This window comes from Panicum virgatum, chromosome 4N (genome assembly GCF_016808335.1).
Source record: "Panicum virgatum strain AP13 chromosome 4N, P.virgatum_v5, whole genome shotgun sequence".
Lineage (NCBI taxonomy): Eukaryota > Viridiplantae > Streptophyta > Magnoliopsida > Poales > Poaceae > Panicum > Panicum virgatum.
The window spans coordinates 32439963-32511386 of record NC_053148.1 but is presented as its reverse complement, the minus strand read 5'-3'; the positions used below and the strand labels follow the sequence as shown (position 1 = coordinate 32511386).

Sequence of the window (71424 nt, the reverse complement as noted above, 5' to 3'; positions counted from 1 at the left end):
GGTGTCCTCCGACCAGTCGAGGTAGGATGGCATGGCTTTGGTGACGGAGAAAACTTCTCGGTGCTCGCGCTTGCGCTGCCGAGAGGTCATGTTCGTCGTGGGTCCTCCGAAGATGAAGAAGACATTCTCTACCGAGGGGAACTTGCCGTTGCCACCCTTGTCGTCCGCATCCTTGTTCTTGTCCTCGTCGCGGTGTACGGAGCGGTTGTAGTACTTGCGGAGCATCTCGCATTGCTCGAGGGTGTGGTTGACCGAGCCCTTGTGGTAAGAGCACGGCTTCTTGAGCATGTCGTCGAACAAGCCGCCACTGCCCCAAGGGGGGCCTCGGGGACCCTTGCGGTCTGGGGAAGCGACGAAGGCCTCATCGGAGCCCTCCCCTTGCCCCTGATTGCGCTAGTTCTGCGGACCTGCTTCTTTCCTTTCTTCCCCCGCTTCTGCTTCTTGGCGGGGGCCTTGGTCTTGCTGCTGCTGCCCTCCGCGGGCGCATCCTCTTTGTGCTTGGCTGTCTTGCCGTCGAAGATGGCACCAACAGCTTCCTCGCCGGAGGCAAAGTTGGTGGCGACATCAAATAGCACATTCGCGCTGGAAGGATGGCTTCGTGCGAGCTCGTGCACCAGATTCCAGCACGTCGTGCCTTGGAGGAAGGCATTGATGATCTCGATGTCGGTGATGCTAGGGAGCTCGGTGCACTACTTGGAGAAGCATCGAATGTAGTCGTGAAGGGATTCGTTGGGCTTCTGCTAGCACCCTCGGAGATCCCAGGAGTTCCCAGGGCGCACGTAAGTGCTCTAGAAGTTTCCCACGAAGACCTTGACCAGGTCATCCCAGTCACAGATCTGGTTCGCGGGGAGGTGCTCGAGCCATGTCCGCGTAGAGTCTGTGAGGTGCAGAGGAAGGTTGCGGATGATCACGGCGTTGTCCATCGCACCACCTAGATGGCATGTCAGGCGGTAATCGTTGAGCCAGAGCGTGGGGTCTGTCTCTCCCGTGTACTTGACGAGGGTGTTTGGCTGACGAAAGCGCGGGGGAAAGGGAGCAGTGCGGATCTCCCGGCTAAACACACGGGTGCCCGGAGGCTCCGGTGATATGCCCCTGTCATGCTCGGGGTCGAACCGCCCACCCCATCGAGGGTTGTACTTCTTGTCGTTGATGACGTTGCGGGTGTCGCCATCGTCGGTGCGCCCGTGCATATCTTGGAGACGCTCCTTCGCAGGAGGCTTCTTGATGCGATCGTGCACTAAGGGTGCTTTCTCATCGTCCGCCGCAGCTGCCTTGCCCCGTACCCCCAGTGGAGTGAGAACCGAGGCCTCGTGGTCCTGCTGGGCAATCCCATCAGCCTTTGCCAAGGCCGCTGAGCGCATACGACACGCGGAGCTCTCAGCCTGCTGCACTGCAGCCTGCTCGATGAGCATTCGTGCCTCGTCGCGCAGATTGCGACCCGCGGGCGTAGAGAGTTCATGCATTGCTTGAAGCAAGTAAGCCGCGGTGACGAGTTTCTGGCTGGCCCTTTTCAGGTCCAGCGGGTTGTCGACATTGTCATCGGCCAGGATCCGCTCCTAGGTGACACATCCCGCCGCTCGAGCACGCACACCGCGCGCGATGTGCTCCTGCTCGAGTGCAGTAGGCAGCTGTTGTGTCTGACGATGTTCCTCATCGAGCTTGGCCTCAAGCTCTTTGAGTTGCGCCAGCTGAGCCTGCCGCGCCGCCGAGCTTGTCGAAGCGGCTGGGTTTGCAGCAGGCACCACCACTGGGTTTGCTGGTGGGTTTTCCTCGCCGTTTTCATTGTCGCTCGACGCATCGTCGATAGCCCCATCTGCCAGCTCGACCATGAAGCACTCCCGAGTGGGATCGTAATCCCCCTCACTGGAGTCATCAGAGCAGGTGAGGCAGTAGTCCGCCGCCGCTGTAACACCCTAATTTAAATTTCAGCATTTATTAATAAATTTAATTGGTTTTTTTTATTTTCTAAGGTTTATTGTGTTAGACTTGCATTTAATCTAAAATTTTGTTCCTTAAGTAATTAAAATTTTATCATAGGTTTAAAAATGTGTGTTGCATTCATGCTGGTGCATATTTTTATTTGAGTGTGGTTTGAATTCAAATTCGGATTTGAATTCAAACTTTGTTTGAATTAGAAATAGAAGGGAAGAAGAAATAGAAAAGGACCCCAAACCCAAAACAACCCAGTCTGGCCCATCACCCCCTTCCCTTTTTCCCGAGCCCAGCCCAAGGCAACCCAAACCTCTCCTTCCGCTCGGCCCAGCCCAGTCGCGCGGCCCACTCCCTCTTCCCCCCCTTAATCCGCCCAGCTTGGCCCAGCAGCAACGCAGGCCCGCTTCGCCCTCTCCTCCGCTGGCCCAGGCCGCCCGGGCCCGCGCGTCAGCTCCGCCCCTTTCCTCCCGCAGCGCCCACCCGCGTTGAGTTCGCCGGGAATCTCGCGGCGGTTTCCCTGGGCACGCACGCCTAGGTTCCACGCCGCCCTATAAGTAGCGCCGCCACCCCTAACCCTAGCCGCGCCGCCACCACCTCGCTCCGCAACGCAGAGGAACTGCGCCGCCGCGGTCCCGCCACTCCGCCGTGCCCAAGCCCCACCAGAGCTGCTCCTGAGCTTCGCCCCGACGCCAGGAGACTTCTCGAGGTCCCTGCTCGCGATCTCAGCCGGTGCAGCGGCCGGATTAGGACCCGAAGCCATCTCCGGTGAGACGCGCCGCCCGCACGATTCCCCGCCGCCGTCGACCTCAGAGCTTCTTTGACCCCTGGACCACCTTCGTAGGGCCCACTCGTGTCTTCCCGCCGAGTCAGCAGTCTCGGAGCACCCCCGCAGTGACCCGTCCACGGCCACCGCACCGATCCCGCCGCCGAACCTCGCCGACGACCCAACTGCGCGACATCTCCGGCCACCAGAAGCCCCGGTGAGAACCCACAACCCTCCCCGCTCCTTTTGGTGTTAGATTTCATGGTCCATAGCCCCTGGCGCCCTTAGAACACCGCTCGCCGGCGAAGCGCCCTGGCGCAGAGTCACCCCCGCCGCCGCGCATGGCGTCCCGCGCTCTAACTTCCTCCCCTGGGTGGCCAGTCGGATCACGCATGACGCGTGAGTCCTCTCTGACCCAAAGCCTGCTCGAATCCCAGCCCGAAGTGCCGAGTTCGGCCAGCTCCGGTGCTGCTCCGCCGCGGAGCAGAGCTCCGGCGGGCCGCGCCGCCGCCCCACGCACCCGAACCGCCTTGGCCGCCCGATATCGGATGGACGGCCACGATTAGATCCCTAGGGCGTCAGATCTGGACCGCTAGATCTCGATCCAACGGCCTGGATCCACGCGTACCGGTTCGCCTGTCCTTCTTGCATAAGAGCCCCTGTCTTTTGTTAATATCAACCCGCAGTCCAGCCTTAGTCAAAAGAATTTACAGTTTGGTCCTGTTTTTAGCACATAACCCCCTGGCCTTTCTGGAAATAGAACCCGCCGTCCTTTGCTGCTAATTTTGCGAGTTAGACCCTGGAGTTAACGTTTAATTGCATTTTAGTCCCTCTGTTTTAGCAGAAAAGCCCTAGAACCTCAGTATTTCTTACAAATAAGCCCCTAAACCTTGTTTTTAGCCTAGATTGCGCGTTTTAGCTCCGTTTTAAGCGTTCTTTATGTCCACGCGATCGTTGTAACGCGTAGAATAGTTTTAGACTGGTTTAGTGTGCTGTTTTTATGTATTGATGTACTATTTCTTAGTTTTTATTAGTGTTTGCTTGTATGCTTATTATTGTGCTTTGTTTTGGCCATGTGTTCGTGAGTAGACGCTGAGTTACTGGAGGAGCCCCAGTGCCAGTACCTGGAGCAGCCGTCTTTCGAGCCCTTTAAGCAGCAGCAGGAGCAGTACGAGGAAGGCAAGTATAACATGAACAACCTATCACTTTTAAATACAATTTCATACTGCATTTTAATACTGTATGCCTATAAGGATTTCCTAGCCACTTTATATCCTTTATATATATCCTTGGGTTGCATTTTGGTTAGATGTGCTAGGTTGCTGCGCTATAACACAGTATGGTCCTTTTTAATTAATATGATTAATGGTATATGCAACTTAATTCTGAGAGTGGCCCTCTGTGTGGATGAGTGGCTCACGACTTGTTAAAAGATGTTTTTGTAGAAACATGGTTTAGGGGGCCAGCACGGTGCTTAGTGCTTGGTTGGCCACTCTCCATAAGGACCGGTTCATAGAGCGACAACCTGGGACAACAGCGCTACCACATGGCTAGAATGGGATAGACTTGGCTTACTAATTAGGTCTTTTTGGTTTGGAGTAACTTACCTGCGGGGCAAGAGTAGTAAGCTTCAATGGTCCCTGCTCCTCCGGCTTGGTCTGTGCTTGGATTGCGCTCCTGTGCTTGTACCCCCGGAGGTGGGCCCCATCGTCGCTGACCTAACTCTCGCGGTTACGCCTTACCAACGAGATTCTTTGTAACGGCCTCGTAGTGAGTCGCTAGTCATCTCACCTAAGGAAGTGTGATGAACCTCTGGCGTAGCTCACGACTTGTGGGTAAAGATGTGCAACCTCTGCAGAGTGTAAAACTGGTATACTAGCCGTGCTCACGGTTATGAGCGGCCCAGATCCTCCTTTTGATTAGTGGGGATTGTCTCCTTCCGACGAGGGAGGTGCCTCTTGGGTTACCTTGGTATGGTTTTGGTATGGTTCTCAGTAGTTACATAATTAATTCTGATTAATTACTATGTAACTGGGTTAATGGTAATTCATGAACTCGTAGTAAATAGCTTTAATAAAATTTTGCCAAGACTTAAAAGCTAATGCAGTCGAGTCAGCCAACCTTAGAGCCTCATAGTTTGTGTTATACTTGTTGAGTACAAGTTGTGTACTCACTCTTGCCTCTTCTCTACTTTTTCCTCTTGGCTACGCTACTGCTGCTCAGTTCCTGCCGACACGAAGGAGTTCGCTCAGCGCTACCAGGACTACGAGGACTTCTAGGTGTTCGTCTCCCAGTCGACGTCCCTGTGGCGCCCTGCTCAGCTTCGGAGAGTTTTATTCGTATTTGTACTTCGCTTCCGCTGTATCAGACATTTTTGTCATTTATGTAATAAATAACATTCGTATTTCGATTTATTATGTCTTATTCGTGATATGTGCTGTGATATACTGTTCATTCTGTTGTATATACGTGTGACTTGATCCTGGCACGTATATGATTGCTCGGTTTATGTTCTTTTATAAACCGGGTGTTACAGCCGCCTGGAACAACAGGAAAGCATCGAGGTTGCGGACACCAGTATAGTCCCACTCTGGGGCTGTGATGTTCTCTACGAAGAAGTACACGTCGTCCGTAGACTCGGGGTAGGAATCGTCAGGAGTTGACGCGATGAGGTTACGGATCGGGATGAGGTGATGACCCGGCAGATCCTCATACGCGCTCATGTTGGTGCTGACCGACGAAGCATAGGTCATGGCAGTGGAGCGTATCCCGAAGGGAAATGGCGACGGCGTGGTCTCACCCTCCTTGGGAGGCACCGGGGCTGCATTCAGGGGTGGTGAAGTGAAGATGTCCTCCGCCGCGAAGCCAGGCTGCGACACGCCAGCCTCGACCCACGTGGGGGAGTTGAGGCGAGCCGCTCTATGCTGCTCCATGCGCGCTTGCCGCGCGCGCTAGCCCGAGCACCTCCTGCGCCGGGGCAGTGGAGTCGGAGTGTCGAGGTTGCCTCCGATCGGGAGAAGCTCCATGTCGTAACTGTTGCCGGTCGCGACGAACTTGAGGCTCCCGAACCGGAGCACCATGCCTGCCGAGAGCAGGCGTGGCCCATCTGCCATCTAGGGAACAAGAGGAACGAAGACAAAAGTCACGCAGCAAACCCCTACCTGGCGCGCCAACTGTCGGTGTCCAGACCCGGCGACCCGGCACCAACGAGTGATGATGCTGCGCGTCCCTAACCCTAGATGGTTGATGTAAGAGGTAACACAGTAACGCAAGGTTTATCCTGATTCCGGCCACGGGGCAGTACGTCCAGTAGGGGTGTGCGAGTGCACTATATTATCTTGCACCGGAGTGCCTGTAGTAGAGGGTACAAGCGAGGCGAGAGAGGGAGAGAAGCTCCCAAGTCTCTGCTAGGTGATTGAGGAAAGTACCAATATCGTGCTCTGGAGAGCGGGGATGTGTTCTGCGAGTAGACGGATGTGAGGCGTGATCGCTTGGGAAGGAGCCCGCCTCCTCCTTTTATAGACACAAGGAGGGGCGGAGTACATGTATGGGGAGATCTCAGAAGTCGTCGTCTTCTCCCAGAATTGAGGGTGTGCAGTGGATTAAAACTGTTGAAAATACACTGTGGGGTATGGCGCCGGGTGTGGCAGTTGTCCTGGGAAGTTCTTAAGCCCTGCGGGGATCGCGCCGGCATCCTGGTGACTCCTGTGGGCGTCGTGGTGTCTTCTGTTGAGGGTACCATCCTTAGGCCTGAGCTGGCGGAGTGCTGAGGGTCCTCCAGGCGGGGGTCTTGCCCTGGTCAAGGTCCGTACCTTGTTCGAGGGTCGCGCCCATGCCGGTCGAGGGTCCTGTAGAGGAGAAAGTACGAGGAGTAGGCAGAATAGTGGCGGGAACGGTGTCAGGCACGTCCGCACAGGGTTGCAACAGCAAAGGGAATGGCGGCACAGTGACCGGAGTTGGTGGACGGGACTCCGGTCACGCTCCCTGTGCGGCATGGCGGCCTGACGCTGTCTGACCCATGCTCTGCGGTGGAGTGGTTGGCATTTAATGTCTCTGTCAGTCGGGCGGGTGAGCAGATGGGTTGCTAGTTCCATCTGCCGAGGGGTGGCCTCGAGCGAGGCGGAGATGGCCTGCCTTCCGAGGGTAGGTCCGTTACCCTCGAGCGAGGCGGAGAGGTGGTGCACTGTCGAGGGCCTCGGCGGGGAGGTCTCGAGCGAAGCAGAGATTGCTCCGCGGGTTCGAGGGGAGCCTCGGATGGGCCGTACCGCGGAGCTGGGCCGTAGGTTGAGTGAGGATTGGGCTTCTTTGGGACCTGGAGAGGATCCGGGTGTTATGGAGGAGTTGGATGAACTCCATGGTATCCGGGTGCAGAGTGACAACGGAGTTGTCATCATTGGTGGCTTCTTCCTCTCCAGGATCGCCGTCGAGTAGTCCTTCTTCCCCTTCGGATCGGAGGAAGACTGTTTGTCTTGCTTCAGTGTGACTGTAGAGTCTGACAAGGTGGTAGGCACTGTGGGCCCGATCGCCTAATTGTGTTTTGCATTTTTAAGGGCGGTTTAGTCCCTAGATTATGGTGCCCCTAATTATGGTACCCGACAGATCTATTATCTTTCCTAATAAATCACCCTTATAATAACCCACTTATGCCATTACAAAAAAACAAAACAAAACAAATAATCCCTTAAATTTGCATATAAATTATTCAATTATACCATTATTAAAAGTTAAAGTAACCAATACGAATAAACTTAAAAAATTATAATAAATATTAAAGTGCACCAATATAAACTTTAAATTATTATTTCTATGATGAGTAATATACTATTTATATAAAAATAGTAATATGTGTCACCATATATTTATGCATGATAGAAAAGATAAGAATATCAATTCACAAACAAATGCTTCAATTAAATATATCTCAGACACGCATAGATAGAGATGTGATGCAAAATGAAATCTTTTGCAATTAGATAATAAATATATATATATTTTAGAGTATGCGTTAGAATATTTAATAGATGAAGGAGAGCCTAAGATAGATAATTATAATTATTAGCTATAAATTTTATTTTTATGTTAATTTTAATTAGCCCGTGCGGAAGCACAAGTTGATAGGCTAGTATATAAGATGAGTTTATTATTTTTCCCTGCAGTTTTTTATTTTTAAGTGCCAGTAGTTTCTAGTATAATTGGTTAACTAAATATAAACTGTGGGTAACGAGTTTGTCGGGGATTATAATGTTGGTAACTTCTGCTCCTATGAAAGCTAAAGAAGTATACTCCCAGGACGGAAATACCTTGAAAACGGTTGGCGGCTCCACCAAAAAGACTAATTCACACTTAATACCTTAGGCCATTTGCAAGGGGAAAAAACATGTTGGAAAAGATGGAAACTTTTGAAGGCTTTATAAAATTAACCTAGAGTGCTTGATCCACAAATAATTAATCAATTATTACAGTGGATTATGAGCCTATTTGGATCGCGACGTATTTGAAGAAATTTCAGTTATAGTATATATATTACATGACAGATTAATCTATACATAGTTTTAGATATTCATATCCAATAGTAAAAAGTGATTTTGAGATAAATCCAGATGAACTTTATGATCATGATTGGAGCGAGTATGACAAACAATTGCGTTTTACGGCATATTCTCGAAGACAGGGACAATCACCAACACAATTGTATGGTTTTTTACCATGTTTTAATAGCTTAAAAAATATTTAAGATTTACTAAACTACCTTTAAAGAAAAATCCAACCATATCATTTCCAAAGTTCAAATTCATTGTCTAAGCATATAATTTACTTGTGACTAGAGGATACATGCGGAATCCTTGTATTCGCAAACACAAACAATGCATAACGTATTAACCTGCCAAACATATGGTGCAACTAGTCAAGAAGGTATATTGATATCGCAGGGTCATGGCAGTTCAAACATTGTGACAAAATAATCATTTGGTTTTGGTTGTGTTTGAAGTGGGTACAATCAGAGAAGCCCTCGAAAATTTCCATCAAAAAATTAAACACACTTATAATTTTTTTCGTCCTTTATTTGATCCTGATCACTAGTATCAGCTGCTTTGCCGTAAAAAAGAAAAGGTAGTAGCAGCTTCTCATCATTAGTCACGATGGCAGATTCTCACACACTACTAAAAAAACATTAACTGTGACCTTTAAAAATGGCTCAGAGGTGGGTACAATTTTTAACTACCACGGTTAATGTCCGGCATTAATCAAGGCGGTTATTTTTTATTAACCATAGCAGTTACAATAAACCGACTCGCAAAATTGATTAATCGAGACGGTACTATTAAAATAACCGCCACAGTTGATGTCTATTAACTGTGGCGGTCATCCTAACGTAACTTCCTCGATTAATAGATAACCGAGACGGGCTATGTAATTGAACTGCATCGGTAAAATCTGGCCCAGCCCGCTAGCCCGAAAAATCCCACTTACGAATGCATGTATGACTCCTTCCTTTCACCCTAACTCTATCTTCTCATCCCCCTCCCCCCCACTGCTCCATGCAGCAAGCAGGCAGCGGCAGCCCCGAGCAGTGGTGGCGGAGCCCGAGCGGCGGCGGCGGACATGCGCCCGGCGTGGCAGCGAGCAGCACAACAGTTCAGATGGGCTTGGCGGGCCTGTGATGGGCTTAGCTGGCTCGTCACGGGTTTTTCTTTTTAAAAAAAATTATTTGATTAACTGAGGCGGGCACGCACCCGTTATAGAAAATAGATTATTTACTATGACTTTTGATCTGAGGCGGTTGCAAAAATCGTCTCTGTTAATCATATTTACCCGCCTCGGTTAAAATTTTTTTGTAGTAGTTCATCAGTCACGATGGTTCATAGAACACCAGCAGATATTTTCACTCTTAGATGTGCGTGAACCGGTTGCCATGTCGTGAAAAGCAAGCAGGGCGTTAGCAATGCACCGAAATACCAAATCGATTCGCTTCGTCCTGAGCCGTCGGTTGAGCTATGAATGTGTTGATGCTTAGCGTCGAACCTAATCTTCTCGCACTTTTCCTGCTATTTTTCAGTAATGTGAGCTTCTGATTTATTTTTAGGTATGATAGATGCTCCTGCCTACGGCTACTGATAGGGATGAAAACCATCGGTTTCATTGGTAAAAGGTTTCGCCACTTTCACTTTCACATTTTTCATCCAAAACGAAAATGATACGATACTACCGGAAACAAAAATGGCATCAGTATCACGGTAATTTTGGAAACGAAAATATACGATCGAGACAACATCGATAACAATCGAAACCTACCGAAACGATATTTTAAAAAATGATAAATATGTCAAATCATAGAGCACAACTCTAACCATATGACTTACACATTTCGTGCACAAATACTGATGGTTAAAATGTTAATCCAAATATACATCCATTCATGACATGTATCTCATTTCATAGTACAAAAAATTTAGACAATAATCCCATCATCCAAGAAACTATTCATAATACTATAAATTCATATTACTAGGTTGTGATTCAAGGGTTAGGACAAATGAGTCATAACTCTCTACAAAAATAGATATGATATTCGAAAAATATAGATAGCAGGGAGCTGGCATTGTACGTGAATACGGTATTTCTATCGGTAAAATACGGTAGAATACTTCGAAAATATGATAATTCTCGAAAACAATCGGAGGATGCTCAAATCATTTTCATTTTCACTTTCATATTATTTTACCATTTTCGTTTTGATTTTTCGATAATTGTTTTCATTTTCATTTAACCTCAAAATTTGATAAAATCTCGAAAACGATTCTCAAAAATCAGAAATTACCATTATCGTTTTCATCCCTAGCTACTGATGCATCTCTTGCCTCCTTTCCAAAAGCTTATTTTTTAAAAAAACTCCTTCTTAGCTCCATTATGTACCGTGGTACTAGCCCATTTGCGAGACACGCATCAATAGGTACTGCTATGATTGTTCATAGTTTTTAGCTGCTGTCAACGAGTATTTCGAACAAATGGAACTTCTTGGCAATGTAACGCCGGAGCACGGGAGGCAGCTAGCCATGCGAGTTCGCATATGGTGTACGGTCGGGTAGCTACGGATACAAATATTATTTTCCTTCTCGGATCCGGATTGGATATGGATTATATCAAATTTATCAGATAAGATATAAATGGATATTGACATCTTAAAAAACGGAGTTAAGTATATGAATTCGAATACGGTATTCAATACTGAATATCCAAACTTTGATAAAGTCTGATATTAACCCCTCTGTCGTGGTGCTGCAACCACGGCCGGGTGGCGGAAGGCACCCGCCCTAGCCCAGAGGGTGTGTACTCGGGGGTTAGCTAGTCCCAGATGGATCTCACTCAAGAACACGATGAACACAGCAAGATTTAGAGTGGTTCGGGCCGCCGGAGCGTAATACCCTACGTCCACTGTGTGTTGTATTGCCTTCCCACGAGAGCGAGCGAGCTCACCAGGGCTGGTGTGTGTGGAGAGCTTGAAGTCTGTAGTGCGCAGCGAGCGCCTCCCTTTTATATCTCAAGGGAGGCGCGTACATGGCTGTTGGGTCCCCGACAAGGGGGCCCAACGGTGTAGTATAAATTAACGTACTGTTCATACATCATGGCGTCACAGGCAGCGGGGATCTCTCTTCTGGAATCCCTTGCCTGCTCCTGGTGTCCCTCGTTCATCATGTCCAGGCACCGTCTTGTCGGGACGGTGCCAGACGTAGCTAGTGGCGTCGCCTGCCACGTAGCTGAACGACTGTGTAGGGAGCGGCGTAGGCGGCATGATGGAAAAGTGTCGTGCCGTCGTATCCATTTAATGTTGCAGACGGGCTCTGCGCGGGCGCGGCACAGGCGGCCGCACTGTGCACCTTGGTAATACGCGGTGCACAGTGAGGCCTGACAAAGGCTGTTCCGCGTGCCGCGGCGACAGAGCACGCCTCAACCACCGCATTAAATGTGGTGGGTGGGCGAGTCTCCTTGCGGAGGACTCGCGCATGAGCCCGCACCCGCGCCTCCGGGGCACGTGGCGGCTCTGGACCCCCACACGGTAAAGGGGGGTCCGGATGGCGCAGGAGGTCCCGGACCCCTATGGGGGGGTCCGAGGCCTCGGCTGTCAGCTCGGAGCTTCCCTTCCTTAGAGACACGTGGCGTCACCGGACCCATCCCCAGGCGGGGAACGGGTCTGGGACCGTTGGCCTGGTGAGGAAAAAGCCTGACCGGTGGGGCCTGGCTACTCCGTCCTTACGCGTAGTTACGGATAACCACGCGGGTCCTGCCTTGCTGCAGTAAGAGTGGGTATCCCTGCTTCAGGGTACCGATAGTGGCCCCCGGGCCCACCTTGGGGGAGGTACGAACCCGCAGGTGGGGCCACTACTGCGATTTGGCTCTGCATAGCTTGAAGCTTCTTGCTGCAGAGGTCTTGACCGGCTTTGACCATCCATCGGATTGTCCGTTGCCTCATCACATCGCAACGGCTTATTGACTCGTGGCCCCCACGCACAGTGGTACACCTAGTCACGCGCTCGACGCTCGGCATTCTTGCGGCCGGAGTAAACGGATCATTTACTACTGGCGCAATTCCCGAAAAGCTCGGCCACGCCAGCGCTTAATACGCGCACGTCAGCTCGGCTTCTGCCTCGCTCCGCGCGCGCGCGGGCGTTGGTTCAGATCCCGTCTTTTCGCACCCTTGTTGGTTACCCGCTCACCCCGACAGGTGGACCTGGGCCCCCATGTCATGGACTGAGCGGTTAACACCAGGCGCGGGCGTCGCTTGGGTTCTGGCGACGGTTCCGGGGTGCGCCGGTTGAGTCAGGCTTTATAATGGGGTGAACCGCATTCCGCGGTTACTTTTCCGCATTCGCCTTCTTCCTTCCAACCTTTGCGCCCCTTTGCCTTCGAGCTTCCCTTGCCCCTTTCTCCCCCGCGCAGGCTGCTACTCACTCCACCGAGAGATGGCGTCCCTTGTTCATCCCCGCCGCTACCAGACCGAGGGAGAGTTGAACACAGTGCGCCGTCTACTGGGATGGAGTGCTCAGGAGACCGGCTGGGGAGTGCGAGCAGGCTCGGTTCCCCTTGGCAACCTCCGCGCCGGGGAGTTTGTGCTATTCATCTCGCACATCTCCACCGGCGTGGGACTGCCGATTTCCTCGTTCCTGCTGCTGCTGCTGGAAGACTTCGGCCTCCAACTTCAGCATCTGACACCGCACTCCCTCCTCCTGACGTCCATCTTCGTGCACTTATGCGAGATGTTCGTGGGAGTTCGGCCCTGCGTCATCCTCTTCCGCTACTTCTTCATTCTGGTGAGGTCCGGAAGGAGCAAGGACGAGGTGGGGGGTACTACTTCCAGGTGAGGAGTGACCTGGTGACTCCTTACATTCCCGGCCTTGCTGGCGGAAAGTGGGAGGAGTGGCGCAGGGATTGGGTGATCGCCACCACCGAAGCCAACGAGCGCCTCACCCTGCCGACCGAGGGGCCCGCATCCGACAAGGCATCCTGGAGGGCCAAGCCGTCGCTGCAGCCGGAGTTCGACTCCGTGCTGGACAAGATCAGGTCGCTGGCGGAGAGCGGCCTCACCTCGTGGCACGTGCTCGGAGACTTCGTGAAGCGCCGGATCGCTCCCCTGAAGCAGCGGCCGCGTCCTGCGTGGAACTTCACCGGCCTCAACGACTGCAGCAAGACCCAACGCGGAGAGGGGAGCGACCTGACCCAAGAGGCCTTGGAGGTTCTGGTGCAGAACGTGACGGGGGACACCTTCATCCCGGAAAACCTGATCCTCCCGCAGAGCATAGTCCCCCTCTGCGAGGACCCCGCGAGGGTGGCGGTGCTGGCAACCCTGCCGACTCTGGACGACGGGGGACTGGCCCCACGCCAGACCGTAGGCGACGCGAACCGTGGGCTCCGGATCCCTGGCGCGTCCGGGGATCAGGCTACGCTGAGCGCTGCGGGGTCCGGCGCCACCACGAAGGGGAAGCAGGCCGTGGCTAGCATCGCGGCCGCAGCTAGTTCCAGCCGGGCACAGGGCAACTCTGGTGCATCGTCGGGAGACGCAGGCCGGCGCAGGCTACTCAGGGGCGACGGGACCCTGGTCTCAGAGCCCGCCGCGAAGCGCCAGAGGTCTTCTGAGGGCGCGGGCCAGGGTAGCTCCCTGGCTGCCGGCCCCCACGCATCCTCTGGGGCAGCCGAGCCACCACCATCGCCGCCGAGGAATTCCTCCCGCTGGCAGCAACAGCAGCAGCAGCCGCAAGAGCAGCGGCAACAGGCACGAGGGCGGCAACAGCAGCAACAGGTGCAACCCCGGGTCGCGCCCGTGCTGCAGCCTCAGGGACAGCAGTAGCAGGAACAGGCCCGGGTTGCGCCTGCATCGCAGCTGCAGGGGCAGCAGCAGCAACAGCAGCAGCCGCAGGAGAAGAGGCCAGGGCTCTGAGGACGCTGGGTGCCCGGTACTTCTGGGTTAGTGTTATCCTGCTTTCTTCCTTTACGCCGGTGCTCTGCTTTTTTCCTGAAGGCTTCTCCGCTTTGTTACCAGGGCTCCTCGCCCCAGCGGTTCCTCTACCATCGCCGGCTCGTCGGCTGGTGCCCAGGCGGCCGCGGCCTCGGTGTTGACAGCAAAGGCGACAGCGGGTGCGGGACCCTCAGGTACAGCGACCTATGCCAGCCCAGTGGTGTGTGACGTGGAGCTGACAGGCGTGTCATTTCCAGGCTCAGCAGCGCACAACGCCGCGGCGGTGGAGGCACCTGTGGCAGAGGCAGCAGACACAGCAGCGGTGGAAATGCCGGTGCTGGGTGCAGCCGCATCTGACGCGGCGACGGCGGAAACGCCGGTGTTGGGTGCTGCCGTACCCGACGCAGCGATGGCTGAGGCGCAGGCGCTGGGGGCATCCGCACCCGACGCCGCAGCGGCTGAGATGCCGGCTCTGGGCGCAGCCGCACCCAACGCGGCGGCGGCGGAGGCGCCGGCGCTGGGCGCAGCCGCACCCGACGCGGCAGTGGCGGAGGCGGCGCCGGTGCTGGGCGCAGCCGCATCCGACGCGGCGGCGGCGGAGGCGCCGGCGCTGGGCGCAGCCGCACCCAACGCGGCGGTGGCAGAGGCGGCGCCGGTGCTGGGCGCAGCCGCATCCGACGCGGCGGCGGCGGAGGCGGAGACAAGTGCTGCAGCAGAAGCCCCCACCTCCAGCTCCGATCCTGTTGCAGAGGAGGAGTTGGAGGTGGTCTTTGGCAGGCGGCTCCTGCAGCTCCAACTCCCGGAGGAGGATGTGACTCCCCTCCCCCAGGTGATGTTTCAGGTCCGGCGGTCGATCGAAGAGGCAACCTCCTCCACCGAGACGGCCTTCCGGCGGGAGTGGTCTGCCCTGGAGAGGCGCCAGCGCCACTCCGACTGGCACACCCGCCTGGAAGCGCATACGAAGGCTGAAGCCTCCCGCGTTGCAGAAACTCGGTCAAAACTCAAGGCGGACCAAGAGGCCTACCGAGCCAACCTTAAGAAGGTGTTTGACCGGGAGTTCGCAGTGTCGAACCGAGAGAAATCCCTAGCGCAGCGGGAGCAGGATTTCACTCTGGAGGTTGTTGGCTTCGCGGCTCAGCGGTCCGACCTCGAGGCCCACCTCGCGGCTCGACAGTCCGAGCTGGAGACTCGCAGCGAGGACCTCGAGATCCGGAGGCAGGAGCTCGACGTCTTCTCTGCGACTCTGCATGGATGGCGTGAACAACTGCAGGAGAGAGCCCGCCAGCTGACTGCCGACGAGACGGCTTTGGAGGAGGGCCGGAAATCCCTCGCCAAGCGGGAGGCCCACGCCACCGGCATAGATAAGGAACTCGGACGCCAGCGAGAGTCGCTCAAGAAGTTGAAGGACCGGGCGGAGGAGAGGGAGGCCGAGCTCGAGGAGCGGTCCCGCGGGCTCGAGGAAAGGTCCCGCGAGGTGGAGGTGGCCAAAGCGGCTCTGGACACCCGAATGCGAGATGCGGTCCAGGAGGCGGTCCGGAAGCACCAGGAGGACCAGCGCGCGGGAGCCCAGCGGATCGCTGACTGGGCGGCCGAAGCGAGCCTCGCACTGGTGCCATTTGGGATGAGCCCAATCCAGGTGTCGGAGCCGCCAGCTTCGATAGCTGACGCCCTCCCAGTGCTGAGCTCTGCTTCGGATAGGCTCCAGCGCCTGGGGCCGGTCCTTGCTTGACAGCTCGAAACCGAGGGCCGCGAGCTGATCCGGATGGTGGCGGAGCACATCCTGACCTGCTTCCGGAGCCACGACCCGACCATCTCGTTGGCGCCCGTGGTCGATGGCCCTGTAGCGGAGACGGAGGCTGCCGCTCGGGACAGCGTGCGGGAGGTCGTTGACTTCGTCGCCGCCTACTTCAAGCGAGAGCCTGCGGACCCCTAGGCTGGGGATTGTATCTTTTTTCTTCTTGCACTATGTAACAAACATTGTATTAGCTGAAATTTTTGAAATAGAAGAAACTTCAACTTAGCTGTTTGTCAATTGTTGATTTGCGGTATGCAGCACCCCGGCGCCCTGGCCCCCTGGCGGATAGGTGCAGTTGCTTGGACCTGTCTGCCACCTGAGCCGTAGAAGATACTCCGGACCTCGTTGGGCATAGGGCTGCATAGTTTGTAAGACGAGCAAGCGCCTTGTTCCCTGTGTAGCATACAGAACTACAGAGAAAAGAATCAAGCTCACTTATACAGTAGCAATGATACTGCAACTTAGCTCCTTGACGCATGCAGAATCCGTTCGTGATGTGTGGGACAAAGCGGATGCTCCGGGCCCCCTGGGAGATAGACTCAGTTGTTTTGAGTCTGTCTACCATTGAGACTGGACCTTGATCTGCATGAAGGCTTTGAAGCAGATGCTAGGACCCCCTGGTAGGTAGGCTCAATGGTTTGAGGCTGGCTACCACCAGTCAGGACTTAACCTGTGTACCACTTCAAATTTACAGCTTAGTAGCAGGCCCGCGGGACTCATCCCTGACCAGTGCCAGGCTGGTACAAGGTCCGGGGCTCTAGATGCGCAGGTCCAGGTTGCTCAGCGCTTGTTACAGAGTGGTGGAGTGTGTAGGCTTAGGGTACGGGACCAGGCTAAGGCGCTACACAGGGCTCCGGACCATTCCAGGAAACAGCACGATCTTCCCGGACCTGGCTTCATCATCCCAGGCCTCTCGCAGCAGTGGCAGGGTCACTTTGTTGTACTCGATCTTTTGAGATATAGGACTGGACATGCCGTGTTGGACTTAGGAAACCAGCTCTTGAGCTGGAACGGGGTCCGGGCCCTTAATTACCCGACTCCAGGTACTAGAGTACTCGTTACAGGGTGGTGGAGTGTGTAGGCTTTTGGGTACGGAACCAGCTAAGCGGCTACACAGGACTCCGGACCACCCCAGGAAACAAGCACCCGCTCTCCAGAGTAGGTCCCTAAGGGTCTGGACTCCTCTCCAGCAGCAAGAGGGTCCGGATCTGTACGGCAGTCCAGCAACTCAGCTCAGATCTTAGTTGTAGCAACAAGGGCAGAGGTCCCCGCGGGGGTTAGAGAGGTAAAAACATGAGAATCGGCATGCGAATTTAAATTTTGACACAAAGACAGAACTGGGAGAAATTATTTCCTTTGCAATCTTGACGTACATGGCTTGCGCGATGGATGCCAGAGACCGGGTTTACGAGGTCGGACCTCTACCGTTCTGGGCCGTGCGTTAGCCGACGGTGCGATGGATGCCAGAGGTCGGGTTTACGAGGGTGCCCCCCAACCGCTCTGGGCCGCACGGTAACTCTATCTTATTACAAAGGAAAGGATTATTTTCCGGCTCTGCCTAGGTGTAGAACTTACGCAGATGCTCTATGTTCCATGGGTTGGGCAGCGGCACTCCATCTTCTGTGGCGAGGCGAACGCATCCGGGCCGGCATACCTCTGTAACCCTGAAGGGCCCCTCCCAACTGGGGGAAAGTTTGTGGAGCCCTGCTCGGCTCAGGATCCGTCTGAGGACGAGGTCGCCAGCCCGGAGCTCCCTGCCGTGCACGAACCGTTGATGATAGCGCCGGAGCGCCTGGTTGTAGCGTGCATTTCGGATTGCTGCTCGCCACCTTCGCTCATCAACGAAGTCCACGTCGTCGCGCCGCAGCTGTTCCTGCATGGATTCGTCAAAGGCCTGGACCCGTGGTGAGCCCAGGTGAATTTCTGGGGGAAGGCATGCTTCAGCCCCGTAGACCAGGAAGAACGGAGTCTCCCCGGTGGCTCGGCTGGGTGTGGTCTGATTGCCCCATAGCACGCATGGAAGCTCGTCAACCCATTTGGCACCATGCTTCTTCAAGCAGTTGTAGGTGCGGGTCTTGAGTCCCCTGAGGATCTCTGCATTCGCTCTCTCAACTTGTCCATTGCTGCGAGGATGTGCTACGGACGCAAAGCATAGTTGGATGCCAATGTCCTCACAGTACTCTTGGAAGAGTCTGCTTTTGAATTGGGTCCCGTTATCCGCGATGATGCGGCTTGGGACGCCAAATCTGCATACAATGGACCTGAGGAAGGCGACTGCTGATTTCTTAGTGATATTCACCACAGGGGTAACTTCCGGCCACTTGGTGAACTTGTCGATGGCTACATAGAGGAACCGGTACCCGCCAACAGCCCGGGGGAATGGCCCCAGGATATCCACACCCCACACAGCGAATGGCCATGAGGGCGGAATCATCTGCAGAGCTTGAGCCGGGGTGTGTATTTGCTTTGCATGGAATTGGCATGCTTTGCAGGACCTTACCAGCTCAGCCGCATCCTGGAGTGCTGTTGGCCAGTAGAAGCCATGCCGAAAGGCCTTGCCAACAAGCATGCGAGAGGAGGAATGACTTTCGCACTCGCCTCCATGGATCTCCGCGAGCAACTCGCGGCCCTCTCCCTGGGAAATGCACCGCATGAGGACACCGTTGGCGCCACGGCGGTAGAGATCCCCTTCTACCACCGCGTAGCGTTTAGCCAATCGGACTATGCGCTCAGCGGACACATCGTCATCAGGGAGGATGTTATCTTTCAGGTAGTCCCGGATCTCAGAGATCCATGCATCGGTAGCTCCCTGAGTAGGTGGGTGCGGCTCTGCGAGGTCGCCAGGATCCTCAACAGGGCACACGGCCCAGGTTGGGCACCACAGGTGGAGTGCTGCCGGGACCGCTGGCTTTGAGGTGCTAGCTTGATCCCCTTCACCCAGCTCGGCAGGTTGGGCGGTAGGTCTCATCAGCCGTCTTTCGAAGACACCCTCGGGCACGGGTGCCCAGGTAGATGCTCTCGCAGAGAGATCATCTGCTGCTGAGTTGTGCTCGCGGGGAACGTGTTGTAGTTCCAAGGCGTCGAAGTCCTTCTCGAGCTTCCTCACGTGTATGAGGTATGCCGCGAGCTGGGGATTGTTGCAGTTGCAATCCCCTCGGACCTGCTTGATGATTAGCTGGGAGTCCCCCTTCACCAGGAGCTGCCGGACACCCAATGAGAGGGCTTGCGTCAGGCCAAAGATCAGAGCTTCGTACTCCGCCATGTTGTTGGTGGCCTTGAACTCAAGGTGCACCATGTACTTCAGCTGATCTCCGTTTGGGTCGATGAGGACCACACCAGCTCCGGCCCACTTTTCGCGGGCGGACCCGTCGAAGAAGAGTGTCTAGTGGGGCTCGGTGAAGACTGGTGCCCTGATTTCCGGCTCCGGGGGTCCAGCGTTGACGACCGGACCCCCAGGATTGCTTGGGGAAGGAGTCCACTCCGCTATGAAATCGGCCAGGATCTGGCTCTTGACTGCATTGCGTGGCTGGAAGTCCAGTTGGAACTCGGCCAGCTCTGCCGCCCACTTGGCGATATTGCCTGTGGCGTTGGAGTTGTGCAGGATCGCTCTTAACGGGTAAGAGGTCACTACGACAACTCGGTGTGCCTGAAAGTAGTGGCGCAGTTTCCTGGACGCAATAAGTATTGCATAGATAAGCTTATGCGTCTCAAGATACCTGGCCTTCGCCTCGTGGAGGACTTCACTGACGTAGTAAACTGGCTTTTGGACGGTCCGGACCCTGGTTACCGGGTCCGGCTCGCCCTTATCCACCACATCAGGTCCTTGGGCCCCCAGCGGCTCTGGGTTCCCACTGGCACAAGGCTCGTCCGGACCCCTTGTGCGGGGTCCGGGGCTTCAGGCAGAGGTGAGGCTGACGGGCCCCCGTGTCCGGGGTCCGGCTCACCATCTTTGACCGGGGAGACCCTGGTATCCCCCTGGCGAGCTTGCTCCGTCCTTTCGGCAACCAGCACCATGCTGACTGCCTCCGCAGACGCAGCAAGATACAGAAACAACGGCTCACCGGGCTCTGGAGCCACCAATACTGGCAGCGAGGTGAGGTGCTGCTTCAGCTCTTGGAAGGCCTGTTCATCCTCTTCGGTCCAAGAAAATGGACCGGACCTCCTCAATAGTTTGAAGAAGGGGAGGGCCCTCTCAGCTAGTCTCGATATGAAGCGGCTAAGAGCAGCGAGAGATCCAGTGAGCTTCTGGACATCCTTGATGCGGCCAGGAGGCCTCATCTCTTCGATCGCCTTGATCTTGGCTGGGTTTGCTGTAACACCCGGTTTATAAAAGAACATAAACCGAGCAATCATATACGTGCCAGGATCAAGTCACACGTATATACAACAGAATGAACAGTATATCATAGCACATATCACGTAAAAAGACATAATAAAGCGAATACGAATGTTATTTATTACAATAACGACAAAAATGTCTGGTACAGCGGAAGCGAAGTACAAAATACGAATAAAGCTCTCCGAAGCTGAAGCAGGGCGCCACAGGGACGTCGACTGGGAGACGAACACCTAGAAGTCCTCGTAGTCCTAGTAGCGCTGGACGAACTCCCTCGTGTCGGCAGGAACTGAGCAGCAGTAGCGTATCCAAGAGGAAAAAGTAGAGAAGAGGCAAGAGTGAGTACACAACTTGTACTCAACAAGTATAACACAAACTATGAGGCTCTAGGCTGGCTGACTCAACTGCATTAGCTTTTAAGTGTTGGCAAAATTTTATTAAAGCTATTTACTACGAGTTGATGAATTACCATTAACCCTGTTACATAGTAATTAATCAGAATTAATTATGCAACTACTGAGAATCAAACCAAAACCAAACCACCAAGGTAACCCCGAGAAGCACCTCCCTCGTCGGAAGGAGATAACTTCACTAATCAAAAGGAGGATCTGGGCCGCTCATAACCGTGAGCACGGCTAGTATACCAGTTTTACACTCTGCAGAGGTTGCACATCTTTACCCACAAGTCGTGAGCTACGCCAGAGGTTCATCACACTTCCTTAGGTGAGATGACTAGCGACTCACTACGAGGCCGTTACAAAGAATCTCGTTGGTAAGGCGTAACCGCGAGAGTTAGGTCAGCGACGATGGGGCCCACCTCCGGGGGTACAAGCACAGGAGCGCAATCCAAGCACAGACCAAGCCGGAGGAGCAGGGACCATTGAAGCTTACTACTCTTGCCCCGCAGGTAAGTTACTCCAAACCAAAAAGACCTAATTAGTAAGCCAAGTCTATCCCATTCTAGCCTTGTGGTAGCGCTGTTGTCCCAGGTTGTCGCTCTATGAACCGGTCCTTATGGAGAGTGGCCAACCAAGCACTAAGCACCGTGCTGGCCCCCTAAACCATGTTTCTACAAAAACCATCTTTTAACGAGACGTGAGCCACTCATCCACACAGAGGGCCACTCTCAGAATTAAGTTCAAGTAAACCATTAGTCAAATTAATTAAAAAGGACCAGAGTGTGTTATAGCGCAGCAACCTAGCACAACTAACCAAAATGCACCCCAAAGGTATATATAAAGGATATAAAGTGGCTAGGAAAGTCCTTATAGGCATACAGTATTAAAATGCAGTATGAAATTGTAATTAAAGGCGATAGGTTGTTCATGTTACACTTGCCTTCCTCGTACTGCTCTGGCTGCTGCTCAAAGTGCTCGGAAGACGGCTGCTCCTGGTACTGGTACTGGGGCTCCTCCGGTAGCTCGACGTCTACTCACGAACACATGGCCAAAACGAGGCACAACAATAAGCATACAAGCAAACACTAACAAAAACTAAGAAACAGTACAACAATACATAAAAAACAGCAAGAAAAACTAAGCTAAAACTATTCTACGCGTTACAACGATCGCGTGGACATAAAGAAGCTAAAAACGGAGCTAAAACGCGTATTCTAGGCCAAAAACAAGTTGTAGGGGCTTTTCTGCTAAAACCGAGGGCCTAAACGCAAATAAACATTAATTCCAGGGTCTAACTCGCAAAAGAGCCAGGGCTGGACGGCGGGTTCAAAACTGGTAAAACTCAGGGGGCTACGCGTTAAAATCAGGACCTCTGAGTAATTATTTTTGAATAAGCCTGGACTGCGGGTTGATTCTGATAAAACTCAGGGGGTCTTTAACAAAAGAGCCAGGCCGAAGGGGTACGTTTTAATCTGGGCGGTTGGTTTTGGATCTAGTGGTTCAGATCTGATGGAAACTCGATCTAATCTCACGCGTCCATTCTTGATCGGACGGCTCCGGCTAGGGTTGTGAGGGGGCGGCGGAGCTGAGTCGCGCCGACGAGTTTCTACGGCGGGGGCTCGCCGGACTTGGCCAAAATTGGCCGTCCGGGGGTCAAAACGACCGACGATTGGGTCAGGAAGGATCTACGTGATATGCGTAATGCACCTGGCCACTCAGTTGGGCTCGGGAAGACCGGAGGAAGTGGAATAGCGTGCGGTGGCGGATCGGCGCAGCGGAGCACGTCAGCGTGCACACGTTCGTGCGGGTCTGGGCACAAGAAGGGGTGTAAGCGGGGTGGTGCGTGTGCTCGGTGTCAGGGCCAGCCCAAAAGGACGCCGCGCGTGGCTGTGGCACTCTGCAGGAAGCCCGCCATGGCGGAGCTCCGGTGGTGGAACACCGGGGATGGTGTTCCCGCTCCTGCAGTGGACTACGGGCCCTAGGATCTAGCGCAAAAGCAAGAGGGGGGGGGGGTCGGGGCGCAGCTCACCAAGGACGCAGGTTGAGCGGAGATGCCGTGTAGCGGCGTCGGGTCATTGACCGGCGGCGGCGTTCGACGGAGCCCGCGGAGGAGGTGATGCAGAGGGGGTCCGGGCGCCTGGACTCCTCGAAACGACGCGCGGTGCTCCTGCGAAGTCGATGTGGGGGTCAGAGGGGTCCAGTGATCACCGAAGATGAGGAATTGTGGCGGCGCAAGGACTCACCGGCGTGGAGATCGTGGGGGCACGGCGAGGGAGATGGAACTGGACTCTGGGCGCGCAGGCAGGGGAATGTGAGGTGCAATGAGGGATCACGTGGCCAATTAAAGGATGCCGGCCGTGATTCTAGGCGTGCGTGCTCGGTGCGGAGATCTCGGCCGTGACTCCCGGCGGCGGAAGAAACGGATCGCGCCCAACGGATTCGTGTGATCCGGGGCCCGGGCGGGGAAACTTCTAGAGGGGGAGAGGCCCTGGGAGGCCGGCCAGTGGGCCTCGGGCGCGCGCACGGGGCGGAGCGGGGCCACGGGCAGCGAGGGAGCACGACGAGATCGGAACAGAGGAGGCCAGCATGGGGAAGGGGATGAACCTGACCTGTGGGGTCGTGCTGTCAGCGGCGTGAGGCGGGGCGCTGACGTGCGGGCCCAGAGTGGCAGCGGGTGCTGGCAGGTGGGCCGGTGTGCGGGAGCGGGGCGCCGAGACGGGTCGCTGCGAGCTGGACCGGAGAGGGAGCGCTGACGTAAGGGGTGGCGAGCGGGCCGCTGCGCGAGGTGGAGTGGGCGCACGCTGGCGTGGGCCTGGTGACGCGGCGCCGTGGGGGAGGTGGGAGTGGGCCGGGGTGAGGCATGGGTCGGGCTGAGGGTTTGGGCTGGTGTTTTGGGTTCCTTTTCTAATTCTTTTTCTTCTCCTTTCTAAATCTAATTCAAACAAAGTTTGAATTCAAATTTGCATTTGAATTCAAACCACACTCAAATAAAAGTATGCACCAGCAGGAATGCAACACAAATTTTTAAACCTATGATAAAATTTTAATCATTAAGGAACAAAATTGAATTAAATGCCCTACTAAACACAATAAACCTTAGAAATTTAAATGAAGCCAATTGAATTTATTAATAAATGCCGAAATTTAAATTAGGGTGTTACATACCCTACCCCCTTAAAGAAATCTCGTCCTTGAGATTTTGCTGGGCTGGTTAGCAAAGGGATCTGGATATGTCTTCTTCAGCTCATCTTCTCGCTCCCAAGTAGCCTCAGCTTCACTGTGATGGCTCCACTGAACTCTGCACATCTTGATGTGCTTGTTCCGATTAATCCTCTCTGATGTCTCCAGAATCTTCACCGGATGCTCAGTATAAGTCAGATCTTCCTGCACATCGACTCCATCCAGGGGTGCCTGCTCCTCGGGTACTCGCAAACACCTCTTCAGCTGAGATATATGGAAGACATCGTGCACTCCCGAGAGGCTGAGAGGTAACTCCAGGCGATAAGCAACTTCGCCTTTCCGCTCCTGCACCTTGAATGGACCAACATACTGAGGTGCTAACTTCCCTTTGACATTGAATCTGTGGATTCCTCTCATCGGAGACACCTTCAGATACACATAATCACCAACACTGAAAGTCAGGTCTCTCCGTTTGCCATCTGCATAGCTCTTCTGTCTGCTCTGTGCAATCCTCAGATTTTCTCGCACAGCCTGAACCATCTGCTCTGCATCATCTATGATCTCAGGACCGAAGAGCTGCTTCTCACCAATCTGATCCCAATAGAGAGGAGTCCTGCACTTCCTGCCATACAATGCCTCAAAGGGGGACTTCTTCAGACTGGCCTGATAGCTGTTGTTATATGAGAACTCAGCATATGAAAGGCACTTATCCCAACTAGTGTCGTACTGAATGGCACAAGCTCTCAGCATATCCTCCAACACTTGGTTGGTTCTCTCTGTCTGCCCATCTGTCTGAGGATGATAAGCCGTACTGAAACGCAGCTTCGTATCCAACGAATCATGGAGCTGCTCCCAGAACCGAGAAGTGAACTGAGACCCTCTGTCAGATATAATCTTCTTGGGCACACCATGCAAGCAGACAATCCGAGAGATGTACAACTCTGCCAGTCTAGCACCGGAGTAAGTAGTGTTCACTGGAATGAAGTGAGCAACCTTCGTCAGACGATCCACTACTACCCATATGGAGTTGTACCCTTTCTGAGTACGAGGCAATCCAACAATGAAGTCCATAGTGATTTCCTCCCATTTCCACTCTGGAATCTTCAAAGGCTGCAATAGACCTGCTGGCCTCTGGTGCTCAGCCTTGACACGCTGACAGGTGTCACAAATAGCCACGTACTCTGCCACTGAACGCTTCATCCCATACCACCAGAAACGTTCCTTCAGATCATAATACATCTTCGTGCTGCCCGGATGAATAGAATAAGCTGTATCATGGGCCTCACTCAGAATCAACTTTCGAAGATCCTTCACATCTGGCACACATATCCGGTTCTTGTACCACAAAGTACCCTGATCATCCTCTCTGAAATGAGGAGCCTTGCCCTTCCTGAGCAACTCACGAATCTCCTGCAGCTTCTCATCATCTTTCTGATGCTGCCTGATCTCTGACTCTAGAGTCGGTACTGCCTCAAAAGCTGCACTAGAGGTATGATGCAAGAAGCCCAGACTCAACTGCTCGAACTCCTCGCATAACTCTGGAGGCATCTGGAAAGCCACGGCCATGTTGACATAGCTTCTCCTGCTCAGAGCATCTGCTACAACATTGGCCTTGCCCGGATGATAGTGAATCTCCAGGTCATAATCCTTGACTAACTCTAGCCATCTTCTCTGCCGCATGTTCAGCTCATTCTGCGTGAAAATGTACTTGAGGCTCTTGTGATCAGTGTAGATATCACACCGCTGCCCATACAAGTAATGCCTCCAAATCTTCAGAGCATGCACAACTGCGGCTAACTCAAGATCATGAGTGGGATAATTCAGCTCATGCCGACGTAACTGCCGTGAAGCATAAGCAATCACTCTACCCTCCTGCATCAGAACACACCCAAGACCATCCTTCGAAGCATCACAATACACCGTGAACCTCTTCGTCTGGTCTGGCAGAGTCAGGACTGGCGCCGTAGTCAACCTCTTCTTCAGCTCATCAAAGGCCCTCTGACGCTCATCAGTCCATACAAAAGCCACATTCTTCTCCAGCAAAGAAGTCAAAGGCTTCGCGATCTTGGAGAAATTCTCAATGAATCTCCGATAATATCCAGCTAAGCCCTAGAAAGACCTGACTTCCTTTACTGTCTGCGGTGTCTCCCACTCGAGCACATCCTTCACCTTGCTCGGATCAACAGCAATGCCTCCCTGAGAGATAACATGACCGAGGAATGGCACCTCGTCAATCCAGAACTCGCACTTGCTGAACTTGGCATACAACTGATGCTCTCTCAATCTCTGCAATACGAGTCTCAGATGCTCCTCATGCTCTTCTTCTGTCTTGGAGAAGATCAGAATATCATCAATGAAAATCACCACGAAGACATCCAGATAATCCATGAAGACCATGTTCATCAGATGCATGAAGTAAGCCGGGGCATTAGTCAAGCCGAAGGACATGACTGTATACTCATATAGCCCGTACTTGCAAGTGAATGCCGTCTTCGGAATATCCCCAGGACGGATCCTCAGCTGAAAATAACCCGAACGAAGATCAATCTTCGAGAATATACGAGCACCTCGAAGCAAATCAAAGAGATCCTCAATACGGGGCAGTGGATGCTTGTTCTTGATAGTGACTGCATTCAGCTCCCGATAATCGACACACATCCTCTTCGAGCCATCCTTCTTATCTACTAGCAGCAATGGAAAAGCCCAAGGAGAGAAGCTGCGACGGATATAGCCCTTGGCTAGCAACTCATCAATAGTCTTCTTAACTTCTTCATGCTCTATAGGTGCCATACGGTAGGGCCGCTTTGCAATAGGAGCTGTGCCAGGCAAGAGATCAATACAAAACTCAATGGCGCGTTCAGGCGGCATACCTGGCAGATCATCCGGAAAGACATCCGGGAATTCAGACACCACGCGAATACCGTCCGTGGGTCTAGCCTCCATCTGATGAAGAAATCCAGAAGGCTCTACTGCACTGATAACAACCTCTTGGCCACTGGAAGCTGATAGCAAGACTGTCCTCTGAGCACAATCTATCCGAACTCCCCACTTGGCCAGAGTCTCCATTCCCAGAATGACATCAATGCCCTTGGTGTCTAGCACCATCAGATCAGTACAGAACTCTACTCCCCTCAAAGAAACACTGACTCTCGGGCAGTAAGTGTGAGACCTCAACTGTCCTCCCGGTGAAGATACTAACAGGCACCTCTTTAATGTGCTAGTATGAATACCATGATGCTCGACAAAAGACTGAGTAATGAAGGAATGCGTAGCACCAGTATCAAAAAGCACTGTAGCTGGATATGAATTAACCATGAACGTACCAATAACCACGTTGGGAGCCTCGGCCGCTGACTCGGCCGTCACGTGGTTCACCCGACCCTGTGCTGGCGCCCTAGGCTGAGCTGGGCGCCCCTGCTGTCCCGCCTGCGCCTTCCGGGGGCAAGCGTTGGCGTAGTGCCCCGGCTGGCCGCAATGAAAGCAGGTGCGAGGAGGTCCCTGAGCCTGCTGTCCGGTAGGTGCTGCCGGACGTGGAGCCTGCGGTGCCGGTGGAGCAACACGAGCCGGAGGTGCCGGTAACCTCTGGCCCTGCCCCGCCTGCTGCTGCTGTCGAGGCGGGTACTGCTGCGGTGGTCTCTGCTGGTACTGCTGAGGAGGCCGGTACTGAGGCTGGTACTGCTGGGGCTGCTGGAGTCGAGGACGAGTGTTGCTGCCGGAAGCAATGGGGACAATCTTCCTCTTCTTGTCCTCCATCTCCAAGTGCTTGCGCTCAGTGTTGAGCGCGCTGTCAACCAGATGGTTGAAGTCGTCGAAGCGGAGGTTGAGCAGCGCGTACTGGAGGTAGTCCTCAAGACCCTCCATGAAGTGCTCCTGCTTCTTGCGGTCATCCGCAACATCGGCAGGGGCGTAGCGAGCCAGCTGAAGAAAGCGATCACGATACTCCGTGACCGACATAGTCCCCTGAATTGACAAAGACAGATAGATATCGAAAGATTAACTCAAGATTTCATAAGGATGGAACAAGGGGCATTAGCTCAAAAGAAACCGCTGAATGATTATATTTAAGATTACCTGCTTCAGTGCAAGGAACTCCTTCTGCTTCATCTTCATAACGCCCGCGGGGACGTTGTGGCTGCGGAAACGCTCCCTGAACTGGAGCCAAGTGAGAGACTCGCGGTCATGAACTGGGTGGGACTCCCACCAGTCCAAAGCTGCCCCTCGCAGCTGTCCTGCTGCGTACAGAACTCGCTCACGATCATCGCACTGGGCGATGTCCAGCTGACGCTCCACTACACGGAGCCAGTCGTCGGCCTGAAGAGGGTCGGACGTGTGAGAAAACGTCGGCGGGTGACCCCTCAGGAACTCAGCACGCCTGTCGCGAGGCTGCGGAGGTGGAGGAGGCGGAGGCTGAGTGTGAGCCTGCTGAAGAGCCTGAACGGTGTTGTTCAGGGTGGCCATCATCTGCATCTGGAGCTGGAAGTACTGCTCCGGAGTCAAAGGCGGTGGCATCGGGATCCCGGTCCCCTGGGTATTCTGACCCTGGTTGTTCTGCCCCTGCTGGTCAGAACCACGCCTGGTGTTCACCATCTGATTTTGGACAAAAGATTTCACGAGTAAGGATATTGCAGGAATAAATTTAGATGGATATGATAACTCTTTGCGGAAAAAGACTCAGCCATGTTAAAGTAGACAGGATAGAGTTGACTGTTTTACCCCCAACGATCTAACTCATTTTATTAATTAGTTAACTTTAACATCTGAGTGATTTTCTTTAAACAAATTTAAACAACTAAGCTATGCAATCAGTCAAAAATCCAAATCAAACATGTATCATAATAACAAGCAGACAATTTTTCACAACTTAGCCGAGTTTAGCAAAAGACTCGACTAACACAACGCGTCGCAGAACGTGCTATCGTATTATTATAAAAGGGTCACCTAGCTAATACTCATGGTGGTCAGATGACTGATTCAGGCCAAAATCTACGAAAACTATTCTTCAGAGAGAAAAATCAAGGCAAGATGGGTAAAAAGTCATAGAAGTCAAGGGGTATAATAGTAAAATAGTTTCAGCAGGCAAGGATTGGAGAGAAGAAGTCCTAAAACTCGACCAGTTCTATCTAGGCTTCGTCCTACAGTCGATATGGCTTTGATACCACTCTGTAACACCCGGTTTATAAAAGAACATAAACCGAGCAATCATATACGTGCCAGGATCAAGTCACACGTATATACAACAGAATGAACAGTATATCATAGCACATATCACGTAAAAAGACATAATAAAGCGAATACGAATGTTATTTATTACAATAACGACAAAAATGTCTGGTACAGCGGAAGCGAAGTACAAAATACGAATAAAGCTCTCCGAAGCTGAAGCAGGGCGCCACAGGGACGTCGACTGGGAGACGAACACCTAGAAGTCCTCGTAGTCCTGGTAGCGCTGGACGAACTCCCTCGTGTCGGCAGGAACTGAGCAGCAGTAGCGTATCCAAGAGGAAAAAGTAGAGAAGAGGCAAGAGTGAGTACACAACTTGTACTCTACAAGTATAACACAAACTATGAGGCTCTAGGCTGGCTGACTCAACTGCATTAGCTTTTAAGTGTTGGCAAAATTTTATTAAAGCTATTTACTACGAGTTGATGAATTACCATTAACCCTGTTACATAGTAATTAATCAGAATTAATTATGCAACTACTGAGAATCAAACCAAAACCAAACCACCAAGGTAACCCCGAGAAGCACCTCCCTCGTCGGAAGGAGATAACTTCACTAATCAAAAGGAGGATCTGGGCCGCTCATAACCGTGAGCACGGCTAGTATACCAGTTTTACACTCTGCAGAGGTTGCACATCTTTACCCACAAGTCGTGAGCTACGCCAGAGGTTCATCACACTTCCTTAGGTGAGATGACTAGCGACTCACTACGAGGCCGTTACAAAGAATCTCGTTGGTAAGGCGTAACCGCGAGAGTTAGGTCAGCGACGATGGGGCCCACCTCCGGGGGTACAAGCACAGGAGCGCAATCCAAGCACAGACCAAGCCGGAGGAGCAGGGACCATTGAAGCTTACTACTCTTGCCCCGCAGGTAAGTTACTCCAAACCAAAAAGACCTAATTAGTAAGCCAAGTCTATCCCATTCTAGCCTTGTGGTAGCGCTGTTGTCCCAGGTTGTCGCTCTATGAACCGGTCCTTATGGAGAGTGGCCAACCAAGCACTAAGCACCGTGCTGGCCCCCTAAACCATGTTTCTACAAAAACCATCTTTTAACGAGACGTGAGCCACTCATCCACACAGAGGGCCACTCTCAGAATTAAGTTCAAGTAAACCATTAGTCAAATTAATTAAAAAGGACCAGAGTGTGTTATAGCGCAGCAACCTAGCACAACTAACCAAAATGCACCCCAAAGGTATATATAAAGGATATAAAGTGGCTAGGAAAGTCCTTATAGGCATACAGTATTAAAATGCAGTATGAAATTGTAATTAAAGGCGATAGGTTGTTCATGTTACACTTGCCTTCCTCGTACTGCTCTGGCTGCTGCTCAAAGTGCTCGGAAGACGGCTGCTCCTGGTACTGGTACTGGGGCTCCTCCGGTAGCTCGACGTCTACTCACGAACACATGGCCAAAACGAGGCACAACAATAAGCATACAAGCAAACACTAACAAAAACTAAGAAACAGTACAACAATACATAAAAAACAGCAAGAAAAACTAAGCTAAAACTATTCTACGCGTTACAACGATCGCGTGGACATAAAGAAGCTAAAAACGGAGCTAAAACGCGTATTCTAGGCCAAAAACAAGTTCTAGGGGCTTTTCTGCTAAAACTGAGGGCCTAAACGCGAATAAACATTAATTCCAGGGTCTAACTCGCAAAAGAGCCAGGGCTGGACGGCGGGTTCAAAACTGGTAAAACTCAGGGGGCTACGCGTTAAAATCAGGACCTCTGAGTAATTATTTTTGAATAAGCCTGGACTGCGGGTTGATTCTGATAAAACTCAGGGGGTCTTTAACAAAAGAGCCAGGCCGAAGGGGTACGTTTTAATCTGGGCGGTTGGTTTTGGATCTAGTGGTTCAGATCTGATGGAAACTCGATCTAATCTCACGCGTCCATTCTTGATCGGACGGCTCGGCTAGGGTTGTGAGGGGGGCGGCGGCGCTGAGTCGCGCCGACGAGTTTCTACGGCGGGGGCTCGCCGGACTTGGCCAAAATTGGCCGTCCGGGGGTCAAAACGACCGACGATTGGGTCAGGAAGGATCTAAGTGATATGCGTAATGCACCTGGCCACTCAGCTGGGCTCGGGAAGACCGGAGGAAGTGGAATAGCGTGCGGTGGCGGATCGGCGCAGCGGAGCACGTCAGCGTGCACACGTTCGTGCGGGTCTGGGCACAAGAAGGGGTGTAAGCGGGGTGGTGCGTGTGCTCGGTGTCAGGGCCAGCCCAAAAGGACGCCGCGCGTGGCTGTGGCACTCTGCAGGAAGCCCGCCATGGCGGAGCTCCGGTGGTGGAACACCGGGGATGGTGTTCCCGCTCCTGCAGTGGACTACGGGCCCTAGGATCTAGCGCAAAAGCAAGAGGGGGGGTCGGGGCGCAGCTCACCAAGGACGCAGGTTGAGCGGAGATGCCGTGTAGCGGCGTCGGGTCGTTGACCGACGGCGGCGTTCGACGGAGCCCGCGGAGGAGGCGATGCAGAGGGGGCCCGGGCGCCTGGACTCCTCGAAACGACGCGCGGTGCTCCTGCGAAGTCGATGTGGGGGTCAGAGGGGTCCAGTGATCACCGAAGATGAGGAATTGTGGCGGCGCAAGGACTCACCGGCGTGGAGATCGTGGGGGCACGGCGAGGGAGATGGAACCGGGCTCTGGGCGCGCAGGCAGGGGAATGTGAGGTGCAATGAGGGCTCACGTGGCCAATTAAAGGATGCCGGCCGTGATTCTAGGCGTGCGTGCTCGGTGCGGAGATCTCGGCCGTGACTCCCGGCGGCGGAAGAAACGGATCGCGCCCAACGGATTCGTGTGATCCGGGGCCCGGGCGGGGAAACTTCTAGAGGGGGAGAGGCCCTGGGAGGCCGGCCAGTGGGCCTCGGGCGCGCGCACGGGGCGGAGCGGGGCCACGGGAAGCGAGGGAGCGCGACGAGATCGGAACAGAGGAGGCCAGCATGGAGAAGGGGATGAACCTGACCTGTGGGGTCGTGCTGTCAGCGGCGTGAGGCGGGGCGCTGACGTGCGGGCCCAGAGTGGCAGCGGGTGCTGGCAGGTGGGCCAGGGTGCGGGAGCGGGGCGCCGAGACGGGTCGCTGCGAGCTGGACCGGAGAGGGAGCGCTGACGCAAGGGGTGGCGAGCGGGCCGCTGCGCGAGGGGGAGTGGGCGCACGCTGGCGTGGGCCTGGTGACGCGGCGCCGTGGGGGAGGTGGGAGTGGGCCGGGGTGAGGCATGGGTCGGGCTGAGGGTTTGGGCTGGTGTTTTGGGTTCCTTTTCTAATTCTTTTTCTTCTCCTTTCTAAATCTAATTCAAACAAAGTTTGAATTCAAATTTGCATTTGAATTCAAACCACACTCAAATAAAAGTATGCACCAGCATGAATGCAACACAAATTTTTAAACCTATGATAAAATTTTAATCATTAAGGAACAAAATTGAATTAAATGCCCTACTAAACACAATAAACCTTAGAAATTTAAATGAAGCCAATTGAATTTATTAATAAATGCCGAAATTTAAATTAGGGTGTTACATACCCTACCCCCTTAAAGAAATCTCGTCCTCGAGATTTAGCTGGGCTGGCTAGCAAAGAGATCTGGATATGTCTTCTTCAGCTCATCTTCTCGCTCCCAAGTAGCCTCAGCTTCACTGTGATGGCTCCACTGAACTCTGCACATCTTGATGCGCTTGTTCCGAGTAATCCTCTCTGATGTCTCCAGAATCTTCACCGGATGCTCAGTATAAGTCAGATCTTCCTGCACATCGACTCCATCCAGGGGTGCCTGCTCCTCGGGTACTCGCAAACACCTCTTCAGCTGAGATATATGGAAGACATCGTGAACTCCCGAGAGGCTGAGAGGTAACTCCAGGCGATAAGCAACTTCGCCTTTCCGCTCCAGCACCTTGAATGGACCAACATACCGAGGTGCTAACTTCCCTTTGACATTGAATCTGTGGATTCCTCTCATCGGAGACAACTTCAGATACACATAATCACCAACACTGAAAGTCAGGTCTCTCCGTTTACCATCTGCATAGCTCTTCTGTCTGCTCTGTGCAATCCTCAGATTTTCTCGCACAGCCTGAACCATCTGCTCTGCATCATCTATGATCTCAGGACCGAAGAGCTGCTTCTCACCAATCTGATCCCAATAGAGAGGAGTCCTGCACTTCCTGCCATACAATGCCTCAAAGGGGGACTTCTTCAGACTGGCCTGATAGCTGTTGTTATATGAGAACTCAGCATATGAAAGGCACTTATCCCAACTAGTGCCGTACTGAATGGCACAAGCTCTCAGCATATCCTCCAACACTTGGTTGGTTCTCTCTGTCTGCCCATCTGTCTGAGGATGATAAGCCGTACTGAAACGCAGCTTCGTATCCAACGAATCATGGAGCTGCTCCCAGAACCGAGAAGTGAACTGAGACCCTCTGTCAGATATAATCTTCTTGGGCACACCATGCAAGCAGACAATCCGAGAGATGTACAACTCTGCCAGTCTAGCACCGGAGTAAGTAGTGTTCACTGGAATGAAGTGAGCAACCTTCGTCAGACGATCCACTACTACCCATATGGAGTTGTACCCTTTCTGAGTACGAGGCAATCCAACAATGAAGTCCATAGTGATTTCCTCCCATTTCCACTCTGGAATCTTCAAAGGCTGCAATAGACCTGCTGGCCTCTGGTGCTCAGTCTTGACACGCTGACAGGTGTCACAAATAGCCACGTACTCTGCCACTGAACGCTTCATCCCATACCACCAGAAACGTTCCTTCAGATCATAATACATCTTCGTGCTGCCCGGATGAATAGAATAAGCTGTATCATGGGCCTCACTCAGAATCAACTTTCGAAGATCCTTCACATCTGGCACACATATCCGGTTCTTGTACCACAAAGTACCCTGATCATCCTCTCTGAAATGAGGAGCCTTGCCCTTCCTGAGCAACTCACGAATCTCCTGCAGCTTCTCATCATCTTTCTGATGCTGCCTGATCTCTGACTCTAGAGTCGGTACTGCCTCAAAAGCTGCACTAGAGGTATGATGCAAGAAGCCCAGACTCAACTGCTCGAACTCCTCGCATAACTCTGGAGGCATCTGGAAAGCCACGGCCATGTTGACATAGCTTCTCCTGCTCAGAGCATCTGCTACAACATTGGCCTTGCCCGGATGATAGTGAATCTCCAGGTCATAATCCTTGACTAACTCTAGCCATCTTCTCTGCCGCATGTTCAGCTCATTCTGCGTGAAAATGTACTTGAGGCTCTTGTGATCAGTGTAGATATCACACCGCTGCCCATACAAGTAATGCCTCCAAATCTTCAGAGCATGCACAACTGCGGCTAACTCAAGATCATGAGTGGGATAATTCAGCTCATGCCGACGTAACTGCCGTGAAGCATAAGCAATCACTCTACCCTCCTGCATCAGAACACACCCAAGACCATCCTTCGAAGCATCACAATACACCGTGAACCTCTTCGTCTGGTCTGGCAGAGTCAGGACTGGCGCCGTAGTCAACCTCTTCTTCAGCTCATCAAAGGCCCTCTGACGCTCATCAGTCCATACAAAAGCCACATTCTTCTCCAGCAAAGAAGTCAAAGGCTTCGCGATCTTGGAGAAATTCTCAATGAATCTCCGATAATATCCAGCTAAGCCCTAGAAAGACCTGACTTCCTTTACTGTCTGCGGTGTCTCCCACTCGAGCACATCCTTCACCTTGCTCGGATCAACAGCAATGCCTCCCTGAGAGATAACATGACCGAGGAATGGCACCTCGTCAATCCAAAACTCGCACTTGCTGAACTTGGCATACAACTGATGCTCTCTCAATCTCTGCAATACGAGTCTCAGATGCTCCTCATGCTCTTCTTCTGTCTTGGAGAAGATCAGAATATCATCAATGAAAATCACCACGAAGACATCCAGATAATCCATGAAGACCATGTTCATCAGATGCATGAAGTAAGCCGGGGCATTAGTCAAGCCGAAGGACATGACTGTATACTCATATAGCCCGTACTTGCAAGTGAATGCCGTCTTCGGAATATCCCCAGGACGGATCCTCAGCTGAAAATAACCCGAACGAAGATCAATCTTCGAGAATATACGAGCACCTCGAAGCAAATCAAAGAGATCCTCAATACGGGGCAGTGGATGCTTGTTCTTGATAGTGACTGCATTCAGCTCCCGATAATCGACACACATCCTCTTCGAGCCATCCTTCTTATCTACTAGCAGCAATGGAAAAGCCCAAGGAGAGAAGCTGCGACGGATATAGCCCTTGGCTAGCAACTCATCAATAGTCTTCTTAACTTCTTCATGCTCTATAGGTGCCATACGGTAGGGCCGCTTTGCAATAGGAGCTGTGCCAGGCAAGAGATCAATACAAAACTCAATGGCGCGTTCAGGCGGCATACCTGGCAGATCATCCGGAAAGACATCCGGGAATTCAGACACCACGCGAATACCGTCCGTGGGTCTAGCCTCCATCTGGAAGCTGATAGCAAGACTGTCCTCTGAGCACAATCTATCCGAACTCCCCACTTGGCCAGAGTCTCCATTCCCAGAATGACATCAATGCCCTTGGTGTCTAGCACCATCAGATCAGTACAGAACTCTACTCCCCTCAAAGAAACACTGACTCTCGGGCAGTAAGTGTGAGACCTCAACTGTCCTCCCGGTGAAGATACTAACAGGCACCTCTTTAATGTGCTAGTATGAATACCATGATGCTCGACAAAAGACTGAGTAATGAAGGAATGCGTAGCACCAGTATCAAAAAGCACTATAGCTGGATATGAATTAACCATGAACGTACCAATAACCACGTTGGGAGCCTCGGCCGCTGACTCGGCCGTCACGTGGTTCACCCGACCCTGTGCTGGCGCCCTAGGCTGAGCTGGGCGCCCCTGCTGTCCCGCCTGCGCCTTCCGGGGGCAAGCGTTGGCGTAGTGCCCCGGCTGGCCGCAGTGAAAGCAGGTGCGAGGAGGTCCCTGAGCCTGCTGTCCGGTAGGTGCTGCCGGACGTGGAGCCTGCGGTGCCGGTGGAGCAGCACGAGCCGGAGGTGCCGGTAACCTCTGGCCCTGCCCCGCCTGCTGCTGCTGTCGAGGCGGGTACTGCTGCGGTGGCCTCTGCTGGTACTGCTGAGGAGGCCGGTACTGAGGCTGGTACTGCTGGGGCTGCTGGTGTCGAGGACGAGTGTTGCTGCCGGAAGCAACGGGGACAATCTTCCTCTTCTTGTCCTCCATCTCCAAGTGCTTGCGCTCAGTGTTGAGCACGCTGTCAACCAGATGGTTGAAGTCGTCGAAGCGGAGGTTGAGCAGCGCGTACTGGAGGTAGTCCTCAAGACCCTCCATGAAGTGCTCCTGCTTCTTGCGGTCATCCGCAACATCGGCAGGGGCGTAGCGAGCCAGCTGAAGAAAGCGATCACGATACTCCGTGACCGACATAGTCCCCTGAATTGACAAAGACAGATAGATATCGAAAGATTAACTCAAGATTTCATAAGGATGGAACAAGGGGCATTAGCTCAAAAGAAACCGCTGAATGATTATATTTAAGATTACCTGCTTCAGTGCAAGGAACTCCTTCTGCTTCATCTTCATAACGCCCGCGGGGACGTTGTGGCTGCGGAAACGCTCCCTGAACTGGAGCCAAGTGAGAGACTCGCGGTCATGAACTGGGTGGGACTCCCACCAGTCCAAAGCTGCCCCTCGCAGCTGTCCTGCTGCGTACAGAACTCGCTCACGATCATCGCACTGGGCGATGTCCAGCTGACGCTCCACTACACGGAGCCAGTCGTCGGCCTGAAGAGGGTCGGACGTGTGAGAAAACGTCGGCGGGTGACCCCTCAGGAACTCAGCACGCCTGTCGCGAGGCTGCGGAGGTGGAGGAGGCGGAGGCTGAGTGTGAGCCTGCTGAAGAGCCTGAACGGTGTTGTTCAGGGTGGCCATCATCTGCATCTGGAGCTGGAAGTACTGCTCCGGAGTCAAAGGCGGTGGCATCGGGATCCCGGTCCCCTGGGTATTCTGACCCTGGTTGTTCTGCCCCTGCTGGTCAGAACCACGCCTGGTGTTCACCATCTGATTTTGGACAAAAGATTTCACGAGTAAGGATATTGCAGGAATAAATTCAGATGGATATGATAACTCTTTGCGGAAAAAGACTCAGCCATGTTAAAGTAGACAGGATAGAGTTGACTGTTTTACCCCCAACGATCTAACTCATTTTATTAATTAGTTAACTTTAACATCTGAGTGATTTTCTTTAAACAAATTTAAACAACTAAGCTATGCAATCAGTCAAAAATCCAAATCAAACATGTATCATAATAACAAGCAGACAATTTTTCACAACTTAGCCGAGTTTAGCAAAAGACTCGACTAACACAACGCGTCGCAGAACGTGCTATCGTATTATTATAAAAGGGTCACCTAGCTAATACTCATGGTGGTCAGATGACTGATTCAGGCCAAAATCTAGGAAAACTATTCTTCAGAGAGAAAAATCAAGGCAAGATGGGTAAAAAGTCATAGAAGTCAAGGGGTATAATAGTAAAATAGTTTCAGCAGGCAAGGATTGGAGAGAAGAAGTCCTAAAACTCGACCAGTTCTATCTAGGCTTCGTCCTACAGTCGATATGGCTTTGATACCACTCTGTAACACCCGGTTTATAAAAGAACATAAACCGAGCAATCATATACGTGCCAGGATCAAGTCACACGTATATACAACAGAATGAACAGTATATCATAGCACATATCACGTAAAAACACATAATAAAGCGAATACGAATGTTATTTATTACAATAACGACAAAAATGTCTGGTACAGCGGAAGCGAAGTACAAAATACGAATAAAGCTCTCTGAAGCTGAAGTAGGGCGCCACAGGGACGTCGACTGGGAGACGAACACCTAGAAGTCCTCGTAGTCCTGGTAGCGCTGGACAAACTCCCTCGTGTCGGCAGGAACTGAGCAGCAGTAGCGTATCCAAGAGGAAAAAGTAGAGAAGAGGCAAGAGTGAGTACACAACTTGTACTCAACAAGTATAACACAAACTATGAGGCTCTAGGCTGGCTGACTCAACTGCATTAGCTTTTAAGTGTTGGCAAAATTTTATTAAAGCTATTTACTACGAGTTGATGAATTACCATTAACCCTGTTACATAGTAATTAATCAGAATTAATTATGCAACTACTGATAATCAAACCAAAACCAAACCACCAAGGTAACCCCGAGAAGCACCTCCCTCGTCGGAAGGAGATAACTTCACTAATCAAAAGGAGGATCTGGGCCGCTCATAACCGTGAGCACGGCTAGTATACCAGTTTTACACTCTGCAGAGGTTGCACATCTTTACCCACAAGTCGTGAGCTACGCCAGAGGTTCATCACACTTCCTTAGGTGAGATGACTAGCGACTCACTACGAGGCCGTTACAAAGAATCTCATTGGTAAGGCGTAACCGCGAGAGTTAGGTCAGCGACGATGGGGCCCACCTCCGGGGGTACAAGCACAGGAGCGCAATCCAAGCACAGACCAAGCCGGAGGAGCAGGGACCATTGAAGCTTACTACTCTTGCCCCGCAGGTAAGTTACTCCAAACCAAAAAGACCTAATTAGTAAGCCAAGTCTATCCCATTCTAGCCTTGTGGTAGCGCTGTTGTCCCAGGTTGTCGCTCTATGAACCGGTCCTTATGGAGAGTGGCCAACCAAGCACTAAGCACCGTGCTGGCCCCCTAAACCATGTTTCTACAAAAACCATCTTTTAACGAGACGTGAGCCACTCATCCACACAGAGGGCCACTCTCAGAATTAAGTTCAAGTAAACCATTAGTCAAATTAATTAAAAAGGACCAGAGTGTGTTATAGCGCAGCAACCTAGCACAACTAACCAAAATGCACCCCAAAGGTATATATAAAGGATATAAAGTGGCTAGGAAAGTCCTTATAGGCATACAGTATTAAAATGCAGTATGAAATTGTAATTAAAGGCGATAGGTTGTTCATGTTACACTTGCCTTCCTCGTACTGCTCTGGCTGCTGCTCAAAGTGCTCGGAAGACGGCTGCTCCTGGTACTGGTACTGGGGCTCCTCCGGTAGCTCGACGTCTACTCACGAACACATGGCCAAAACGAGGCACAACAATAAGCATACAAGCAAACACTAACAAAAACTAAGAAACAGTACAACAATACATAAAAACAGCAAGAAAAACTAAGCTAAAACTATTCTACGCGTTACAACGATCGCGTGGACATAAAGAAGCTAAAAACGGAGCTAAAACGCGTATTCTAGGCCAAAAACAAGTTCTAGGGGCTTTTCTGCTAAAACCGAGGGCCTAAACGCGAATAAACATTAATTCCAGGGTCTAACTCGCAAAAGAGCCAGGGCTGGACGGCGGGTTCAAAACTGGTAAAACTCAGGGGGCTACGCGTTAAAATCAGGACCTCTGAGTAATTATTTTTGAATAAGCCTGGACTGCGGGTTGATTCTGATAAAACTCAGGGGGTCTTTAACAAAAGAGCCAGGCCGAAGGGGTACGTTTTAATCTGGGCGGTTGGTTTTGGATCTAGTGGTTCAGATCTGATGGAAACTCGATCTAATCTCACGCGTCCATTCTTGATCGGACGGCTCCGGCTAGGGTTGTGAGGGGGCGGCGGCGCTGAGTCGCGCCGACGAGTTTCTACGGCGGGGGCTCGCCGGACTTGGCCAAAATTGGCCGTCCGGGGGTCAAAACGACCGACGATTGGGTCAGGAAGGATCTACGTGATATGCGTAATGCACCTGGCCACTCAGCTGGGCTCGGGAAGACCGGAGGAAGTGGAATAGCGTGCGGTGGCGGATCGGCGCAGCGGAGCACGTCAGCGTGCACACGTTCGTGCGGGTCTGGGCACAAGAAGGGGTGTAAGCGGGGTGGTGCGTGTGCTCGGTGTCAGGGCCAGCCCAAAAGGACGCCGCGCGTGGCTGTGGCACTCTGCAGGAAGCCCGCCATGGCGGAGCTCCGGTGGTGGAACACCGGGGATGGTGTTCCCGCTCCTGCAGTGGACTACGGGCCCTTGGATCTAGCACAAAAGCAAGAGGGGGGGTCGGGGCGCAGCTCACCAAGGACGCAGGTTGAGCGGAGATGCCGTGTAGCGGCGTCGGGTCGTTGACCGGCGGCGGCGTTCGACGGAGCCCGCGGAGGAGGCGATGCAGAGGGGGCCCGGGCGCCTGGACTCCTCGAAACGACGCGCGGTGCTCCTGCGAAGTCGATGTGGGGGTCAGAGGGGTCCAGTGATCACCGAAGATGAGGAATTGTGGCGGCGCAAGGACTCACCGGCGTGGAGATCGTGGGGGCACGGCGAGGGAGATGGAACCGGGCTCTGGGCGCGCAGGCAGGGGAATGTGAGGTGCAATGAGGGCTCACGTGGCCAATTAAAGGATGCCGGCCGTGATTCTAGGCGTGCGTGCTCGGTGCGGAGATCTCGGCCGTGACTCCCGGCGGCGGAAGAAACGGATCGCGCCCAACGGATTCGTGTGATCCGGGGCCCGGGCGGGGAAACTTCTAGAGGGGGAGAGGCCCTGGGAGGCCGGCCAGTGGGCCTCGGGCGCGCGCACGGGGCGGAGCGGGGCCACGGGCAGCGAGGGAGCGCGATGAGATCGGAACAGAGGAGGCCAGCATGGGGAAGGGGATGAACCTGACCTGTGGGGTCGTGCTGTCAGCGGCGTGAGGCGGGGCGCTGACGTGCGGGCCCAGAGTGGCAGCGGGTGCTGGCAGGTGGGCCGGGGTGCGGGAGCGGGGCGCCGAGACGGGTCGCTGCGAGCTGGACCGGAGAGGGAGCGCTGACGCAAGGGGTGGCGAGCGGGCCGCTGCGCGAGGGGGAGTGGGCGCACGCTGGCGTGGGCCTGGTGACGCGGCGCCGTGGGGGAGGTGGGAGTGGGCCGGGGTGAGGCATGGGTCGGGCTGAGGGTTTGGGCTGGTGTTTTGGGTTCCTTTTCTATTTCTTTTTCTTCTCCTTTCTAAATCTAATTCAAACAAAGTTTGAATTCAAATTTGCATTTGAATTCAAACCACACTCAAATAAAAGTATGCACCAGCATGAATGCAACACAAATTTTTAAACCTATGATAAAATTTTAATCATTAAGGAACAAAATTGAATTAAATGCCCTACTAAACACAATAAACCTTAGAAATTTAAATGAAGCCAATTGAATTTATTAATAAATGCCGAAATTTAAATTAGGGTGTTACATTTGCCTCGATGCCTCGATGTGAGACCAGGAAACCCAGCAGCTTCCCTGCTGAGACGCCGAAGATGCACTTCTCGGGATTCAGCTTCGTGCGCGTGGCGCGGAGCCGGTCGAAGACGAGGGACAGGTCCTCCACTAGGGTTGACCCTACCTTAGTCTTGACCACAATGTCATCGACATAAACCTCAACAATATCTCTAATTAGATTACAGAAGGTTTTGTTCATAGCTCGTACAAACGTGGGTAAGGCATTCCTTAGACCATACGGCATGACAATGTAGCAATAAAGCCCATCTACTGTTACAAAGGCAGTATGCTTCCTATCCTCTCTAGACATCTGAATCTGGTGGAAACCAGAGTATGCATCTAGGAAAGACAAAAGGTCACACCCGGAGGTGGAGTCCACGATCTGATCGATACGCGGAAGAGGAAAGGAGTCTCTAGGACATGCCTTGTTGAGGCTGGTGTAGTCGATGCACATCCGAAGCTTCCCGTTGGCCTTTGGGACGACGACCGGATTGGCCAACCACTCGGGGTGGTGGACCTCCTCTATGAAGCCGGCATGTAGGAGCTTGTGGACTTCTTCGCGAATGAAGCTTTGTCGCTCCACGGACTGCTTCCGAGGCTTCTGGCGCACCGGCGCGGCGTCGAGGTAGATCCTCATATTGTGCTCAATCACTTCCCTGGGGATCCCGGGCATCTGTGACGGTTCCCAGGCGAACACGTCGACATTTGCCCGGAGGAAAGCGATGAGCGCGTCTTCCTATTTCTCCTCCAGGTTCCCCGCGATGCGGGTGGTCCTGGTGGAGTCCGCTCCAATCTGCACTGTCTTCACGGGAACATGGTCCGGATCGGACGGTTGGACCTTGGGAACCTTTGCAGGCGCCTTGGGTTGCGAGGTGGACGGATCCTCCTCGGAACGTGCAGGCTCTGCCGCCAGAGCATGCAGTCTCTCAACTGCAGCGACGGCAGCGGTGCGGTCGCCCTGCACGGTGAGGACTCCGGCAGGAGAAGGCATCTTCAAGACCAAATACCCATAATGAGCAATGGCCATGAAGCGGCAGAGCGCCGGCCGGCCAATGATGGCATTGAACGGGAGGTTTACTTCCGCAACATCGAACAGAATGCTCTCTGTGCGGAAGTTCTCCTCGGTCCCGAATGTGACCGGCAATGTGATGCTCCCCAGAGGGAACACCGGGTGTGGGCCCACTCCAGAGAATGGGCGAGAGGGAGTCAGCTTGGACTCCGGGATCTGCAGCTGTTTGAACGCTGCATAGCTGATGACATTGAGGCCAGCCCCACCGTCAATCAGTACGTGATAGAGCCTTACGTTGGATATGACGGGAGCGGTGACTAGAGGTAGTACACCGGCTCCGGCCATATTCTCCGAGCAGTCGGATGGCCCGAAAGAGATGGTGGTGTTCATCCACCTCTGGTGCGGCGCCGCCTTCGGGACCCCCGGCTTCACCGAGAGGACCTCCCGGCGAAGGGTCTTCACGTCCCGTCGGGAGACAAGCTCCCAGCTTCCGCCGTACATTACGTACAGCTTCTTGCGGCGGTCGCCGTTGTCGGAATCGGAGTCGTCGTCGTGGTAGACGCCCTTCAGCTCTCGAGCGGGGGATTGGTACCCCAGCTCCTTCTCCCCGGCGGCGGCCCCGCTGTCGGAGGCCTTCTCCTTGCCGGCCCGCTAGCGAGGAGGAGGTGAGCCGTCTTTGGAGGACTGCTCACGCCGCCCACTGACCCGTTTCGCGAGCTTCTGGATCTCGCGGCAGTCAGCGGCGCTGTGGCGAGCGGTGGGATGCACTGGGCATGAACCTCCGCTCCCACCTTGCGGGCGAGGGCGTTTGCCATGTGCATTTTGGCCCCCAGCCGCTGCTGCCGCAGCCGGCGCCGCCGCTGGCGCCGCCGCTGGCGCCGCCGCTGCAATGACTGGTCCCCCAGATTGCGGTTCCCCGCGATTCCGGTTCTTGTTCTTCTTCTTCTTGCCACCGCCCTGAGCGGTAGCACTGGAGCCGCCAGCCTTGGCGTCTCTGCCTTGGGGGGCTGAGTGCCATGCACGACCCTCAGCGGCCCTGGCACACTTGTCTGCCAGGGAGAAAAGCGTAGTGACGCTTTCCACCTCGTGCGTCGCCAGCTTCTCGAGCATCTTCTCATCACGTACCCCCTGGCGGAAAGCTGTGATAATAGATGCATCTGAGATACGAGGAATGGTACCCCGTACCTTGGTGAAGCGCGAGATGAAGGCCCGGAGCGTTTCTCCGGGTTTTTGCCTCACGGCGTGGAGGTGTGCCTCCACACCATGCTGCTGGTACGCACTAGCGAAGTTCGCTGTGAACCTCACACAGAGCTCTTCCCAGGACTGGATCGTCCCAGGTGTGAGGTTCTTGAGCCAGGTCCGGGCTGGCCCAGACAAGGCTACATGAAAGTAGCTTGCCATGACGGCGCCGTTACCACCAGCCGCTGTGATGGCAGTAGCGTACACCTGCAGGAACTCCGACGGGTTAGTGGTACCGTCGTACTTTTCCGGCAGGTGGGGGCGGAACTTGGATGGCCATGCCACTGCTCGGAGGTGGTCCGCCAGCGCAGCGCAGCCCACCCCAGCAACTGGTGCGCCTGGCTGTAATCGGACGTTCACCGGGGGCTTGGGTGCCACCACGTCCAAGTCGGCGTTGAGGTTACGGCCCTCAATGTTAAGACGGCGCTCTCGCGCCCTCTCAACGGAGACGCGGGCATCCTCTCCCACGCGCCCGGAGGTCGTTGCCCAGTCCTTGCAGAACTGGGGGAGGCCTGAGCCAGGTGGAGGAGACGGTCAACGTCGTCCCGCCACTGCTTCAGGGCGTCTGGCGAGGCTGCCTCAGCCGGGGGGTTGCGAAGCAACTCCCTAGCCGCTGCCAGCGCTCCGCCGCTCACAGCTTGTGAGGGGGCCCTTGATGGGCGCCCTGACTCTTGCCGGCGAGCAGCGCGCGCTGCCGCCGACAGTGCCTGCTCGGCAGGCACAGTTGCCCCTGGAGCAGGAACACGAGGGGCGTGTGGCGTGGAGGACGCCACACCCTCCGTCATCTCTACGTCGTCCACACGAACCATGGGGACGAAGAGGAGATGAACTGCGACCAGCTAAAACGCCCTACCTGGCGCGCCAAATGTCGTGGTACTGCAACCACGGCCGGGTGACAGAAGGCACCCGCCCTAGCCCAGAGGGTGTGTACTCGGGGGTTAGCTAGTCCCAGATGGATCTCACTCAAGAACACGATGAACACAGCAAGATTTAGAGTGGTTCGGGCCGCCTGAGCGTAATACCCTACGTCCACTGTGTGTTGTATTGCCTTCCCACGAGAGCGAGCGAGCTCACCAGGGCTGGTGTGTGTGGAGAGCTTGAAGTCTGTAGTGCGCAGCGAGCGCCTCCCTTTTATATCTCAAGGGAGGCGCGTACATGGCTGTTGGGTCCCCGAGAAGTGGGCCCAACGATGTAGTATAAATTAACGTACTGTTCATACATCATGGCGTCGCAGGCAGCGGGGATCTCTCTTCTGGAATCCCTTGCCTGCTCCTGGTGTCCCTCGTTCATCATGTCCAGGCGCCGTCTTGTCGGGACGATGCCAGACGTAGCTAGTGGCGTCGCCTGCCACGTAGCTGAACGGCTGTGTAGGGAGCGGCGTAGGCGGCATGATGGAAAAGTGTCGTGCCGTCGTATCCATTTAATGCTGCAGACGGGCTCTGCACGGGCGCGGCACAAGCGGCCGCACTGTGCACCTTGGTAATACGCGGTGCACAGTGAGGCCTGACAAAGACTGTCCCGCGTGCCGCGGCGACAGAGCACGCCTCAACCACCGCATTAAATGTGGTGGGTGGGCGAGTCTCCTTGCGGAGGACTCGCGCACGAGCCCGCACCCGCGCCTCCGGGGCACGTAGCGGCTCTGGACCCCCACACGGTAAAGGGGGGTCCGGATGGCGCAGGAGGTCCCGGACCCCTATGGGGGGTCCGAGGCCTCGGCTGTCAGCTCAGAGCTTCCCTTTCTTAGAGACACGTGGCGTCTCCGGACCCATCCCCAGGCGGGGAACGGGTCCGGGGCCGTTGGCCTGGTGAGGAAAAAGCCTGACCGGTGGGGTCTGGCTACTCCGTCCTTACGCGTAGTTACGGATAACCACGCGGGTCCTGCCTTGCTGTAGTAAGAGTGGGTATCCCTGCTTCAGGGTACCGACACCCTCTAAACAAATTCAAACTCAAACACGAACGGATATTATCCGTACCATTTACACCCCTACCTACGGAGATTAAAAAAAAAGGTACGTAGCGTGCGGCAAACTAAAACAAAGTTCGCATAAGTTAGGAAGCTAGCCCATGGGCTGTATAAGGATTTGTACACGGCTTGTCGTCTTGTCGCTTCTAGTTTTGCTTTCCCTCTCATTGGAGCAAGTATTAAAAGGATTTGTACACGGCTGTATGGGCTGTATAAGTTGCCACAACACATAAATACATAGGTGGAGGAGGGAAACAGCCTACAACAACAGCTTACATTTATATAGTAGGCTGTTATATAGGCTGCAAGTGATATGGCACTAGTACAAACCCAGCTGCCGGCTAAATTTCTAACCGCTTCTTCCTCATGGCAAGTCACCACTGCCGCTTGCAGTTGCCTCCCTTGACCCAGCGCCTCGCCGCCTCCCCACTGCCAGCCCCTAGCCTTCATCCGCCTTAAGCTACTGATTTTACTTATCTCAAGCCCCTATTCTTGTTCCAAGCCTTATCATCGCGCTCCAAAGAGCTAGGGTGTAGAGTGTAGACTGCTGTTAAACAGTCGACTAGTTCAGATGGAAAAGAGATCCTAATCCTACTTTGGTTATTTATGGGCTCAGACCAAAACTCTAGAGACCAAAACTCTAGACTTAGTTCAGAGTATATAGATAGAATAGAAACGAGAAAAAGATTTTATTGTAAAACATCAATATTCAGAGAATCAGAGAATAAAAAATAATTCCTCATATTTGTCTCTTCTATTCTTATGCTTGTCGTGAGAGGCATGAAGGCGAGACGATCCAACAGTTAACGAGGTGTTTCACAACATAAACTATAGCGTTGCTGTGCTTACACCCTACCAGTGGTGCTGGACAAGCACCATAAGAGATGCTAAGGTGCCATAGCCTTTGAGGATCCCATAACGGAACAAGCTAGGTTCGTCGCTGCGGCACAGCACAGGAGCACCAAAATGGACCTTAACTAGGACAAACAGATGTTTTCAGCTGAAGTGCCGGCAAGTCGAAGGAATCAGAGCAGGACAGACAATGTCGAGCAGATCAGTGTAAAAGGAAACACATTCTTCTATAGCACTAGCAAGCTCACTTCTACACATTATTGACTGAAAGACTAGAGAAATATGGCGCACGAAGGAGCAAACAAAACTGAACAAGAACCACTACCGAGAACACCTAATCTGGAAGGCTTCGGTGCCTTGCAGGAGCCATCTGACCTAACGGAGGTATATCATACAGGGCGGGACAAGGGGGAAGCCTGGTTCAAACTCGTGGGAAGCGAGAAGGGCCTCTTCGTCGAAGGAACTCGGGGATCTCCACCATGCTGCCTTCTGTGGAGGATGGGCGTCGGCCATTCTCACCTTGGATCTGCTGGCCGACCTTTTAGTTGCAAGCAAATGTGATATTGGGTCAGAAGTTCCTCACTAGACTTACAAAGTCGCTAGTTATTCAACAAGAATTACCTTTGGGCTGCGATCCTCTGGTTCATCCTGCCGTTTGAATCCAGTAGCAATCAAGGTTATGCTCACCTGCGAGGAAAAACATGAGCATATAAATTTGACATAACATGGGCATACCCAAGCTGCCAAACTGCAAGAGAATTATGATGAATGAGCTGTCTATGTCCATCAGATATAGAAAAAACAAACTAAGACTTACTTGACCACTCAGTGATGGGTCTATGACAGCACCAAATATCAGATTGGCATTTGGATCAACGAGGTCGTAGATTATTTCAGCGGCTGCATTTACCTGAAATAACCATTTAAAGATGATAAGTGAAACCTGCCTGATAGAACAAACCAGTGCATAAATAAGCTGGTCATGAAAGTAATATATTGTCTCTTGAAAAAAGCTATCAACATCAGGATGACAAAAGCATGTAACGGTAAATGCAGGGCCTGTAATAGTGCTATAGCTATTTTCAAGAGAAGCACATCTCATGTTAGGAAGTTCATCAAGACAATGAAGAACAGAGCTAAGCTCCATATCTAAACAGTTCCAGGAGCTTGATATGTGTAATTTTATGAAGCAGCAAGCCCTGTTCGCAAGACACTGCATATGGTGTCAAAACTTGCAAGCACTTATCAAGTTTTTTTTCTTTTTTTCTGTTGGAAACAAATGTCAAATCCATGGCGCTGAGTTTTTAAGGGCAACAGAAGATAGATATAATGCCAATACTCATAAGTTTGCCCCTTTGTGCCTCAATTTACTCTTAATTACCTAGTGGATATGTGTTTATACAGACTTCAATTTCATAAATCAATACTAGAGGCATATGCTACTGTCTTGGTAAAAATAAGGAGATACAAATTTTTAACACAGCTAAGGCAAAATATATATGGTTTAAAAAGTCTAAGAGATTAAGTTTTTTTTATCATGTCACCTACGAACATACAAAAGTAGGTCAAACCAAGTGCTGAAATTCAAGTATAATGCAGTTTAAATCTATGACACCAAACCGGCAAACCTTCAAAAAGTTCAGTATAAGCAAAGTATGGTGCACTGTGGAAACAGTGTTTCAATCAGTCCACTAGGTTATCTCAAAATCAATCAACAGGACCTCAAAAGATGCATCCACAATAAAACAAAACAGTTGAATTTTTAATGAAAAAACTAACTCAACCAGAAGAATCAGTTGTCTGCATGCTATCCCTTCACTCTAACACCCAATTCCATTGATCTTGTTATGCTTGCATACCCAAAACTCCCTGCATCCTAGTTGCAACTTTTCTGGTTAACTTTTATTCCTGTTATGTAAGATGTGTGACCGACATACTCATATGATAAGCTGTACAGAACAGCGACCTATAAAAACTATGGCCAGAAACTAATTCATGCTGTCAGCAGTAAGAACTAGAAAACAGAGGACCAAACCTCAAACAAAGTCAGGTCCATTCCCCCAGTGATATTCCATACGATGCCTGTAGCTCTTTCAATTCCAATATCTAGCAGAGGTGACTGAATGGCATTAAGGGCGGCATCTCTTGCTCTTGACTTTCCTGCAAATTTTGATTGAGAAGACAGGTAAAAATCAAATTAATTACCTATATTTCTGTAAAGCAGAAAACTCCACATCATAGCACCTGCAACCAAAACTCAATGCTTTCTACATTGCACAAATGATATATATCACACAAAAAAACAAATTTCATAATTTACATCAATCCAGTAAGTAGTTTAGAATCCCATTTTATTTTTTAGCATCAGATAACCAAGAAGACAGGTATATGCAGGTATTAATTTTCTAACTCACAATAACAATCTATCAGTGGAAGAAAGCCGTTAGTCCTATTTATGCCTTGAGGAGCATAACAATTCTGAAGCTATACAGAACCAGCAGATATGATAACAAGTACAAGCTCTAAGTTTATCTCATTATCACCATAATACCAAGCAGTCTATTTTTTCTGTAAAAGTGTTTACTTATTGTAACCAATTTGGCCAACAAATAGGGTGCAAAATTCGTGAGTTCAACTTGCAGAAAGAATGGAGCTGGATCATGCACTACTACAGTACAAGCTATGGAATGCATATTAATAGAAGAAAAAAAATATGCCAAATGTAATACCTGTAGCAGTCCCTATACCCATCAAAGATGACCCTGCATTTTGCATGATGGCACGCACATCAGCAAAATCAACATTAACCAATCCAGGAACCTGAAAAGATTAGAGCCATTTTTTCGTAATTAGATACCTTGTAAATGAGTAAATGCACTCTTTTGACTTTTGGTTGTGTAACTAGTAACTTGGTGATAAACTGAATATCAACACCAAATTACCGTAATGATATCAGATATGCCACGAATGCCTTGTCGAAGGATATCATCAGCCAAATTGAATGCTTCTGTTACAGGAGTATTTGGAGAAACAGCAGATAACAACTTGTCATTTGGGATGACAATTAGGGTGTCCACACTATTTCGCAAAGCTGCTATTCCTTCCTGTGCTTGAACTGCCCGCCGCCTCCCCTCAAATGAGAAAGGCGTAGTGACAATACCAACAGTAAGTATACCCATTGACTTGGCAATTCCAGCAATTACAGGAGCGCCTCCAGTTCCAGTCCCTCCACCCATTCCAGCCTGCAATTGGGATGAAAAGATTATTATACAATTCCCAGTGTGTTATCATTTCAGATGCCAAGCCAGCTACGGGTTAGAACTTACCGTCACAAAAACCATGTCAGCACCATGAAGTGCTTCCTGTATGGATTCACTGCTCTCTTTTGCTGCATTCATACCAATATCAGGGTTTCCCCCTGCTCCCAAACCACGTGTCAGCTCCTGCCCAATCTGCAACCTATTGTGAGGAAGCACAGGAGACATTCTTATCGCCTGCACATCAGTGTTCACGACCCAAAACTCAACACCATGCATAGAGCTCTCAATCATCCTGTTGACAGCATTTGAACCCCCACCTCCAACTCCAACAACCTTGATCTTGGCCTCATTATAATCACTCCGGTCTGGTGGCAATCCCAGCCCCTCTAACGGACTTCCATCAGAAGCACCTTTCAATGGGTCCACAACCTCAACATTCTTCTCACCACGGAGCAGAGACACCTCTGGATGAAGGTCAAGGAACGAGTCTTTCTTCTGGAAAGAGTTGGCACTGCGGGGCCTTGCACAGCACTGGAAGTGAAAATGACTCAAAGCTCGAGTACTTCTGACAAATGCCCTACCAGATGTATCCTTGCAGATTGCAGCTTCATTTCCCCAATTAGAAGATGGTGGACTGAGCTGTGTGAAGCATGGTAACTGAGTAGCCATCTTAGGAAGTTAATGGTAAGGCTATCAATGCACTTCCCCTGAGAGTACCCAATGGCCTCAAAATTCAACTTATCCACTACTCATATCTACAGTCAATGGGACAAACAATTAGGGAAATAAAAAACATCAGAAAAGGGAAAAGAAATGAATGCGATCAATCTATGGATAAAAATCTTGCAATAGGGATATTTACATAATAACAATAAAGAAAAGCGAGGTGATTTGCACAACAGCGAGCACAGCTGGGTTATATGCAGGAACATGAGAGTCACCCTGCGACATTGGCATAACTAATATGAAGAAGGTGCTAAAGGGACATGACTATGCAGGTTTGCAAAGCCCCAAAATATGGCCTCACCACAGCCCACCTCTCAAACCTCAAAGGTCAAAATTCACAACTCTAATAGTCCAGCACTCCATCTTAAATGCCTCATTGATGCCGAACAAACAATCAATCAGTAGATAGTAAATAAGAGTGTCGAGCAGCAATTTCATAATTTTGTAATGCAGTTCTCGTCAATTGCAGGAAACAGTTCCAAAGGCGATTTCAAAGTTGTCAAATTATTACAAAAATCAATCATTAACCAAGGATAGACATTTGAGTTACCATTGCACATATGCTCATAGTGAGATCCCCACAAGAAGCACAACCGCTACGGCTTGCGCTACTGACAAGCGATATCACAAGGTGATGTCACATTGAGCCGTTCGTCCACACCAAGCGGGCATGGCAGCGTCAAGGAAAAACGAATCCAAAATGGAGAAGAATGACGAGCAAGCAGCAGCCACTCCGCTCGGAGCTCACAACCCGTGACATTACCTCCCTCCCGTGGCATCTGCACTAGCAACTACCAGTGCCTAGAAAATTTCCTATGCATATACCAGTAAAGTACAACATTTATGCATCTATATGTAGCAAAAGACGCACAGTCATCCATCGAGCAAAATGGCATCTGCACTACGCAATCATCCACTACTTTGAAACTAATAGCAAGAGAGGGAGGAATACTTACAGCTCCTGATTTCCAAAAGGGGGAGGCAGCGGCGCACAGCAAGGGCGAGGCAGGCGGCGTTGCTTCGGTCGGGGGGACGGCAGGGGCGTCGGCGCGGATCCGGAGGCGCGACGGCGGCGGGAGAGGGCAGGGGCGGCGCAGGAAGAGGGCAGGGTTGGCGGCGGCGCGATTCCGGGGGCGCGATTTCAAGGGGGGACGGCGCACAGCAAGGGAACGGGTGGCGGCGGTGCAGATCCTTGGTCAGGGAGGGGATGGGGATGCGGAAGGAGGTGGAGGGCGACGACGGCCTCGCCTCGCCGGAGCTGGAGAAGGAGGCGGCGCGGGGAGGGTCTGCCTTGCGGGGGAGTGGAGGGGGAGGAAAGGTGCGGTGGAGTGGTGGACTGCTGAGAGTTGGAGTGGAATCGGGAATCTCTCTCCTGTTCTCGCTGCGGGGGTGGCGGCTTCCCCTAAACCCACGGTCCGTCGTCGCCTGCAGAGCTGGCGGGCGGTTGTGGGCAGCGCGAGGACTCGGCCACTTTCCCCTCTCGGTTTCAACTTCCACGCAACAAATCCGATGGGGACGGACCACCGCCGTCCTTTTCCTTCAAAAAGAGCTGCATTAAATACGAGCTTATAAATGTCACATTTTAGGAATTGAGAAAAAAAAATTTAATTTACACCCTTCAAATATACCCAAAGTCCTCCTAAACTTTAACTTGATTCAATTTACCACCTAAACTATACTATTTAGTTTATTTTACCTCATAATAGAATTTGTCTTTTTTATTTTGCCATACACAAGTTGAATTGTAATTTCAAATTTTGCAGGGTAATAGTGAACATCATAATGCATATTACAAAATTATTATAATTTTTTCATTATTATTTTTCATATAATTTTGAACTCTAATATTAATTATTATTAAATATCCTAACCTGTCAAAATAAAAAAAATTATGAGGTATATTTTCTAACATATATTATGATGTGTACTATTCAGCTTGTTCGGCTGGCTGGCTCCAGCCAGCGTTGGCTGGGGGCTTGAGCGGCTGGCTGGTGGGACCGGAGGAGGTCCGCTAGCTGCGCCAGCGACCAGCCCAGTCGAAACTGCGCAACCGAACAGGCTGATTATCTTGTAAAATTTCAAATTAAAACTCCATCTATGTATTGAGAAATAAAAATAATAAATTGTATTAGGGAGTAATTTGAACCAAATGATATAGTTTAGGGGATAAAATAAATCATACGATAATTTAGAAGGTTACCAGAACTTTGGCTATAATTGAGATGAGTAATTTAGACTTTTTCTTTGAGACAATACACGAGTTCAAAATAAGCTCCTGAACAACCAAATAAAAAGCCTCCTGAAATTGAGACTATCCCATTCAATTAGCGAAACTTGATAAGAATGTCGAAAGTAAATACATGAGTAAATAATTCCAATCCGCGTATAAGCAAAATGGCTAACTTGCTTTGTCGCCAAATCCACCCCATAGAGCCTTGAGCGACCTTTGGGGAAAATGCTTTTTCTTGACATCATGAATCTTATTGGAAACTTTTCTTTATTACTGACTAGGAATTATGCGTTAAGTGGTAAGCGACGTTCCCGTCGACAACGAGGCGCCAGTGGTAACTTCGGGAATCTTCAGATCTGCCGGTGCTCAGTCATTCGGAGGTGCTCATAGGGGTAGAGTTTGCGTACGTGTGTTCATAGAGGTGAGTGTGCGTGCGTGTTGTGGGTGTCTTCGTTGTACCGTGTAATTCTAAAAAAAACTTTTATAAACCTAGAGTAATACGCGAACGAGCACTAGCTCGGCTGGTGGGAGTGCGGAAGCGAAAACCACCAGGTCGGGGGTTTGATCCCCGGCTCGCACAGGAAAAAAACTCCCTCGCTTGTCCCACGTCCAAAGCACTGTGGAGCCCGGCCTAACTCACAAGGCGACGGCCCCCGTGTACGGGTGGGGCAGGGGTTCGGAGGTTTTTTTGGCCTGCTGTGAGAAGGTCATTCTACCTCTCAAACAATGCCGTGTGGGCGGTCTCACCCCCGCAGGTCAAGTTTTTTTTAACGAGTAATACAGAAGTAGATGTTTACATACATGCAGTCATGCTAAGCCTTCCTCTTCTTTGAAAAACGAATCTGGCAGGAGAACTATTGATTATATTGAAAAGAGAAAGGAAATAGACACAACATACGGATCAGCAAGCATATAGACAATCAGTAAAAAAGTAGCGGCGTTTTTTCCTAAATTACTACATACAAAATAACTATAGATAGAATAAACCTTGCAAAAGTTTTGTACGGCATATATTAACGGATAGCAGATATCGGCATAATATTAGAATAGGAAAAATGTATTTGCTCCCTCAAATCATTACCATTATAGTTATATAAACTCCTACATAATCTTTAAAAGACGAAACGTGACCCTGCTACCAGGCCAAACTCAAGCGCACATTAGTCCACATCTACAATAAAATATCATCCGTTCAACCACCAACTTATTTAATCGGATGGCCAGAAAGCTACTGCAGGAATTTGTTTTGAGTTCTAGACCATTCCACGGCACGGGCTGAGTTTACTCCGGTCTCAAGCTGTCACGTGGCATCATTAATCTTAGGAAAATTTTCCATTCCCATGGCCCGTTACTCGAGTCGCTCAGCTCAAAAAAAAAAGTCAAGAACTCTTCCTCTTCGGCAGTTGTAGTGATTTCTTTCTCCTACAATACTTAGGGCGGTCTTATATATAAAAACAATAGGTTGTCTTATAAGTTATCTCATAATAAACACATAACTTTATAATTTGTGTATAGAAAAAAAATATATTGTGAGTTACATAGCAACAACAATTCGTACAATGGTGATAGAATGGTCTTATAGTTCTAAATTTTAGCCTATAAAACAACCATCTTGTTCTCTCTCCCCCTTCTTTTGTCATCCTAATGATCAAAAATCCTACGTGGACTTGCATGAAATGATCTGTGATACCGCTAATGTGTAGCAATGCACTTACCTTTATAACTTCTCATATTAAGTGAGGCTTAATATATCATCATTATTTGGAGCAGTAATTACGGTGATCAATTTGACAACAACAACCATATATATAGTAGGATTGTTCTGTTTACTTACCACTTACCATATGGTGCCCATTTGAATCGCTTAGGAGCAACGTGAATTAGGCAATCAATTCCATAAAATGGAGATCACAATAGATGATAGTGATAGGGAAAAAAATAACCCTCAGCAACACAAGCTATCTCATACGGAATAACTGGCAACTCATTTTCTTCTGCATTATTTTAGATCTGAGATGTCATGCAAAAGCTGGAGCTAGGGTCATGGTTTGCGACGAATATCTACAGCAGCAAAAGCAACTCCCTTTCTTCCTCTAATATTACATGCATTTCCTCACAACTTCATGCTAATTTAATACCAAATATTCTTTTCAATGGATTACAGTTTAAACTTCAGCTCCTTAAACTTTGGTGTACTTGTCCAATGAAGTATCAACTTTAAGTTTATTGTAGATAAACACACATACTTCAAACTTTAGATTAACTCCCCGTATCCCAATGAGAACGGAGTTCCAACATGCGTATGGTCATTAAAGCATAGATTTTCTCTACCGATACTCTCGCAATATGCTCTACCGCTATAGGTAAAATAAATAAACAATAGATTCAAAGTATAAAAGATTTTCTAACATAAAGAAACACCGTTTCTCTACCACACATGTTTAAACTCCGATTATATTCAATAAACAAATAAGTATAAAAGATTTTCTAACATAAAAACACCAGCTAAACTCCACGAAGGGTGCGCGGCAAAGCCGCGCCAGGTTTCTAGTCTATTTCTATTCCATTTTACTCCTTGAAATACTATTCAAAATAGTTGGCCTCACTTCATAACAAAATTTGTACTTTCATTTCTCCGCACACTAGTTGCGCATTATTAGGACCAAATTCGGTGGAAGAAGCAACAGAAACAGGCCAAGATCGAACTGGGTGCCAGGCGAGGGCGGCCCATGGATAGCGAGAGCGTTGGGCGTATTCGCGCTTTCCCGTTTGGCTGGTTGCCCCCTCGAAAGCGCATGTGCGTGGCTCCAAAACCGCATGGTCCAGACCGGGCTTTTTTCATTTTTATATTTAAAAAAACAAAATTTCAAAAATATATGCCGAATAGGGAAATTTTCAAAAATGGGTGCCTGTCGCCCCCTAATGGGCTCAGGGCTCATTAAAATCGTGCCTGTCGCCCATCCAGTGGGCGACAGTACCTAAATGTAAAAAAAAATTACATTTAAGTCCTGGCGCTCAGGGCTCATTAAACAGTGAACTTGTAAAATCAATATACAATCGTAGAAAAATAAAAAAAAATACAAACTCAACTGTTCTGGATTCTATGAAACAAGATCTACAACTTTTGTTACATAAAGTTTTTCATTTGATCAATGTATCTTGCTCTATTTTAAATACCATTTTAATGCACTTTTATTTAAATCTCAAGATCCATAATTTGGATGCATGTCATCTTTGGCCAGAGTGTTGAATATGGTGAGCATAGGCTTGTACAAAATTGGTAGGCCCAGAAATCATTTCTAGAATAAGTTTTTAAATTAGATCTTGCAATATGTCTAGTTTAAATGGGTTATTTATCCATGCTGTTATACTAAGTATTAGAAGCCATAACTTTTACAGTACCATTATTTTATTTTCTAAGAGCTATAAAAAAAGTTTGGTAAATTTTAGATAAGCACAACTAGACCAAATGAATTATTTCAGGTTTTTCTAGGTACAAGAACTATTTTTATTGATTTAGATACATTGATCAAATGAAAAACTTTATGTAACAAAAGTTGTAGATATTATTTCATAGAATCCAGAACAGTTGAGTTTGTATTTTTCTAATTTTTCTACGATTTTATATCAATTTTACAAGTTCATTGTTTAATGCGCCCTGGGCGTCAGGACCTAAATGTAAATTTTTTTTACATTTTGGTCCTGTCGCCCACTGGATGGGCGACAGACACCCTGTCGCCCATTAGGGGGGCGACAGTCACCCATTTTTAAAAATTTTCCTATTCGGCATATATTTTTGAAATTTTGTTTTTTTTTAAATATAAAAATGAAAAAAGCGCCAGCACCGTTCACACTGGGTGGTCGTGTGGGGTTGGGGTGGGTTTGGGCCAATGGGTGGATGGGGCGAGCCCAGTGATCACAGGCCGCCATCGGGAAAACGAAACATGAAGGCCGCAGGCCGCAGCATGATGGGCGTGTACCATGATCTTTTTAATTTACCACCACTCCATCTCGTAATTGAACTTTGAGGTACCAAAATGTGTTCACAAAATCCAGGCACGCAAATACTAGAAGGAAGCAAATGATGTGCACCCTGCATCTCAGCTTCTGGAAAATATGCCTTTGGGTGGTTTCAAATGTTGTTTTCCTTTTTGTTAACAATTTTAAAAATTCCAATTGAACTAATATTTTTAAAATTAATTTATCTTTAATGAGAAAAATTTGAAAGTAGTATCAATTTTTTTTCAAACATGTAAGCTAACTATTGGTTCTCTATTTTGAATCCTATATATCCTAAAAATAATAGATGGGGGCATAAGCAAAAAAAAAACACTAGAGGTATGAATAAATTAGATCCAAGTAACTAATAAGTACATTTCCAATGTATCACTTACATTTGTTATTTTTCTAATTTTAAATGAATTATTCATGAGTTTTAGAATTTAAAATGGAATTTTTAAAATTTCACAAAAGTGTAAAACCATTTTTCAAATTACCCAAGGGATCAAATTTCACTACTACAAAAAATGATTTACCGCAACCTTTTTTAGCACCTCTGAAGCGCGTATAAAAAATAACAACCTCGGTTAATTGCCAACATTAACTGAGACGGTCATGTTTTATTAACCAAGGCGGTTACAGAAAACCACCTCGCAAAATCCATTAACGGAGGCGGTTATTATAAATGTGACCGCCTCCAGAAATCACCTATTTTTGGAGGTGGACAAATTATAGGAACCGCCTCAGTTAGTTATTGTCAAACCCTAAAAGCCCAACCCAACCCCTCCCCTCTCATCCCTCTCCATTTTCCAATCCACTTTTCCCTCTCCCTCTCCCACCCACTTCTCTCCCTCATCGTAAGCGGCGGCGCTCCCCTCCCCGCCGCTCTTCCCATGCTCTGTGTGAGCGGCGGCCCCTCGCGGCCGTGTGCGAGCAATGGATGGACGCTGCGGCGGCGGATCTGGCAGCTGCACGTGGCGGCGGGTGGACGCCGTGGTGGCAGATCTGGTGGCTGCATGCAGTGGCAGGCGGAAGCGATGGCTGCAGATCTAGCGGGTGCGAGCGGCGGACGGCAGATCTGGCGGGTGCACTTGGTGGCGACCCTCGGTGTGCTGGCACGGCGGCGGCGGCTCCCCGTGGATGTGTTTGGCGGGCTCGTGGATGGGCTTGTCCACGGGTTTTCTATTTTTTATTATTTTTTCTATTTGATTACCTGAGGCGGGCAGACAACCACCTCTGAAAATGCTCCATTTACTGTGATGTTTGCTCAGAGGCGGTTGTGGTTGCCCGCCTCTGAAAATATTTTTCAACCGCCTCAGAAAAGATTATTGTAGTAGTGTTCGCTAGATTACAACAGTCTACATTGTTTGGTTTTATAGTTGTAGGTTGAAAGTAAGACTTTCGTGATAGTTAGATGATATAAAGTGGACTTTTGCCTATGTTATTTTCACTTTACTAAAAAAAGAAGCCGTATTAGACTCAAGCATGAGAACGTTCGTTCATCACTAGTATCTTGGGTGTGCCATGGATAAGAATTGGGTTATTATCAAATGAAAGTTATAAGGTGTTTATAAGAGAATATGATGATGAGAAAATGGGAATAGATTCTCCATTTGACCACAACCATATAGATTTTTCAGAGGTCAAGAAAGATGCTATAGTGTGCTTGCATCGTTAATCAGGCATGTACTATTCACAAAGTTCGTTAATTACTTTAGAGTTGCCAATCTGCAATGTGGACTGATAGAATAACTAGGAAAACAAAATATGTGCTCGAAACTGTTACCAATGAACGGCTGCGTACATCTTCGTCGTCCAAGATATGTTTTATTTTACCGAAATAACTAGGAAAACAAACAATGGTTGACTCCAATGCAATGCTGCTATTATGACAAACACCCATAATTTGATTGCGTTCTAAAATCAACCGCATAACTAAATTACTAGCTGATCACTTCTTAAGTCCAGTTTCTTTCGGTACGGTGGCCAATAGACACCTAACCACTGACAACCATGGGCAGCAGAACACTAGCTACTTCTCCACTACTAAAAAGAAGCACGAGTATGCTGTATCACACGGCCGATCGAATCATACAAACACATGCAACAAACTCGTAGCGGCTCTCAGATCGATCGATCACGACCTGGTCTTGAATGGCACGTAGGTCTTGAGCGAGTCGAGCACGCCCTGCACGGAGGCGGCGCAGGCGGCGACGGTAACGAGGAAGCAGACGAAGCTGAAGCTCTGCAGCGCCGCCCACCTGGCGCTGAACCGCCGCACCTGACGCTGCCGGATGTACATCTCGACGGGGAAGAAGACGGTGAGCGGCCAGAAGGCGATGCTGCCGAGGATGCCCAGGATGCTGTTGAAGAAGGGCATCAGGACGGCGAGCAGCGTGATGACGGCCACGAACGCCGTGCGCCACACGACCCGGAACACGCTGAGGCGGCGCGCGGACGACCCCGGCCGGCAGCAGCACGCCCCCTCCACGGCGGCGAAGAGCGGCTGGCAGAACACCTGGAAGCCGCCGACGAGGTGCACGACGATGCAGGCGTTGGCCAGGTCGACGAGCCAGAAGGGCTCGTAGAAGCCGAAGCCGGTGAGGATGTTCCCCGGCGCGGCGTTGCCGAACGCCGCGTACCCCAGGCACCCGCACATCATGTAGAAGGCCGTCGTGACGGCGATGCCCATGGACGTGGCCCGCCGCATCGTCTCGCTCTCCGCCGGCGGCGACCGCAGCGTGTCCTGGATCTCGATGAGGATGATGGCGTACGAGTAGGCGAAGGCGACGTTGCCGAGCGCCTGGAACGTCATCCACACCTTGTGCGCCGAGTCCACGTCCACCCCGACCTGCGTGCCGGTCAGGGTCGTCCTCCCCAGGGGCCCCGAGATGGTCTGCGCCAGGGAGAGGCCCACGGCGATGATGGAGTAGAAGAAGGACATGGCGGCGGCGATGATGGAGAGCCACCAGAGCTCGTGGAAGTTGGGGAGCTGGCTGAAGACCACCTGCACGACGCCGAAGCCGATGATGAAGGCGCTCGTGTTCTGGCTGCAGTCCGCGTCGTGCCCGTGCCAGTGGAAGCAGTTGGACTTGTTGATGGCCCTGCGTCGATCATCAGATGGTCTGGTCGTCAATCGCAATTCGCAGCAGCAGGAAGCAGGATTGCCAGAAGGAAAGGGACCGGGCGACGACTCACGCAGCACTGATGGAGGCTGTGATGGTGTAGCCGATGCCGGTGCCGAACATGTTGGCGTACTGGCAGAAGCCGCAGAACCAGACGTACCACCCGCCTAGGTTGGACTTGAGGGCGTCGGTGTAGGTGTAGTTGCGCTTGCCGGTGACGGGGTCGCCGACGCGGTAGCAGTCGGCGAGGAGGCCGCAGGTGTAGAGGGTGATGACCGCGAAGAGCACCAGGGTCACCGGCCCCGTCACCCACCCCAGCTGCGCCATCGCCCACGCCAGGGACAGCACGCCGGAACCGATCACCGCCGTGATGATGTGCGCCGTAGCCGTCCATACCGTTCCTGCAGCGTGAACCGAAATTTTCCCAATAGTAAAATTATGAAAATGATTGTTGGTAGATGAGCATATTATTGTTGAAGACGAGCCTAGCTATCCTAGCTTGGCTGGCTAAAAAAGTAGAAACCTCACCAAAAACTAAATCCGACAGCATCTTTATCATCCTGTCTAATGTATCCCACTAGGTATATCGGCGTCCTTGCTGGGCAAATTTGCTTAGCCCCATCCGCTCGCTATCTCGACCCCGCCCCCTACGCTCCCTCCCTCAGTCGCCCTCCCACGCTCCCAGCTCCACCCTCCCGCGCTTGAGCAGTGGCGCCGGCTTGGATGCAGCTAGCATCGTCCCCCTCGATCCCTGGCGAGCTCTACGATTCGTCGGCATCGATGCAGGTTCAGGACGGGCCGGGTTAGGGTCCCTAGAGGGCGCGGGTGTGGCATCCATCTCGAAGTCACCTCCTCCCCTGGCCACCAGCGGCACCGAGAATGAAGGACAGCCTGCCGAACCCCCAGAGCCTAACCTGGTACATGTCCGCCCACACGTACCTCATCCAACACGTCCATCCGGGAGCTCATCTTCGCCCTGGCCTTGGTGCCGTGCCGCTGACCACGACCGCGCAGGCCAGCTCACCCCACTCCTTGCTTCGCCGCGGGCCCAACTGCTACTGCTGCTCATCGTCGTCTAGGTCACGGACGCGCCTCATCCTCGCCTTCCGCAGGCGCCTCCGAGCGAGCCTGGCACCGCCGGCACGCCGCGTAGGGTGCCCTGACGTGCTGAGCCGGTGTGGACGTGCTTGAGCGGAGGAGGGTCACCCCAGCGGCGCTCGAGCAGAGGGAGGAGCTGCGGCGGCACGGGCTCACCGGTGGTGGGCGGCACGTGCTCCTGGCGGAGGGCGGCCGTTGGTCAGGGAATGGAGTATGACGTGTGGGGTCACTCGTGAAGGGCAGGAATGGAGTATGCCGAAAGATTTAGAAAGATTGTTGCTTAACCCACCCTTTGAAAAGCTAAATGACTAGCTAAACGAGAATTTGGCTAGTTTGATTTAGCTAAGCTCTTGGAAATGGATAGGGAACACATGCATATGTGTACGTGCACTCAATCGGCGGTCCAAACAAAACAGTCGTCGTCGTCGACGCATGCGTCAAACGGACTCGTAACAGAAGGATCAGAGCGGACAAAGGACAACTATACGGAACGGAAGAAAAATGGAACCTTCGTTCTCACGACCACCTGTTTCCCTTTCGGCGTGCGCCATGCAAAAAGCAGACGGGCGTGTACGCAGATACTGCAGGGACCAACCTGAGCCGCCGTGGGCGAGGATCGGCGAGAAAGGTACGGGAAACCATCGAAAAGGATAGCCGCGAAGCTAAGCTCACGATCGATCGCGACGAGTCGACGTGCAGCGCCGCCGCTGGGCTTGGCGGCACTCATTCAATTCATCAAAGCTAGAAAGAGAGATGGGGGGGGGGGGGGGGGGGAATCGGGCGCCGCCACCGCTTCTGCGCGCGGCTTCTGCATCGATCGTATCCGCCGTTCTTTTTCTTCTCGTCTCTTGTAACCTACTGGTAGCTGGTAGCTAGCAGCCTACTACTTCTTCATGACCCTCGGAAGCTGTGCCTGCGGCCTTGGAGATGGAGGGAACGGGAACAGCCCTAGTCCGTTGGGCTACAACTTCCATTCCAGTTCCAGGGGCCGGCCGGGAAACAAGCGATGTTATTCCGGTGGTATTCAATGCCAAGATAACCTAAGAGCAAGTATTATGGGTGGAGAGAGAGCCGGCTAAATTTTATAGGGAAGAGAGAGAAAGTAGAAGAGAATGGAGCGAGTTGCTCACAAAACGCTCGCTGGAAGTTGGTTGAAAGGCTAGTTGCTCTCACTGCCAAGCATTAAATGGTACTGATCGTTAGTAATCTGCAGCTATTTAGAGTAAGTATAATAACGGGCTGCAAGCGGGCGGATGTCTACGTGGAGCTAAGAGAAACTAAGCAGGCGTTTCACCACGCGCCGACTGAAGCCGGCAGGGAAGTGCTACAGCCCCTGTTATTGGTTGATGAGTACTGCAGAGCATTGAATGGTGGTGGGGTCCGCCACAACACACGCCACGTCGTTCTGCCTCGCAGCCGGCAGCCGACGGAATCCATTAAACTTGCTCTTATACACAACACAGTCCAAGCCTATCATTTTTGCACTGATCATGTCTTTAATTTTCCAGCTAGAGCAGAGTTCAAAATTTTCCAGCTAGAGCATAGTTCAAGGCGATGATGAAAGACGTGCAATGCAATCCGCTTATAATTAATTTGACACAGTACTACTTCTGAATGAGCCGAGAGTTCCTGCTTGGAACACCCCCTAGTGTTGGAGCTGAGTATAATTAAGCAGGATGATGATGTGGCAAACATCAGAAGGAACTTCTGTGTGAATTGAACATAGCATGGATACATGGCGAAAGAAAAACTTTAAGACTGTACCATACCGCAACAAAAATTTCCCATGTCACCCATCTAGTGACGGTAGTTCTTTTTCTCTTAGTAAGATGAATGATTTTCCCTTGGCGGCTTTGGCAGACCAAGCGGTGGAGAAACTCTTTCGCAAAGGAACATCGCCGCACCACATGGACGCTTTGCAGGACATACTTTCGATGTTGAAGAACAAGAGCAACATCTCTCTTTCCGTGGGATGGAGCGTTGACTGAGGGCTACGTTTAGAGCCAGTTGTTTAGGTTGTGCGGGATGTGAGTAGTTCATGTTGGAGTTATCATTCGGGTTGTGTTCAGCTGGCTTGCCGGCTTGTATCTATCTAGAGTCCGTTCTATTTGGGTTGTAACCGAACACTGTACCAATTTCTTCTTCGTCTTAATACAATGATACGCTACGTGCGTATTCGAGAAAAAAAAATGAATGATTTTCCTAATCTAAAGTCAGGATATGTGGCAAAGTTAGCAGTTGGGATCATAGATTAGTGAAAGGGAATATTGTTGCATATATATAGTGTAATAAGGCAACAGGTAATTCTGTTCATGCAAGAACATTATAGGGAAGAGTACAAGTGAAATCAGTAACCACACAATATATCCTAGCTGTCACTCCTATTTTTGGTAGCTTTAAATGACCTCAGTGCGTGACGTGCTGGTTCTTGCACATCATGCACGCAGGGCGCTACGATCATCAGTTTTCCCTCTTTATCTAACAAAATCAAGATTGATTCAGTGCCCGAAGATTCTACAAAATCATTCCCCTTATCTTTTTTTCCCCTTCCGATGGCGAGGAAACTATTCATTATTCTCCCTGCCATTTTTATTCAACAGCATCTTATATCCACAGGAGTACAGGACGAACACGCCAATACACTAGGATTTCTGTCGCGAACTACATGGTGGTTAATTAGAAGAACTGAAGAAGGGATGGCCAGTTTCTGTGGTGCACACGTACCTGACCTCCGCTCCTTGCCGTCGTCGTCGCGGTCGCCGCGGACGCGGGGAAGGGTGGCCAGGGGGTGCTCCAGTTCCATGGCTCCGAAGCGCGGCGCCCCTGCTCCTCCCATCTCTCTCCCTCTCTGCAGCTAGTCGTCTGCACGTAGGCTAATCACAGCGCGCGCCGGCAAGACGACGCATGAATCGGCGGTGGCGCAAGAGCTCTCCCTCGATCTCCCGTGCTCGCTCGCTCAATCGCTCGATGACGATGACGATGGCGGGCGGAGGCAGAGGCAGAGGCAGCAAGAGTCCGCCGAGCGCGCGCGGCGCGGTGGTGGGTCTAGAGAGGGAACAGGGGACGGGGAGCCACTGAATAGCGCTATATATAGCTCAAGAGGAGGAAAAGTGAAAAGTCGAAAAGCCAGGGGCGTCAAAATGATCACGCCTCTGCTGCATCTAAAGAGCAAGAGCAATAAAGGGGGCTTTACACTCCTTCCATGTTATACAGAAACACTACTTGGATGGACACATATACTACAATAATTTGTATTTTAGATTGTCTCTTGTTGGGTATATAAACATTAAATTTTTACATACAAAAAGAAATGAAAACCCATGATATGTGTATGCAAGAGACGGGTTGGCTCCAAAATCGACTCTTATGCTTGTTTCTCGTGCTGTGCTGGAGGCGTCTCTTACAGAAGAGCCCGTGTCACTCTCTCACCTTATTTATTTCTCATCCACTTAGGATTGATGAAGATATGGACGAGCTAATAAATATTATTACTACAGGGTATTTATTTCTACAGAGGAGCCCATGTCACTCATCTCACCTCATTTCTAATCTCTCGCGCGTGCTCGACATTTCACACTCTGCATAAATCATAACTAGGTTACATGATCCACTTTCTATTCAAATTTTATCTATTTATAAAGCGAGTAACACTTCTGCTTTCTCTATCCTAAAATACAGCTATGTTTAGATTTTTTTCCAAACAACCTTTTAAACTTTGACTACGTATAATAAAAAATTCATAAAGATTCAATACATAGAAATGATATCGGTTCATTTATAATGAAACCAACTATCAAAATATATGATAATTTCTATTAAAATTAATTATTTTTAGAAATATTATTGATCAAAGATGAAAATATTTGACTTTGTGACGAGTTTAAAAGTTGATATATTTTACTACTATAATAGTACTATTTTTTTATTATATCAACCGAAACCCGTGCACAGGGTAAAATGCAGCAAATTGAAGGAAATTAAAACCAATAACCACAAGCATACCTGCAGGTTAGGACCAAAACCAAACAAAACTCAAATCCCTGCAAAAACGGTTAAAACCACTCCTACCAAACTGTCATAACCATATATGGGCCAGAGGCCATTCATATGTTAGCTAAGGCCTGCTTGCCGAGTTGGGCCATGGGCCATGTAATGTGGGCCTGAGGCCGAATTTCTTATGTACCTGGATGAAACCTGAGATGGGTATCGAATATAACAACAATAACCTAATTCCTCCTTCTCCCGTCCGTCTTGCTTGAGGCGGCGCTGCTGACCTCGCCGCCGTGCGCGATGACGGTAATTCCTCCATCAGTATGGTCACAATTGTCACTAGAGCCTCCTCTCCACCGCGGCGACTCGATCCATCCTGTCCTGCTGGAGTGTTGATCCTGGCGCCACCACCTACCGCCGCCACCAAATCCACAAACCAGTTCACCCTCCCCAAGCCCACCACCACCACCCCCAAAACCTCGTCAACGCAGAAGGAAACCCCCCACCCTAACAGCGAGGATGACCACGGCGGAGGAGAAGCTGGAACTCCTCGTCAACGAGGTGAAGGCTCTCCAGACCGGCCTACTCAAGATCGCCACAACAGTTGAGGCCATCAACGACTGGAGCATTGATGCTGACAAATTCTCCACCGAGCTGAGTAAGTCCATTAGAGATCTCACATCGCGCATCACGGCATTGGATGCAGCCACATCTACTGCTCCGTCAGCAGCCCCGACGCGCGAGGAAGAGGGGCGGGCCAACGGCCACCGCGTCGATTTCAGTCACCAGGGTGCCGATGCGGGGGCCCTGACCTCCCATGCCACCCTGTTTAAGGGTACGCAACAACAATCCACCCTCTTTCATGTTGTTGATTTACCTGAGACCAATGAGAGAAAGTACACCTCACAGCACACACACCATAGGGAGTATAAATTGCCTAAGCTAGACTTTCCTACTTTCAATGGTGAACATCCTAGAGTTTGGAAGAAGTGTGAAAAATATTTTGGCATGTACAATGTCCCTGCTCACCTTTGGGTCCCCTTTTCCACCTTAAATTTTAGAGGTAACGCTGCACTCTGGCTCCAAACATATGAGGCCCAGCATTCCATTGAGAGTTGGCCAGACCTATGCATAGCTGTTGAGGCAAAATTTGGACGGGATTTATATCAAAATTACATGAGAAAGCTTCTGTCTATTAGGCAAACCAGTACTGTCCTAGAATATGCTGAAAGGTTTGAATTGGCTAAGCATAGAGTGTTAGTTCACAACTCTAGCATCGATGATGTCTTTTTTGTCCAGAAATTTTTGGATGGTCTGCGCTATAACATTAGCAATGCTATCGCATTACACAAACCAAGAACAGTTGATGCCGCTTTGTCCTTGACTCTTATGCAGGAGGAGCTCTTGGATGCCTCTTCTAAGAGGTATCACAGTAAACTAGTCAGGGATGTTCTCAAGTTTACCTCCAGACCATCTACCGCTGGGTCAGCCAGTGTGCTTGGCTCCCCTCCACAAGACACCGCAACTATTTCTTCACCCAATCAAGCAAACAGACCAAAGTGGGATGACAAGCTGGTGGCCTTGAGATCACAGATAAGAGCCCAAGGTTTATGTATGAAGTGTGGTGGTAAATGGGTTAGAAACCACAAATGCCCAAATCAGGTACCTCTGCATATTTTGGAAGAGTTTCTTGAGGCTATGAATGTGAATGATATTGGTGAACCAGATCAGGAGTAGGAGGATACATCCGGTGATGAAGAAATTCTGTCCTTATCTTGGTCTTCAAATGAGGGGCATCCAAGGGAAGAAAATCATCAGACTACAGGGTCTCATCAAAAATCAAGAAGTCCTACTTTTAGTAGACTCTGGCAGCTCAAGTACCTTCATCAGCTCTGGTACTGCACAAAAGCTGTAGTATAAACAAGAAGATATAAGTGAAGTGCAAGTGACTATAGCCAATGGCAGTAAAATTTCCAGCAACAAAGTGGTGAAGGATGTCACATGGTGGACATAGGGCCACACATTCACCTCCTCAGCTAGAGTGCTTGACTTGAAATTTTATGATATTGTGCTGCGTATGGATTGGCTTGAGCACTACAGCCCAATGTGGGTGGATTGGAAAAGAAAAAGAATAAGGTTCAATCATAAGGGCCAAAGAATTACACTAGTGGGTGTGAAGGATTGTGTCTCTAAATGCACTAAACTTAAGGTCCTCAAAGGGCTGATCAGGAAAGGAGGAGTTGCTCACCTGGTCCAATTATCTCCCATACAAACCAGTCCCACAACACCAACTACATTACCCCCAGAGGTACAAGCACTGATAGAACACGATACCCACCTATTTCAAGATCCTACCACATTACCACCAGCAAGAAACATGGAACATCAGATTGCATTATTGCCTGGAGTGCAACCAGTAAATGTCAAACCATACAGATACTCACCTACACAAAAGGATGAGATTGAGAGGCAAGTAAAAGACATGTTAGCCAATGGGGTGATTCAACCAAGTACAAGTCCCTATGCTTCACCAGTCCTATTGGTTAAAAAGAAGGATGGATCATGGTGGTTCTGCATAGAATACAGACAGCTCAACTCCATAACAGTGAAAAATAAGTATCCCCTACCAATAGTCGATGAGCTTTTGGATGAACTAAAGGGTGCCCAATGGTTCACTAAACTTGACATGAGATCCGGATATCACCAAGTCAGAAAATTGCCTGAGGATGAACATAAGACGTCATTCAAGACCTACCATGGGCATTGGGAGTTGAAGGTGATGCCATTTGGCCTCACAAATGCTCCTGCCACATTTCAGCAAATCATGAACACCATTTTTGCTCCAGTGCTGCGAAAGTTCGTGCTGGTCTTTGTCGATGACATCCTTGTCTACAGCCCAACATTGGAAGAACACATTGAACATTTGCAACATGTGTTTACCATATTGGGTCAGAATCAGTTCCTACTGAAGCACTCCAAATGTTCTTTTGCCAAGAAGTCCCTCGAGTACCTAGGCCACATTATCAGTGCTGAGGGTGTCTCTACTGACCCAGCCAAGATCCAAGCAGTGACTACATGGCCTGTACCTCAAGATTTAAAACAACTTCGGGGATTTTTGGGTCTCTCGGGATATTATAGAAAATTCATCCAACACTATGGCATTATCAACAGGCCACTGATAGACTTGTTGAAGAAAAATAGTGTTTTCTTATGGACCCCTCAACATCAGCAAGCCTTTGATACTCTGAAACAAGCATTGATATCTGCACCGGTTTTGGCCCTCCCGGATTTCTCTAAACCCTTTACAGTCGAGACTGATGCCTCTGCTAATGGCATTGGAGTTGTCCTCATGCAGAGTGGTCATCCCATAGCGTACCTCAGCAAATCATTGGGAATAAAAGCGCAAGCTTTGTCCACATATGAAAAGGAATGTCTCACTCTAATTATGGCTGTCACTAAGTGGAAACCCTATTTGCAACATAAGAAATTCACTATTCTAACTGATCAAAAGAGCCTCATTCACATGGGGGGGACAGAAAATTCATCAAGGTATGCAGAAGAAGGCCTTCCTTAAGTTGTTGGGACTACAATACAAGCTAGTGTACAAAAAGGGACTTGAGAACAAGGCAGCAGATGCATTATCTAGGCAGTCCACTTCTGACCAATTGTTAGCCATTTCTGTCAGCACCCCCAAAATGGTTAGAAATAATCATAGAGGGTTACCAACATGATCCTGAAGCCAAACAATTACTAGCTGAGTTGAGTGTGGTGGGCACCAATGATAAAGGATATACTCTAGCAGATGGTGTCATTCGACATAAAGGCAAAATATGGCTGGGTAATCATAAAGAGGCTCATTAGGCTATTATGCTAGCTCTACATGAGTGGTTTGGGAGGTCATAGTGGCATAACTGCAACTTACGACAAGGTGAAAGCTTTGTTCTCTTGGCCCAATATGAAAACTGACATCCAGCAATACATCTCCAAGTGTCAGGTATGCTGTCAGGCCAAATCGGAGCACTGTAGACTCCCTGGATTGCTCAACCCTCTACCAGTACCATCCCAAGCATGGCAAATAATCAGCCTTGATTTCATAGAAGGTCTACCGAAATCCAGAAACTATGACACCATCTTAGTGGTTATAGACAAATTCTCTAAATATGGGCACTTCATTCCGTTGTCACATCCATACACTGCATTATCTGTTGCACAGCTATTCTTGACTCACATCTACAAGCTGCATGGCTTACCAACAATGATCATATCTGATCGAGATAGAATATTCACAAGTATACTATGGAAGGAGCTATTTCGTCTCACGGACACTACTCTGAATATGAGTTCGTCACATCACCCACAAAACGATGGACAAACTGAAAGGTTAAATCAATGTCTGGAAACATATTTGCGGTGCTTCGTGCAAACATGCCCATCAAAATGGTCTCACTGGATTTCATTGGTAGAATACTGGTACAATACGACCTACCACTCTGCATTGGGCCGCACGCCTTTTGAAGTGCTTTATGGGAACACACCGAGACACTTTGGCATTATTCCAGCGGATGCTTCTTCAGTAACTGATATTCAAGAATGGTTGAACAGACGATCAGCAATGACTCAAGCCATCAAACAGCATCTAGTGCACGCTCAACAAAGGATGAAAGCACAAGCAAATAAGCATAGGCTAGAGAGGGAGTTCGATGTGGGTGACTGGGTTTACTTAAAATTGCAGCCTTACATACAGCAGTCAGTGCATCATCGCTCCAATCACAAGCTCAACTTCAAGTACTTTGGCCCCTACTTAATCCTTCAGAAAGTAGGTATGGTGGCTTACAAGCTTCAATTACCACCTACCTCCAAAATACATCCCGTCATTCATGTATCTCAACTGAAGAAAGCATTGCCACCAGAGACTGTTGTTTCAACAGATGAGCAGCTGCAATGTCTGACCATGGATATCACAGTAGCAACACCCCAGGTATGTGATGTCACTCTCAAGAAAGTTGGTAACTCTGTTATTCCTCATGCTTTGGTACAGTGGAAGAATTGTCCATCGCATTGGGCAGTCTGGGAAAACATGTCTATGTTACAGAACCGGCACTCCGCCTGATCGACGGCAACTTGAGGACAAGCTGCCACTTAATGAAGGGGGCATGTCATAACCATATATGGGCCAGAGGCCATTCATATGTTAGCCAAGGCCTGCGTGCCGAGTCGGACCATGGGCCATGTAATATGGGCCTGAGGCCGAATTGCTTACGTACCTGGATGGAACCTGAGATGGGTATCGAATACAACAACAGAAACCTAATTCCTCCTTCTCCCATCCGTCTTGCTTGAGGCGGCACTGCCGACCTCGCCGCCGTGCACGACGCCGGCAATTCCTCCATCAGTATCGTCACACAAACCCCGAAAACCCTGACGACTGATGGAACTGCGTGCACGTGTGGGAGGGGGAATAACCAAGCACACCTAAAAACCAGAAATAGCTTATATGTGGGGTTCGAATGCATGGCCTATGTTTCCCATGAAGAAATCTCACCACTTGAGTTACAGTTTGCACAATGAACACTCACACAACAATACAATACAATATAGGGAATTAAGCAAAATTCTGTAAATTCCCCAGCAACTTTGTAGAGATCCATTGAGTGCAATGAAAATATATTGATAGAAATAAAATAAACCTCCATGAGCGTAAAAAAAATTGACATTTAACATATTGATGAGAACGATCATTTGACGTGATGATTGCCTAGGGCAGGCGCCAGGCGAAGGTGCATGAGAGATGAGTTTCGCCATTTTTTGGACTTCAACAGTGCACTGTCTATCGGACCGGGTGTCTGGAGGACTGTTTATTTGGTTCAAATATAGTGCACTATTTGCTCTTGAATAGTTCATTATTTTGAATTCCATGAAGAATGGATAGACAATAACAACTCGAATGTCACACAAAAAATTGAATGTGTCCTTGCTAATTGTTTAATTAGGTCAGTAAATTGTGTAAATTAGTCATTTGTGAATTACGCCTAAAGAAAAAAGTAAAATTATATGTGGTTCAGTGACTCTTGCAGGGGTCTTCCCATCTTGTATTGTATCTATGTAATGTACAATTACATTATACTTGTGACTCTTAATTGTACGAGACGAATAATCCTAAAGGCATGAACTTGTCACTGAGTATGTTTTTTTTTTCAAAACTAAACCTAAAAATCAGAAACCATGCACTAACATAAAAGCAAGACAAACTAACCACCCCTCCCTTTACAATATGTTTTTTGCCACATCTTTGCCATCTATATAACCTATATAGACAGAACTCACTAAGGATCATTTACACCTATTTCTCTGCGACCACGTTAAGCCACATCACTTCTATGTTCATTATCGTTAGATCATCGGTGTCCTCTAAAATCCATCCGTCCATGTATCATCCCCTCATCCTCCACTAGCATTAACCATAACGATCATAATCCTACAGCAGCATCACTCATAATGATCATAACTTGAATGCCACTACTAATAGCTTTTCAACTCATCGTCTGACTTCTCTGCTCCTTTCTTGCAACTATAAAAGACATCCATCCTCTCATAGTTTATCAAAAA

At 50.4% G+C, this 71424-nt stretch overlaps 2 protein-coding genes across 2 annotated transcripts; both read right to left on the bottom strand.

Annotated features, from left to right (window-relative positions):
* Positions 1-46341: 46341 nt before the first annotated feature.
* Positions 46342-51799, bottom strand: LOC120670313 (cell division protein FtsZ homolog 2-1, chloroplastic-like). Its single transcript, XM_039950400.1, has 8 exons — positions 51333-51799; positions 49717-50405; positions 49333-49632; positions 49120-49210; positions 48426-48550; positions 47208-47300; positions 47012-47077; positions 46342-46928 (listed from the first exon to the last, which is right to left on the bottom strand). Exons 2-8 carry the CDS (start codon positions 50317-50319, stop codon positions 46812-46814), a joined length of 1395 nt encoding a protein of 464 aa, XP_039806334.1. The 5' UTR covers positions 50320-50405; positions 51333-51799; the 3' UTR covers positions 46342-46811.
* A 6943-nt stretch (positions 51800-58742) lies between these two features.
* Positions 58743-63824, bottom strand: LOC120670743 (amino acid permease 3-like). The gene is made up of 3 exons (XM_039950889.1): positions 63553-63824; positions 59804-60131; positions 58743-59709 (listed from the first exon to the last, which is right to left on the bottom strand). The coding sequence occupies exons 1-3, from the start codon at positions 63662-63664 to the stop codon at positions 58743-58745; spliced, it is 1407 nt and encodes a 468-aa protein (XP_039806823.1). The 5' UTR covers positions 63665-63824.
* Positions 63825-71424: the final 7600 nt, after the last annotated feature.

What these genes read in the sequence shown, in the direction of transcription:
- LOC120670743 (XM_039950889.1), bottom strand. Translation starts at nt 63,664, where the DNA reads ATGGGAGGAGCAGGGGCGCCGCGCTTCGGAGCCATGGAACTGGAGCAC. An exon ending in CGGCAAGGAGCGGAGGTCAG is followed by an intron (nt 60,132 to 63,552) that starts GTACGTGTGCAC and finishes TTCACGCTGCAG; the next exon opens with GAACGGTATGGACGGCTACG. An exon ending in ACAGCCTCCATCAGTGCTGC is followed by an intron (nt 59,710 to 59,803) that starts GTGAGTCGTCGC and finishes TGATCGACGCAG; the next exon opens with GGCCATCAACAAGTCCAACT.
- LOC120670313 (XM_039950400.1), bottom strand. Translation starts at nt 50,319, where the DNA reads ATGGCTACTCAGTTACCATGCTTCACACAGCTCAGTCCACCATCTTCT. An exon ending in CTGACATGGTTTTTGTGACG is followed by an intron (nt 49,633 to 49,716) that starts GTAAGTTCTAAC and finishes TCCCAATTGCAG; the next exon opens with GCTGGAATGGGTGGAGGGAC. An exon ending in TGGACCTGACTTTGTTTGAG is followed by an intron (nt 47,301 to 48,425) that starts GTTTGGTCCTCT and finishes TGGTTATTTCAG; the next exon opens with GTAAATGCAGCCGCTGAAAT.